At 37.3% G+C, this 72,089-nt stretch overlaps 1 protein-coding gene, 1 long non-coding RNA gene and 1 pseudogene across 2 annotated transcripts; 1 reads left to right on the top strand and 2 right to left on the bottom strand.

Moving 5' to 3' along the window:
• Positions 1–16,663: 16,663 nt before the first annotated feature.
• Positions 16,664–20,828, top strand: LOC149168607 (uncharacterized). The gene is made up of 3 exons (XR_016259335.1): positions 16,664–16,854; positions 20,086–20,185; positions 20,289–20,828. It is a non-coding gene; the product is annotated as an uncharacterized LOC149168607 (long non-coding RNA).
• A 16,278-nt stretch (positions 20,829–37,106) lies between these two features.
• Positions 37,107–46,581, bottom strand: LOC149168605 (large ribosomal subunit protein uL22). Its single transcript, XM_089428339.1, has 7 exons — positions 46,424–46,581; positions 46,295–46,331; positions 39,899–39,939; positions 39,558–39,788; positions 39,317–39,419; positions 39,143–39,210; positions 37,107–37,692 (listed from the first exon to the last, which is right to left on the bottom strand). The coding sequence occupies exons 1-7, from the start codon at positions 46,424–46,426 to the stop codon at positions 37,624–37,626; spliced, it is 552 nt and encodes a 183-aa protein (XP_089284465.1). The 5' UTR covers positions 46,427–46,581; the 3' UTR covers positions 37,107–37,623.
• LOC149168606 (uncharacterized) lies at positions 39,899–44,059 on the bottom strand (annotated as a pseudogene).
• Positions 46,582–72,089: the final 25,508 nt, after the last annotated feature.

The raw sequence follows: 72,089 nt of genomic DNA, 5'->3' as shown, positions 1-72,089 counted from the left end.
TGATACCCTTTTATTACAAGACTTGCAAAATTATTGTATACATGCCGACACGTTAGTGACCATGAAAATTAGAACAATTGCAACAAATTAAATTAATATGAAAAACAATGTTGTTACGTATATAAACAAATCAATAAAAATGTAATTTACTAGAGCAAACTCCTAAGTTTGGATAATCATGTATGGTGTAAGCACATATGCCATACAACGTAAAACTCCTCTCTATTGTGATGGGTCTTGGTACATCATACACATGTATCCCTTCTAATAATTTCTCCAATTCATCTACTAATGGTTGCAAGTAGACATCCATATTCTTCACTCGTCTTCTACCAAGGGCTATGAGATCCAACATAAGATATTCATTCTTCACAGACAACCATGATGAGACATTGTTATTGATCACTACTACAAGCTAAACATAATAGTTGGTGTTTTAGAAGGAATGTGGGTTGATGCCATCCATGGCTATTCTGAGTTGTAGATTTCATACTTCATCCTTGAATTTTTCAGGCCATGTGTCCTCTATATGCTTCATGGCTATTGAATCTGTTGGAATTCACATAACTCCTCACTCACTTTTGTGTGAGGCATGTCATCCCTGCAACATAGATAATTCTTTGCAACGAGAGAGTCTTTGAATCCTTGGGATTATAGATATGTGCCTTAATATCTTATGATGAGGACCATGTGATTTACCCATTTTTTTTAATTATGGTACCTATCATGCCCACATGTTATATGTAAGTTTAATTAATATGTATTGGTTAGTATGTGTCATGCAGAGCCACAAAATAAAGAAGGTTGATAAGATTATTTCTAATCTAAGTGCAGAAGAGCGTAAAAGCTTGATAGAAAAATTGCATAGGGATGAATCAGGTGAATGAAAAATACTTCTTCTTTTTTTGTTTTTTGTTTTTTCATTAAAAATTTACCTAGGAATATTAGATAACATGTTTCAAACAATCTATTAATTCATATATATTAAATGTTCTACAGGAAGTAACAATGAAGGAAAATATGTTGAATAACCGCTCTCGGCTCCCGCTGCAGAATCTGGAGACTACACCCTGCGTGCTCTTTCATCTGCGCGCGTGCTCGCACTCAGCCGCACTGCTCCCTGCGGGCGGATCCACCTGAGGCCTCCTCCCTCCCTGCGGGTGGGCTGTTTCATGGAGATCCGCTGCATTTTGACAAGCTCATCTCTAGGGCTTGTGATCATGGAGACACTGGGATCTCCCCAGGGTTCCCCTTCTCCTCCTCTGCCACTCTCGCCTTCGGAGGCCTTCAATCGGCTTCTGGCAGGGCTTCCTAAGAAGAAAATCTCTGAAGCTTCAAAATTTGTTAAAAAGTTGGATGATATCCCGCGATCTCCATCCCTCCTGAAACCCCGATCCAAGTTGCTTTGTCTCTGTCCGAATGGGCCCTCATCTTCTAGTTTATTGGGCTATGGCCATCCCCAAAAACCACGGAGAGCCGGGTCTCCAGAAATTGGGCGCCGTTGATCAGAGAAAACGTTTCCTCTTACTTTTTGGGGAGAGGATACTTCCTCTTCGAGTTTACTGCAAAGGAAGACAAAGAACTGATCTTCCAAAACGGCCCCTACTTCATGGGTCCTCAAGCCCTGTATCTCAACAAATGGACCCCGGATTTCGATCCAGAAGTCGATGTACCCAACGCAGTTCCGGTGTGGGATAGACTCCCGAATCTCCCGGTCCATTGTTGGAATTGGGACTCACTGCGGCACATTGGAAATGCCCTGGGGAAATGTATAGACCGAGCGAACAATAAGGCCCAATACGACTACGCCAGGATTTGCGTAGAAGTAGATCTGGAGGTAGGGCTTCCTGAGGCCATCAAGATAAATGTAGGAAGCTGGACGCACTTGCAGAAGCTGGACTACGAGAAGCTGCGCTTCAAATGTCGGAAATGTCATGTTTATGGTCACTTCGCCAGAGGCTGCCCATCCAACAATGAGGCTGTGCAGGGAAAGGAGGATGGATGGAACCAAGTCAAGCGCCCCAAATCCAAGAAGACGGGAGGACCTAGTGGCAAAGGACCTCACCAGCCTTCTGTTCAACATATTTCTCCAACTCCAGAAAATCAGTTTGATCCTCTCAGCTCGCAACCAGAGAAAACCCAGGAGGCAGAGATCCAAAAGGAGACAGAACCCACTGAGGAGATTGAAAACCAAAATCCAAACTCTTCAAGCAAAGGTACACCTTCAGCCTCCATCAAAGGTACAAACGCTAAAAACCCTAAAGGCAAGAACACTGAAGATAATGAAGAAGAGCAGAACACAGATGAATCAGAGGAGGAATGAGAAATAGGAGAGTCCCAAGCCTCGGTAAGAAGATCTGCGAGAGGCCGTAAAACAGACAGGGAAAAAAGAGAGGAGGAGACATACAAGGAAAAATTACAAGGCAGCCAGCCAACTCTGGAAAACTGCTAGGCTCAAAGCCTAGGATGCCGAAAAGCCAGCCCCAAGGCTCCAAGGGAGCCCATCAGAAACATAAATAATGAAGATCATCTCCTGGAATTGCAGAGGTATGGGGAGTAAAGTCAAGGAAGAAGCCATGCGAACCCTGATAAGAACAGAAACCCTAGACATACTTCTCATCCAGGAGACCAAGCTGGAAGACATAGTCTTCCTTCAAGCAAGTAAGAAACTTTGGTTTAAAAGTGAAGCAAGAGTAGTCTCTGCCAGGGGAGCCTCGGGAGGGATTGGCACTCTATGGAACGCCAACAAATTTGCAGTCATCAGTGAGGCTAGCAACACCCACTGGTTGCTGCTGAAAATGCAGAACCTGGATACTAAAGAAATACACTGCATCTTCAACGTATACTCTCCAGTTAGTGCGGGGGAAAAAAAAGTATGTTGGGACTCGATAAGACATCAAGCAGATCTAATGAATCTGGAAAATATTATTATTGCTGGAGACCTCAACCTCACCCTTAACTCGTCTGAAAAAAGGGGTGGTAGTGCAGTTCGAGATCCGGCAAGGGAATGGGCGGAGGATCTCATGCAAGACTGGGATTTGCTGGATATCAGGCCCTCTTCCGGTAAGTACTCTTGGACTAATAAAAGAATAGGCCCTGGTCATATTGCTGCCAGATTAGACAGATTTTTCATTCGAAGCTCATATTTGTTGCTTGGATTAGAACCAAGAATGCACATCCTCACCAACAGTATCTCGGATCATAAACCCATAAAGCTAGACCTTCTAGCTCACCTTGATCTGGGTCCTATACCCTTCAGATTCAGCCCTCTCTGGGTCAAGGAGCCAGAATTCATGCATCTAGTCAAGGAATGTTGGAGCCAACCTGTTAAAGGATCCCCCTTCTACATATGGGAAGAAAAACTCAGAAGGGTAAAAGGAGCTCTAAAAAAATGCGCTAAAAACCTCTCCAAACCTGATATAGAAATGAAAAATATCAAAGTCTCCCTTGCCACTCATCAATTACATATGGAGAATACTATTGTCACAGAGGAACTGTTGATCATGATGCCCGCCTGCAACAGTGCTACCATAAGGCCTGTCTTGTTGAAGAGGAATACTAGAGATTAAAATCTCGAAACCTCTGGCTCAAATCAGGGGAAAGAAACACTGCATTTTTCCATAAACAAGCACAGAGCAGAAAATGCTTTAATACCATCTCCGAGATCAAGGAGGACAGCGAAACTTACAAGGAGTTTGCAGACATCAAGAAGGAAGCCCACGCCCATTTCCTAAATCTGTATAGTGAAGAAAAGGATCAGCAACAAGCCTCAGAGCTGTTAGACTCTGTCCCAGCTGCAATTTCTCCTTGTACGAAGTCTTGGAGGCTAAAATCACCAAAGATGAAGTCAAAAAATCCCTTTATGATATGGATCCGGACAAGGCCCTTGGGCTGGATGGATTCTCTGCCAGGTTTCTTCAAACCTGTTAGTCTATTATTGAAAAGGATCTGCTCAAAATGATTCGAAAATCTCAGAACACTTAGAAAATATGCGACAGCACAAACTCTGCCTTCTTAGCCCTCATACCCAAGGAAAAAGGCGCCAGCAACTTCAGTAGATTCCGGCTGATTTCCTTATGCAACACTAGGTACAAGCTAATCACAAAAGTTATAGCAAATCGACTGAAGCACATTCTTCCTAAAATAATCCCGGAGAATCAAGGAGGCTTCATCCAAGGGAGGCAGATCGTGGACAACTTCACCCTAGTACAGGAGGCAATCCACTCAAGCCTTCAACAAAAAGAACAAGGTATGGTAATTAAACTTGATTTAGCAAATGCTTTTGACCGTGTAAACCATAGTTTTCTTTTAAAAGTCATGAGCAGGTTTGGATTTGGAACAAACTTCATTAACTGGATCCGGGCATGCATCTCGGAGCCATGGATTGCTCCTCTTGTAAATGGAAGAGCCACGAACTTCTTCAAAGCATCGAGAGGGCTTAGGCAGGGGTGCCCCCTCTCCCCTCTGCTATTCGTCATCCAAGCCTCCGTTCTCAGCTTTCTGCTTGACAAAAAAATGCAAGACCAAGATCTTATGGGACTGTGTATAGCAAGAGGGGTCAAGAACATTAATCATGCTCTATTTGCGGATGACACCCTGCTTTTGGGTGTTGCCTCTCTCTCCTCCACCTCCAAATTCAAAACAGTTCTGGAAGAATTCAGCAAGGGCTCAAGTAGCGTTGTAAACAAGAATAAGTGTCACATCTTCAGCTGGAATACCCCGCCCAGACTTCTCTCTGCTATTTCTAGGTGTCTGGGATTTGCAACCTCCTCTTCATGGACTTCTTTCAAATACTTGGGCCTTCCTGTTGTCCACAAAAGATCTTCAAGCAAATATTGGCTCCCTCAGCTCGAAAAATTTCAGTCTAAAATCCAGGCCTGGGGCTTCACCTGGCTCAACTCTGCTGGTAAATCTGTCCTTATCAAATCAGTGCTTTCTAGCCTCCCTCTATTTCAATTTGTAGGGATGCTCGCTCCAACAATCATATTAAAAAAAATGGAAGAGTTTATACGGAGGTTCTTCTGGAAGGGAGGAAAGCAAAACGAAAGTAAAATTCCCCTCATCGGTTGGGAAGCCATATCCAAGCCTTTGTGGGAGGGAGGTTTAAACTTCAAAGACTTAGGCCAGCAGAATGTAGCAATGGCAACAAAGATCATCTGGAGGATCATCGCGCCCAATCCTGGCTAGGCCCAAATAGCAGTCTGGAAAAAATACTTTCGAGGTCCTCGCTCCCGCTGCTTAGACAGAGTGATCCGATTGCCCAACTCATCATTCCTCAAGCTATATGATAAGGATGCTTTTCTAATCAAATATCACACCCACTGGATCCCTGGAAACGGCAAAAAAATAAGAATATGGACTGACAAAATTATGCTCACGGATCCGATCAATGACAGAGTGCCCATGGGAGAGTTGTGGGATTGGATGGATAGAGAGAGGCTGCGTACACTGTGGGACATCTCCCTCTGGAACGACATCGAATGGGCAAGATGGAAAAGAGTTGAAATGCCAGAACACTTGACCAACGAATGGGTCACGCTGATCGATCTCCTCCACGGTCTTGCGCCCATGAACAAGAGGAAAAAGATGCGATTGGCTGGGGAAAGAAAGTCATAGGTTATACAGTCTCTGCGGGGTATGCCAAATTGAGCGAGAGACCGCATGTTCCCACCAATCCAGCACCCTGGCAGGGGATCTGGCGCTGTCAGGCATGGCCGAAAATCGATTTTTTCGCCTGGCTTCTATGCCATGGCCGAATCCTTACATATGACAGATTGCAGAAATTAGGATTCTATGGTCCCTCTATTTGTTCTCTGTGCAACAATAATGTCGAGACAACAGCCCATTTAACCTTGGAATGCAGCTTCTCCAAGCAGATTTGGCTCACCCTCATACACTCCCTGGATCCCAACTTCCTGCTCCCTTGCTCCATTGTCGAACTCTTCTCTAGCTAGACAAACAAATATCCTGGTCCTCCCCCCAAAAATCTGATAATCAAAACAGCATGGGCTATTCTACCAAAAGTTATTTACTGACAGATAAGGCTAGAACGCAACAGAAGAATTTTTAGAAACTCTAGACAGCACTACAAGGCCGTTGAAGTTAAGAGCAAGTGTCAAATAAAGGAATTCTTGTCTGAAATAAAAGATGATACTAGCCTCAGCCGCCAGGATATCGCTTGGGGTTCATTCCTTGAATTACAATTTCTCCTAGCAATCAGAATTGCCCCTCCTCTTAAAGATTGGCAAATAAGGAAACCAGAAGCAGACTTTCAAGACTGGATCAAATCGCATTCAAGGTATTCTCTCTTCTTTGATGGGGTAGCTAAGGGTAATCCGGGCAGAGCGGGTGCTGGAGGTGTCGTTGTAAATTCAATTGGAGAAAAAAGTCACTCCTATGCTTGGGGGCTTGGACACTCAACCAGCACTCAAGCTGAGGCTTTGGCTCTCTTGCAAGGTCTTAAGACTCTAAAGGAGCTAAACATAAAGGAAGAAACAGTTATAGGAGACTCCCAGATCATTATAAATGCAATGGTCTCCAATTCCCCTATTGTTGATCTTAATCTAGCTAGGCTGATATTCAGAATTAAGGGCCTAGAAAACGCTTTTCAGAAGCTGAATTATTATCATGTGCTGAGAACACACAATAAAGATGCGGACAGTGAAGCAAATAAAGTAGCCCTCCTCTCTGCCGGGGTCAAGCTGAAAGACGGAGAAGAATCATGGGAACCCATCCCATAAGCTGCGCACTGCCATGTTCTACTGCTTGATCTTAAAAAAATTTGTCTGTATTTCCAAGTGGGGAAAAATTTTGGATATAGAATCAATAGAAACCCATGCTAGGAAGAAGACCTCAAGTTACAGTAGCATTCTCACTTCCACCAGTGAGATACACCAGGATTTAGACATCCTCATTGTAAACAGACTTTCGGCATTCAGGCCAAGATGAATATAATCACTCTATAACCATTTCTGTCAAAAAAAAAAACAATGAAGGAAAAGATCAATTTCGTTCTAATAAAAGATCAATTGTAGAACATGTAAATGACGATGAATTGGTTCTTAACTCATCTGGAGTGGTGCTGGAGGTTAATGAAAGGGGGGTTTTTTTTTACAAAACAATGAGGGATGTAGTGGAACAAATGTATAGACGTGCTTTCCACTTACAATACAAAAAACAATCCAATGATTTCAAAAATCAAATTATATATAAACTATAAGAAGTGTTTCTAGAGCAATGGTCATTGAGACTTGTCAAACTTGCAATAGCAAAAACATACAATAACAAAAAAGAATCATTCAAAAGGTAATATTCCTAATTAAAATGATTTTCTAGAATTATATGTATATATTAATACAAACCATTCATTTATTAATATCAATTTTGTTATATTTAGTTTTCATATACCAATATAGAAATAGTTTATTACTTTTTTCAAGAAGATTATGAAAATCCCAAAGGTTTGACGAGATAATATGTGAAACATGCTAGTAGGAAAGTCCAAAAAAGTGTACAAGGAGATGGTCAAAGAAATGAACATAATTGCATCACAGGAGGAGTCATCTCAATAAAAACGTGTTTCAAATGTATGTAATCATGATTGACTTTGTACACTAAAAAAAAATAAAAATAAAAAAAAAAATAATAATAATAATAATAATAATAATAATAAATTTAGCATTAAATATTAATTTTCCAGTATTTTTTCTGTAGAAAATAAAACAAAATGGAATTCATTCAACACATAAAACATGATGACAAGGAGGAGGAGGGTTGATATCAAAGCTTGTGAGTAATTGTTAATATTTCCATATAACAACTCAAGGTTTCATTTTTGTATATTTTAATTTGTTTTACAACGACCATCCTTGAATGTCTTCAAACAGGTGCTAACATACAAAGAAGAGCTATCAGAAGAATTGATTGACATTGAGTTAAATATGGATTGTGAGTATATGTTGGCATATCAAAAATTAATTATGGAATTTGTAAGTATCTATGGTGTTTTACTTCTATGAGTTTATAATTAATAGAACAAAAAAAACTTTTATATTAACTCTATGATTTATAATGGGGTTTAATACATGCAGGAAACTAAATATGGAACTACATCAACAAAAGACTTGTTGCAACAAGGCATGACACTCATTTTTGAGACCATGTGTACAATTTACGAGTCACTTCTTTCTATGATACATTATTATTCGATTTACATTGATGTATATTATTTATTTCAATTTTCATTATTTTCACCGATGTAGATACACTCATTACACTTTATTTTTATGTTTACAAATGGAACAAGATCAAGAAGACGAAAAAAATCGATGCAATCAACAAAACATTTGTCCAAATAACCCAATTCATGGAAGTAGCTCGAGCACTGACAATAGTTCCAGTGAAGAGTGATTATCTATTTGGATATCAATGCAACTTGTTTAATTTTTTGAGATAATTGTCTATGAAAATCAGACATTTTGTTTAATGTAATGAACATACTATCCCAATTGAAAGAAAAGGGCTTGCCAATAATAATCCCATTTTGTATGACAAAGAGCCTCTTATTGATATATAATAAAATACATTTTAATTTATTCTATTGTGTCATCCAATGGCGCTATGAAATGTTACACCACTGATTAAACATCTGAATGATTAAATATTATATTGAAGAGATGCAAAATATGATAATATAACAAATTAATCCAAACATCATATACAAATGCACTAATCAAATTTTAATTTATATGAATATTGTTATAAGATATATGTTGATTTTTCGATGAATAACAAATGTTAAAATTACAATAATTGCACTGTCACAAGTCGATGTTTCCAAAAAAGATAAAATCTCATACAAAAAAAAAGTGTGTCTATAACACAAACACACACCGATGGATTATGTTATATAAAAGCACTGTGACGACATCTTTCTTGCATGACTGATGCCTTTTAAGAAAATGACAACACCAGGGCATTTAGTTCTTCAAGCACCGATATTGTTTACAATTAACACCCCGTGCATTGTAATTCTTAAAGCACTAGTGCTTTCATAGAACTAACGCCCCGTCCTACAAAATATTATTTCCAGCCTCGATGCATTATTGAAATTAACATCACCGACTCTTTTATATCCTTAGTGCCTTAGTGCATTTATATAAACCATACACAGTGGCGTTGTGAACTTAAATAAAAGCACAGAGTTTGCAATATTTTTTTCCCTGCCCGATGATGTTCCTTAAAAGAACTCCCCAGGGCATTTTTTGATATATACACACCAGGAGAGTATACATTTCAGGCGTCGATGTTATTTGCATTCAACGCCTCAGTGCTTTTAGGTATGTATGGAACCCCAGTGCTTTTATATGTGTAGCGCACCAGTGCTACTTGTTCCATGAAGCACAACGCAAAAAAAAAAATCCGCAAAAATCTCCGATCACCGAGATTTTTTTTCTTCAGTTGTGATGAAGTTCAATTATAATCTTTGCTAAAACATTTGCTATCGCAAACAGATGTTTTAGTGGATTTTTTTTTACAATTTTTCCAATTTATAACGCTAAAAACCTCCATTATAACCTTCGTTAGATGGTATTTTCCTTTTAGTGGTCGAAGCGAGTATTGCTTTTATAAATATAGATGATTGTCGATACACTACTTGCCCTCCTATTTTCAATAATCGTTAATGTAAAAAAAATGATGTAAGTTACTGAAGAGGGAAATTGGCATTGTCAAAGATGCAAACAAACTTCCTCAGTCAATGCGATATAGGTACATGTTCCACTTCAAAACATAGGACCATATAGGGATAACCAATTTTACCACATTCCAAGAAGTAGTAGAACAACTTATCATAATCCCTGCCAATCTACTACATTGACACATAGATGAGGAAAATAACATTAAGATTATCGAGCTTTTTGGAAAATTTATTCTTTAGTAAATACATGTTCACACTATTGACACATGAAGACACATTTGGCAATTACAAACAAGTCCAATCCATTGTTATTGCATCAGACAAAATTGATCATCACTTTTTGTAGCTCATATATTCTACTCCAACACATATACTCTTCCATATGCAAAGTTATGTCTTCTTGTTTAAATGTCTTCATGTGGTTAAGCTATGTGAGAAGAAAATAAACAAATGCCAATGAAAACAATAGTATATTTAATGCAATCAAAAGTTATAGTGTGTTCTTATATTATGTTAAGGTATATTGTTATATTTTGTTTAAGATTTATACTAATACTATTATGTATTTTGTTTGTAAACACATTTTTTTATTTCCTTGGTCCATGTATCTATATTCATCTATGTCGTTTCAATGCATTTTTATATTTTATCTAACATGTATATCTCTATTACTATGTACTATGTCTACACACACCTATTATTTTAATTGTTTGGTCCATTTATGCATTCATTTTTTGTTGATCTATTTACAATTTGTAACTTTGTTTAAATCATTGTAATGTTTATTTTGTTAATATATGTTGTAGATATAGATTTTTTTTTCTTCGAAGAAATATCTTTATATTCCATATGAGGAATATACATGGTTTGGCCCTCTAGGGACTCAAAGCAATTACAAGGAGATACTCATTGTGAGCTCAAACATGTCATGTGTGGGAATTGAACCTTGGTGGGGACTATAACAACATTTGTCCCAACCAACTGAGCCACATCCAGTCGACATTCTAAAACGAGGATACAAGGGTGGGCTTTGATCCACTTGTGTGTGCACAAGTCATTTGAATATATGCATTTTCAAGTATCCAAAATTATCTTTCAAACAAATTTAAATACATATTATAAAACAATTGTTATGTTTGTAAAAAAGCATGGTCAAATTGCAACTCCCATTATAGAAAAGCTCAAAGAACTGTCACTTCAGTTGCATAGATATCATGAGCTCCACAACAAGCACCTCGAGAAAGATACACCAATTGGACAAAGAGTCCACAAGATCATCCAATTGCAAACTTTTCTCCCTACAATTTTACCTTACCTAAAAGAAATCCATGTTCAACTAACAAAAACCATTTAGAAACCAAAAATTATTCCATTAACTTCAACAATGCACCCATGTTTACCATTCCTAGTAATAAATACTGAAAACAACATTCCTTTCCTCAATAACTCCCATAACTTTTCCAACCTTGTCTTCAATGTGACCAACCAAAACGTTAAAACTAAATATACACCATATGGCCTAAAGAAAGAGAAACAACATGCATAGTGCAAAAATGAGAAAAATAAGCATAGAGGTGCTATAAAATCCAAGGAAAATAACCTTCTCATAAATTCCGCAATTAATCATACTCAGTAGCAAGCCCTTGCCCATACTGCTACAACATCCCCCACAAGTATGCTTATTGAGAAACAAGTCCACGAAATCACCCACTTGAAAAATACACGCCCTTCTATTTTACCTCATATAAAAAAATCATATTCATCCAACAAAGTCCATTATTTAACCAAGGATTATTGCATCAACTTCAAAAACAAACCCAAGTTACCATTTCTAGTAGTAAACACCAAAAACAACATCCCTTTCTTCAAAAACTCCCATACATTTTCCAACCTCAAATTCAATGTTACCAACCAAATCAATAGTATTCTTTATATGCCAAATGCCCTGAAAAATGAAAAATGTCACTAACAATATGAAAATCACAAAGATGAACTAAATAAGCATAGACAAGCTACAAGATCCAAGGAAATGAACTTTCCCATAAAAATCTTAGTTGTTCCTAGTTAACACCAGGTCCTTGCCCATACTACTAAAACATTCCACACTCAAATCGATGTCCAAAATACATACTTGTAATATTTTTATGGAGTTCCACCCTAGGATTCATACAAACACATCATCTAATGGTTTAATGGTTTTATTTGTTCTTGTTTCCACATGAAACTCAATGGCCACCTTTCCTATAAATGGAATAATTTTGATCATTGAGACCAACCTGTCATGTCAATTTCTACCTAATTAGAAGATTTCCCATTGCTCTAGTAAGCCCACTATTGCAAGTTAGCCATGCTTAAGGTGCCCACTATAAATACAGTGCCCACACCATTAGTTTCCCACAAAACATTAACACAATCACTAGTTACCTCCTACACCACACTGGTGATTTGGATATTTTGGTTGTTAGATGTCATGAAATAGAGGGAAAATATTAAGATCGTTACATTACCAAATACCTGTATTCACAAACAAACTACCAGTTTTAAAAATACCAGACCTTTCTGTCTCTTTTGATGCTTCAAACACCAAATTCCCACCATGGGATTTCTGGGTTTCAGCAAATCCTCTTTGTTGTGACTCAATTCCGATGATTCTCTCCTTCTCCAACAAAGAAATATGTATTTGTTCAAGTTTGTTCATCAACATAGTATTCCATTTTTGTTGCAATAGATTCCACTTGGCTTGTTTTCTTATTCTCCATCCATGTCTTCGCTCTTCATTCTCTTTCTCTTGAAACCATTCATGTAGTATATTCAACTCTACTCTCATCACTACAATACTTATCCTACCCTCTTCATGACTCATCTGACATTTATTTGAACCTTTCCTAAGTTTCTCCATATTCATTTTCACTAATTCTTCAAACTCAAATCAATATTCGAAATTCAATAAAAGAAAATATTTACCTCACTCAAATTCTAAAACTAACTCCTCTTATTTTCCCTTTTCTTCCGTTGCGCCTCTGATTTTCCTTGTCATATGCTTTCTTGGTCTCTTGTAACAACATTCATGAACTGCAACAAAACCTCTACAATAGCAAGTCCTCCCTGCTACATGATACCTCACTAAGCTTTTCTCCTCTGAGCTCAATGTTTTGGCATTTCTCTGGTTCTCCTCTCTGGAATCATATGAACACTCCTTGCTCTAGGCTACTACAAATCTTCTCACCTTCCTCTATTGTTACTTTGCACAAAAATTATAAATACTAATGTTGACAAATCTGCGATATAATCATACTTCACGCAGAATCTTCTTCAGCTCTGATACCACTTTGATGTCCTGAAGTTGCACCAATTACACAAATCCGCAATTTAAACAATTAAAACCCATGTTTACCAAACTATCAGACCACGATCTCTTGCGTGGATCCCAAACAAATTAAAATCCAGTTCAAACCTTATCACGTCCAAATCAAATGCTAACCAGCATGCATCTTCCGGAGTGATATCCGTCGCATCTCGTCCATTTATAATGAACAGCTATGATCAATCCGGAATTCAACTAGATTAAATCACAATCCATAAAATATCACGTCCGTAAGTTGGATTAAATTGTGTGCATCTTCCGACGCGATTACCGTCGGATCACTTCAACAGTCACGATCAATTTATCAATTAATTCGATTTTATAATGTTATCAGTTTCGTTTCTTGTGTTAAAGTGTGTGCACATTCACCAGCGAACACCATCGATCTTCTCCCAAATAGATCATCATTGATCCATCCTATGATCAATGATGATTTGTCAGTTCATTCAATCTCTGTCCGCTTTCAATCGGCGATCAACAAATTAAAGCTTTTGTCCAGACAATCCTCAAACGCCAGACTCCACTAAAGGTTTTAATTTCACACACAATTTCTTGTATTTAATAGAGGATTCAGCCTACAATTTAAAGAATCAATGAAACCAAATCACATAATAAAAGATCACGCAGAAACAAGTTTTGAACACAAAATTCCTTTCATTCATAACAGTATTTACAGATATATTCAGAACATCTCGTGCTCTGATATATTCTCTCCAGTACTTATCTCTCTCTAACACTTGTTTTTCACTCTCTTCGCAGGCTTACATTTATAGATTAATTACATAATTATGGATTACACTAAATCCATGATTTTTCCCATAATTTACTCAACTAATTCATATTCAAGGATCTCGTAATCCCTAAGATCTCTACGAGATCTACACATATCAATTATCCTTGATATTATCACATAGTTGAGAATATTTCACGATTGAAAACCTCACACATAGATTTCTCACTCACTCTATACAAGATTCCTAAAAATAATTAAAAACATCACCCCCTAAATCAACCAAATGAACAATAATATTTTGAGCAGGATGCCCCTGCATCAAGAAAAAAACATAACATTCTTACATTAATCAGAGAATGTTTTACATATTCTAAGCTCTTGATCGTGATTGTATGCTAATCTGTTGTCCAACAGCAGACCTAGAACACTACTTGTCGAAATATAAAGACAATAATCCCTTGTTATCTCAGTGATAATAAAACATAAGATACCATCACAAGGGAAGAACTACAAAATCAGATAACACATATGTAAAGATACGCTGAAAGGAGGACAAAGACCAAAAGACCATAGAATGTAAGAAAAAAATCAAGGAAGCAGTGATTCGATTTCAAAACGCCCTTGACCACAGATCGATCCATCAACTAGCAACTCGAAAAACATGTGTCCAGGAAGGAGAGACAATCTGTGATTGGAGAGAGCATCGGCTTCAGAGTTATGTTCTCTATAGACATGTTGAAAAGAAACCTCAAAGAGTGATGCCTTTAAATCTGAGATCATTTGCATCCAATTGCAAAGAGGGGGCCTCCAAAGCATTCTGCCCTTGGATCTAGTGGATCATGGAAAGTGAATCCCCAACAATCAGAATTTTGTCTATGCCAAGCCACGTAGTGCATTGAAGAACTCCCCATAATGCTAACATCTCAGCCCTACAGTTGTCCCCATAACGACCAATCCAATGAAAATGATATTGTAAAGAGGGGTAAAGTAGGAGAGAAACACCACATCTGCAACGCCCACCGAACAAGGCTCCATCAAAATAGAAGATTGGGAAGATGTCATCCAAGTCAACAATCGAAATAGTCCAGGGAGTGGCATTGGGAACCCAAAAGCCAATTTCCAGGAAATATGCAATGATCCTCAGGGAAGCAGTCTTAGAGTTTGGAGAAATGCCTTCACAAATTGGCTCATTTTGAGAGAGCCAAATGCGCCATAGGACATATAGGGTGACCACCCTAGAGGCTTTTTCTTGGAGGGCCCAAAATCTAATACAAGCATGTATAGAGGATCAATCTCTGTGAACATAGACACCTAAGAGAGTGAAAACCTTTGTCCAAATGGCAGCGGCAAAGGGACATTGTAAAAATAGATGATAGCAATCCTCCAAATCGTTCCTGCAAAGAAAGCATCTGTCAGGGCCCATGAATCCCTTCTTTAGCAAATTGTCCCATGTTAATATGTGGTTATGAATAACTAACCAAGTGAAGCTTTTGATCATTAATGGGACTTCCCAACCCCGTATATTTGCAAGTCAACCTACATGGGATAAAGATTGGATTTTGGATGTAATATATTCATACACTTAATTGGCGGCAATCCTGCCATTCACAATATGACCACCTCAAACCAGTCGATCATGTCATTGTGAAAATGGCATTCCAGCCTAACAGAGAAGACTGTGATAGGCTTCCCATTCACCCTCCAAAAATTTTGGGATACTAATCTGCCAAGCGTGAGGCCAAACATGGACAGAAAAAGGCGTTTGATAGCCCCCCAAGGCTTGCAATATTGTGAATTCCTCGTTGATTAAGGATGTAGATGATTGGCGCTGAAAGGAGATGACAATCGAGCATTCCTTTAATGGCATCCTTCTCGACTTGAATATTCTGACCATCTCCAACTGACCATCGGAGGTCACTGCAAAGCCACGAGATCACATGCCTAAGGCTACGCCAAATTATTGTTGCATAGGAATTAGATGGTGCCCCTGCAACTACACACTCCCCTAGCACCTGATATTGTATATATTTGGGAAACATGATACTCTGCCATAGTCCTTTTTCAGTGAAAACCCTCCAAATATTTGTAGCCAATAGAACGAGATTAAAACTCCTGGAGTTTAGAATGCCCCAACCTCCCATCTTGACAGGCCTAGAGATCGAACACAATCCAATGAGGTGAATCTTTCTACAAGTGAGCACCATACCAAAGGAATTTGGCAATTATGGAGTCAATTTTATGTGTGATACACTGGGGGGTATGGAATAGGTTCCAAAACAGATTCAGATGTGAATGGACAAATTCACATTATCCCGTCCCTTTTCCTTTCGGAAATCCATCTGGCATATGGGGACCGAATCAAGGACGACTCAATCTTATCAATCTTACAAAGTAGATACTTTTACTCAAAATCCTACGAGAAAAGAGAAATATACAGACGAATATTTCATTTTACGAAGAAATATACAAACAAACGTCCTTACGCCATTGTCGGTAAGAAAAGACATGATATATTTAGAGTACGAAATGAGTAATCTGAGGATGAGTATAGTGCTAATGTTGGAATCTTTCTAGAAGATAATTTGTGAAGTACTGCACATGCACTTCTTTTTCGGATTCCCAAATCTCATTTTCGTGATTTCCGGGTGGTTGTAAAAAGTTAATAGATATGAAAGGATTTTGTTCTGGATCTGATTGTAGGTGGAATTCATTGTATTCCATTTGAGTCCCATCTCTATTGGGTGTCAGCTTTCGTGCAATGAATTCATGAGTGACGAACCAATGAGTATGTCCACACCTTCTTAGTGCATTGATAAAATTAGCATCTTCAATTCTGACAATGTCTTTGACATGCTTGTACAAGATTCTTGTCAAGTGTGCATGTGGTTCTGAGAACCCATCAATATTTAGTCGACATAAGGTATATGGCTTTATCAAGAGAGCGTTGAGTCCATAGATTTTCCACCATCTGATAAACCAGGCCGGAAAAGGATCTTCATGATTCATTCGGGAAGTTGGCCAATCTTCATACCTGAAATCAAACTGTAGATGATAAAAGAGGTTAGAGGAAATATTTTCTAAATTCATGCATTGGAAAAAAGCAGTCTCCTGCCTTTCTAGATCAAAACCAATCCTCTGCGGAGGATTATTGAACTGCCTGATAGTAATCCTGCAATTTCCAATTTTGTTATCTTCTTCATAAAAGAGTTCATAGGAAATGTTGCCTATATGGACCAGATAATCTAGCTCACTGATTGCCAGATCATTTTCAATTTCTTGGTCATGCCAGGTCCACAGATTGGGAACTCCTCTCCAACAAATTTCAGACACTGGATACCATGATTCATCATGGTCTAAAATGCTTTCTCTCATATCATATTTGACCCATCCCTGTCTGCCTTCTATTTCCTCACAACTATCAAGGAGATTTAAACAATTTACTTGACCAGATTTATTTCTGTAAAATACTTTCTTCTTACCTCTCTCTGGTTTCTTTTTTTCTTACCCCAACTCTGGACAGTTTGGAGAAATATGTCCTTTTTTGTTGCAGTGGTAACATTGAACTTCCTTTTTTTCTTGTAAATAGATGTGTTTGTTGTAATCTTTCGGCGTATTTTGGTGGATGATCTTTTTTCCTGAAAATTTGTTTTTTGTGTGCTTCTTTTTCCTGTAAGCATGCACATCTCTCCCCTCTGAATTTTTTGGAGCAGAAAGGTGTCATTGCTTGCACATTCGCTGGTAACCACGCGGCTTCTTTGGATTCGTGGCTGCTCTAGCTATCTTCATTTGGGAGCAAAGTTCAACAACTATGGCTTTGATTGTCTGCCTAATTACTCCAAATTTGTAGTCACCAATGCTTCCTAGCAATTCGTTGACTATCGTTGTTGACACCTATAATGGTAATGATGGAACAAATATTTCCTTCCATTTGAGTTCAAGAATGAGTTCTGGTGACAAAACATGCAATCTATGCAAGAACTCATTAAAGTATTCATCAAAATGCTTCATATTATGAAGTTTCATAGAAACAAGAGTAATAGCAGTCAGATCATTATTTCTCTGTGGGAAGCCAATAAATTTAACAGTAATGCCATAAAGTAAACAACCAGTCATATTGTTTTATGGAAGTGAGGTAAACGGATCCATGTAAGTGCTTCCGTCAACGTTCTTTACCTGTGAATTTTCCTAATTAGTCAGCAATAGAGGATCTTTGATCGTTTCTGCTTTTAGCCAAGAATCTAAAGATCCTTCAAACCGGCCAATGATTCTTCTTGTAGAATTTATGGGTCCAATATGATCAACCAGGTAGGTCCTGTAGCATACGAACATGGAGTGCATGACTGATAATACTTCTGCTTCTATGCAGTTGTCAATATTCCAAGAATATGTCGAGGAGGCTGACCAATCTTTGTGATACTCGGATTTCATCATATCCCTTCTGTCTAGAGCAGGGGACCAAGTGGAATTCCATGTGGACCTGGAAGTAGTTGCATGAACTGCTTCTTCATTTGGAATATTAAAATGAACTTTATCTTGAGGAGAAAAATTTTGTACAAATTCCTCAAGACTTTCTAGTGAAGGCTCATCATTGTTTATTTCAAGTTTGTTCAATCCTATCTCTTTGTCTTCTTCTAATTTTTCATACCATTTATTTTCTTCTTTGTCTTCTTCATCTTCTGAAGCATTTTTCTTTATCCATTCTGTGAAAGAAGAGCTCACTGATGGATTTGTTTTTGAAGAAACACTGGGATTTGGCTTTAGATGGCCAAAGAAACTAGGTGCAGCAAAAGGTGCATAAGAATATGAAATCCCTGGTTTTGGAAACTCAATCTCTGCTCGCTGTCTTATTAGACTAGAGACAGAGGATGAAATAGTATAAAGCATCTGAGAATGAGGTTCACTAAAAAGAGTGGTAGATTTGTATGAATCTGTGGGGTGTCTCTTTTTGAGTGAATCAACAGAATTAGAGACATTCGAGACTTGCCTCTTGAGTATGTCAAGGCTACAATTAACCTTAACAATTTCTCTTCCTTGGATAATTGTTATATCTTGAATTCTATTTTATGTGGATAACTTGAGGTTATCCAAGCTTTCAGCTATATGTTTATCAATTTCTGCAAGAGTGTTGACATTCTCATTTAAACATACAGTAGTATAGCCTTGTTTCTGAAGCATTCTAATCATCATTTATTTTAGAATATTCATGTCCTCAATAAAATTATGTTGTTTACTTAGAAATTTTTCCAAACTGGAAAGAGCAAGGTTCGTCCAGTTTGTAGCTAAGACAGATTCTGTGGTTGAATCTTCTGTTTGAACTGGAGACAGTTTATAAATTTTTCCATCTTGTTGTCTGATAACAAAGTTTTTCCATGGTGGAAAATCATTTTATGTTTGATAGATCTGCCCATCAAAAAGTTCCCATTTGTGTTTTGGAAGGGAACCAGATCTAATCATGTTTATTTGCAGACTACTGCAAATTTCTTTCACCATTTTTTCTCCCTTTATCTGTATGACCTACAGATTTTTGGGCAGGTTTGGTTTAGACAGCATTTTCTGTATTTTTGGAGAAAAATCAGGGCTTACTAAAGGAGATGGAATTATGACAGCATTAGATTCCATCTTTTTTTCAATAAAATTATCAACATCAAGAATCCTTTTCTGTTTTGCCTGATTCTTGAACTATTTTCTCAAGGATTCTTCAATCTGATTTGAGGAAGGGTAATACCATTCATAAAAAGAAATCCACTGATTATTGGATTTCATCCAATTTTTCCATTCCTCATTCTTTTGGTTGTTGAAGCTTTTCTTCTCAGATTTGGGAATAAGCTTTAGCTCTTCAACATACATGTTTTCTAACTTGTGTGTGAAAATGTCCCAATTAAACATTTTCTTCTTCCACATATCATCTGGATCGTACGGACTAATTCCTTTAAATATCTTGAACGCAATGATCTCATTTTCTTAAGGAATTTCCACACTGTTTGGAATTTTCAGAGCCATCATTAAATCCTAGGCCTTTATCAGTATTCTGTTGTACACACTGTACGATTATCTCTTCGTGAATATTGAAGAGACGGGTTTTGGTATAGTCCTCTTTAGATTTACTTTTATCTTGTATAAAATAATCATGTTTATCCTATTTATGTCTTCTTGATTACCTCCATACGGGGTAGGTGGCTGTGAAGAAAACTGACAATATGTTTTGGAACAATGAGGATGGTCACAAATAGCGGCTAAAGGGTTGCTAGATGAGGCGACATGATTTATAACCAGATTTTTGATTGATTCTAGAAATGCGGGGTCTACTGAGGAAATGGGAGGCGGAGTATGTACAGAGTTGGAAATGGATATAGATGGTCCACCATGCTCAACTCGTGACTCTGGAAAGATGGTATGAACATTTCCATCTTTAGAAGTAAAAATTGTGGAGGAATTTACAGGTGATGGTCTTGTAGGTTTTCTAATAGATTCCCATTTTGTAACCCATTCTGCAGGGGGTTTTAAGGCGGCTCTGGGAATCATCTGCGATGCTATGAGATTCATTACATAATCATGAGTGATTAATGTCATGAATTCTGACTGTATGAAACAGATTTAACTACTTTAGAGTAGTTTTTTTGTAGAATTTTACCACAAAGGACCACCAGATGGCAATATTTTTGCTATCATCATCAACGTCATCATATCCATGTGTCTGCAATCTAAGCATAAGAGAATTCATTGCATTGGGATTTGACAGGGATATGGAAAATTCAGGGACACATGACCATGATGCAGGGCCATAGGCAAGGGTACCTTGGCAACCATTGATGAGAGCTTTTGGAAAAGCTCTCCATCATCGATCAAATATACAGGAAAAGAAGGCCACATCTTGTCCTTTCCTGTGTAGAGGTTGAATTCCCACTTGGACATGTCCAAAGTGGGCAAAATTATAACCTGCTTCCCGGGCAACGTCAAATTCAACTTGGTTGATAATGTTTAAAGAATGAAGGATATTATTGTAAGAGGTAGTTTGCAGGACTTCCTCTTTCACCTTGTATCTCCAAAACTGGATAGTGTCCAGTAATCCTAAATTCTTATAAACATTTTTCGGATCTATCTTTGGAAGAGACCAAGATTCAGAAGGAACAGGGTCAGAAAATAAATTAATAGACTTTTCTTGTATAACAGATGCATGTGCAACAGAATTTTGTCTTTCAATGAATGCCATGTAATACTGACTTTGTCATAATGACCCTGCCCCCAACATTAACCATTTGTGATCCCAACGAGTTAACATCTTTTCAAATTTGATGACGAGCCACTCCCAGTCTAGTTTATTATATTTGTTGTTGGTTTTAAAAAGCATCCCAAGTACTTGAAGCCCTCAGACATAGGGAGGATTTTCACCTCGAATAATGTAGCAATCTCGATTATCTCCAATGATTCCCCATCATCCGAGATTAACTTAGTCTTTGCTTTGTTAATGTTCAGCCTGTAAGCTTTGCCAAATTTCTCAAATATCTTCTAAAAGAGTCCCACTCAAAGATTTTGGTTGCCCTAGCGCATAGAACATCATCCACGAATATTAGGTGAGCCAGATTATTATTTCTGGACATCCCACAACCTGAAATGGCGCCAGCTTCCTTCGTGGCATTGATCCCTCTGCTAAAAGCATCCATGACTAGGATAAAAAGCAATGGGGACAACACACATCCTTGTCTAAGGCCCCTGTGAACTTTGAAAATTTGAGTGGGCTCACCATTTATGAGAACTGCCATTGAAGTCGTTGTGATGCAAGCCAGGATTTACTGAATATGTTTGTGCATGAATACAATTTTGTACAAAATCATGGTGAGAAACTCCCAATCCACACAATCATATGCCCGATTGAGATCGATTTTCATTGGGCAAGATTTTAATTTCCTTGTTTTAACTCTGTGAATATATTCTTGTGCTATGGAAACAGCACCCTGAATCCTCCTGTTAGACAAGAAATCCAAACTACTCCAATGAAATATGAGGGGAAATAATCTTTTTAACTCAAATAGCAACGAGTTTGGATGTCATTTTATAAATCGAATTACACAAGGAGATTAGCCTATAGTCAGAGAAAAACAGATTTTGCTTTCTTGGGAATTAATATAAGGTAAATAAAGTTACTTATACCTAGAATGTGTCCAAAAAACCTAACCGCCTCCGCCATGTTGACAAACTAAGGTCTCATCAGCTCAAAAAAATGTAGGAAGAATTCCACTGGCCAACCATCAAGCTCAGGGCTCTTGTCTTTGGCCATCTCCTTTAGTGTGTGAAGCAACTCCTCTTTCGTGATTTGAGCATCCATTAGAGTAGTATCCTTATCATTGACCATCATAGGAAACAGCTTGACCATTTCCATTTTATCTATCATAAAATCTCCCTCCCTTTCCATGAATTGTTTTTCGAAAAATCGAAATGTCTCTTGTTTTATATCCTTGGCCGAGGTATGGATGTGCCCAGATTCATCTTTTATGGCCCATATTGAATTCATTGTTTCCTTTTGGATTTTCCATGTGAAACAAAACAACAACAACCACCAAAAAAAAAATTGTGTTCTAATCTCTGCCCTTGATCCAAGCTAAACGACTTTTCTGCCTCCATTCCTCTTCCTGTAGTTTGAGGATTTTATCCTTCCTAATCACCAGTTTCAGTATAGCCCAATGTTGTAGCTCAGAAAAATAACCAGTGGCAATTGGGTCCAATAAAAGTGTAATTTCACTTTCAATAGATAGCAGTGCCTGCCTGAGCACTTTTCTGCGATTATGCACCCAAATTCTGACTTCAGATTTCAGTGGCTTGGGTTTATCCTTGATCAACAATATAGGATCATCAATTGTTGAAGAGACCAGGGAGGTCCAAGAATGGTGAACGAGCTCCTAGAAATTTGGTTCAATTACCCCTATATGATTGAATTTAAAGTGTAACTTACTTTGCTCCAACTCCTCCTACAATTCTAGGATAATGGCATCATGATCTGAGATACCAGAGAAAAATGTCTAGGAAAGGATTAGATTCATCCGATGACATAAAAGTGAGTCCACAAAGAATCTATCGATTCTTATCACCATCCCTGCCCTCCTCCCCAGATCTACCATTACGCTAGGTTGGGCACAAAGGGATAGAAGCAATGTCTCTGAGTGCCTTGCAATTAAAAAGATGAGTAAAGAAGGTAGACAAAGGGCCCAATTTACGATTAAAAGATGAGTGAAGAAGGCAGGCAAACAAAGGGTCCAATTTAGCCCTATGGCCCCAGCACCGCCCCGCTTCTAATTTAAAGTCCAAATCCCCATCAATAATCAATTGGTGGATATCCAAGATACTAGAAGAGTCAACCAATTCCCAAAAGGATTTACGATTACTATATGGGGCATATATATTCAAGATACGAAATTTGTGTCTCAAACCCCTATAGTAACTGATCAATACAATACCTGCACAAGTCTTGTATGCCTGGAACGAGAAATATGTTGGGTCCCAAATTGCAGCAAGCCCACCTAAATTTCCATGTGAATTTTTATCACAATTGTGCCATGAAGGACATGTCTCGAGGGGTCCTTCTCCTTCGCCATCATGGTTTCTTGAAGCAAAACGATAAACAGGCCTTTTGTATTTATACAATATATTAGGTATCGCTTTATTTGGGTAGAGCCTAGGCCACTTAAATTTAAATGCATTACCCTTATTAGGGAACGATTGAAATGGGATATGATGCTCCAAGATCTCGGTAAGGTGTATCCTTCATTGATTCAATTTATCCATTGGAAAGCCTTGGAGCAAATTGTGAGTATAGCGTCTCTTCCATTGCTTCAGAGAACTGAGAGTTTAGTTCAGTGTCAATATCCCCCACATAGAGTGAGCTTCTATACTTGGTCCCTTTTTTCTTCCTCTGATCAAGATCAAATTTCTTCATCCCCCAGTAGCTTTAGGATCCCACATTTTGTAAGGTATTTTTCTTTATTGACACAGGTTCAAGGCCTAATCCAAGATTTCCTGTCAACGCCTGTAAATCCAGATCAACCGAGATTGGAGACACAATTGCTTCGAGATCTTTGATGTTACAAATTGGAGACAATTATGAGTCTGCTCAACTTGGACAAATTTTCCATTTCTTTGCCCTTCCTATTCGTGGGAGTCTGGAGCGATGGATATGTGGATTTAACCTAGACTCCTTTATCTTTGTTGCAGGGCTCAGTGCCCATATTAGATTTAAGGGCCTTCACAGAGTTCAAATATGAGAGGTTCATATTAAAATGTTTGCTTTTCGATGAGACCTTTGTTGTTCCTTGAGGGGACTTCTCCTGTGAATTTCCATAATCCAGCCTAACCAGTTGCTTATTTTCCAAGGTGCTCTCCTTTGTCCTCCATCTCCTCCCCCAATGTGATTAGGGCAATCGACCAACAGATGCCTGGTTTGTGACATTCAAGACACATAAAGGGGATCCCCCACTAGCCAACTTGTTTTCGAATGGAGAAGGTAGCCCAGTAGATGTTGATTGCAGTCGGTAATCCACCCAAAATATCCACTTCTACCAAAAGCCTAGTTGCCTTCTTGTCAAGCAGACTCATACAACCTTCACCCACATAGTACAATTTTCCAATTTCACTGACAATTTGCCAGATCACTCCCTTCATCCATAGCGCAATGGGGAGACCAAGAATTTAGCCCAAATTATTTTTCTCTTGGGCGCCTCCATCACAAGATCAAACCCAACTTTCTAATTCTGAAAAACCAAGAATCCACATCCTTTAACCCAAGGTAATGTTGCAATTTTGGTTGCATCTACCTCCTTAAGTTGCATCATTTACACAGTTTTATTCTTCCCCAATTTTGTTATGTCACAAATCATTAGGCGGAGAATCAATATGGCACCAATCACCAATATCATTAGGAAAAAACATTCCAATATATCATACCTATCCATTCTCTGCAACTCAATCCACATACCTCATACCAAGAACTCTAAAAGCAATGATAATTTTGTTCCTATCCATTCACAGAAGTTCAAAGGTCGAACTCAAAATCAATGTATCAGCTCCATTGAACCAGATCATTCTCTACTCCACTCACTAATGTGCTTAGCCCCTTTGCTACTAGTTGAAACAAGAAAGGAGATAGTTGTCATCACCTATCCAAAAGACTAAAAGAAACCAAAAATAGAATACTGCAAAATTAGCTTATTCAAAGCAACCCATAATTCAATTAACTAATTGGAGATACAAACATACTTGCGTAAGTACGAACCTTATGAATAGAGAGGTAACTTTATAATCTCCATGAGATAAATCTTCATCAACACCGTAGCCTTGTTCCTTGTTTTACTTTAATGAAAACCCTTCTAAGAATTCCTCATAGCATCATGTATATGTCTATTGAACAGCAAACCAAATTGTCCCTCTAAATGGCAATTGGGCAAAAGATAATATCAACCTAATCACAAATATCTGAGATGATCTTGTAAACCAAATTGCAATGAGCTATTGGGCTAGAGTCTTCAAATGTGACAAGATCGTTCTTCTTTATGATCCATACAAGGGAGGTAGCATTTGTTGCCCCCAGGGTCTTCCAAAAAAACCTCAATTCCCCAAAAGTCGCAATTCCTCAACCACTCTAAGAAGATCATCTTCTAGAAAATCATAAAACCAAGATAGAGTTCTATTATCCAATTGTCAAGGCTGAGACTTTTTGACATTTTAAAAGACAACAAAACTAATTCTAGTCAGGAGCCTTGGTAATTTCAACTTCCGTGCTAGCATTCTTATCTTCGTCAAAGAATTTGGGAAATAGCTTGACCACAATAGCCTCATTGAAAAGGGATTGAAAGTGAATTTTTACGAACAACTAATTCTTTGAAAGAAGCCTTTCCACCATCAAACCCCTCAAGTCCAAATACTATTGAAATTTTGTCTTGCACATCTATGAAAAGATTTAATGTTGTCACCCTCTTGTCAACCATATTGTTTGGCCTTTGATCCTCTATTTTGATTCTCGCCTTTCAAGTTGTTTCTTCTTACCATTAAGCTCCTTCAATTTCATGAATCTCTTACAACAAAAACCCCACTAGAGTTATGCTCAAAAAGGTTCCATATTGCATCCACCACTTCATCAATTATTTCTGTGCTTTCCCTTGATTTCTCCCTAACCCACTCACTTGACTACCAATATTTTTAGTGAAATAAAATTGTTTAAGAACAATTTCATAACAAGAACCCCACAAGATTCATATTTTTCCAATGCCCTAAAACAATGTTTCTAAAACCTTGCTTTTTCAATTCATAATTGATTAAATTTGAAAGGAAGAGGATGATTTTTGGTCCTTGTAATTAAGTGTATAGGCAAATGATCCAAAAGCTCTCCAAATCCAACTCATGACAAGGTCAAACTATCATAAGTTTGGCAACTAAGTTTCTCACAATTTCTCAAGTTTCAAGAACCAATCAAGTCATTTCAAAATTTGTAGCCTTCCCATCCATGAATTTCTTCACAATGGCAACACCACCTTCACATCAACCAAATTCAAATCTTCAAATAAATGAGAGAAAGATCTACTTATGAACCAAGCCTATCTATTTCACCCCAAACTTCACTAGAGCTTAAGGTTAAATTTAGATCTCTCACAATAACATTTTCTCCAATTGGAGCCCATGGGATCTTTCAAACTATCCAAAAACTAAATTATATCATCATATCAAGCATACATATTCCTAACACTAAAATTTGTATCTAAATTTACACTATTCCCTCTAAAAATATACATGTAACAAGGCACACATAATTAAAAGCTTCAAATATATCATTTTGTCTTCACTCCAATAATCCCTATGCCTCAATAACACGAATTCCAATACAATGCAAAAATTTCTACAACTTTGGAACCTAGACACATCCTCTCTACATGTAACAAGGCACACATAATTAAAAGCTTCAAATATATCATTTTGTCTTCACTCCAATAATCCCTATGTCTCAATAACACGAATTCCAATACAATGCAAAAATTTCTACAACTTTGGAACCTAGACACATCCTCTCTAGAAACAAAATTACATCTAGCTTGTAAACTACAAACATCGTTATCCTTTCAAGGAAACTCCCTAATCATTTGACATTAAAAGAAAGTATGATACATTATTTAACATATTTTTAAAAGTTCTCCTCTAAGAACCCCTTCGAGAGTTTTTTGTTTGCATTCCTTAACATAAAATGCTTAACAACTCTATGTTAATTATTATTTATCCACAAATGTTGATCAGCGAAAATGAGAATTCGAGATTCTTCCGTAGATATCCTAATGATGGGATGGGTTACTTACCCCTAAACATTGATGGAAATAATTTACCACACTACTCCAAACACTCTCCAATACTGATCATTTCAAAAAGAATACATGTAATAAAGAAACATTTTTCAAATAGTTGCCCATAAGAACAAAAATTACATGTTGCACCTATCTATATTGATAGATAATGGAAGAATACCCACCACATATAGTCATAGGATGAACTTAAAAAGAGTGGCAAGTGGATGTGGTTAAGGCAAGTTCTTTGGCCTTGATCGATAAGGGAATTCTAGTTTCCCTCACAAAATTATCAACCACATACAACTTAGCACTACGGAAAAGTATTCAAACTGTTGATAGAAAATGGAAAAATATCCAACCACATATAGTCATAGGATGAACTTAAAAAGAGGTGGCAAGTGGATGTGGTTAAGTCAGGTTCTTTGGCCTTGATATAGGGGAATTCTTGTTTGCCTAGCAAAATTATCAATACCACAAACAACTAAGCCAATTAGCACTACAGAAAACTATTCAAACAATTGAGGACAAAGCAGAAAAGTGTTCAAACTATTTAAGACGAAGGTACTATACCATTATTAGTAGAGTATGACTATTATTCATCATGTGGTTTTCAACTCCCTTCCTGAGGACAACGCAGAAAAGTGTTCAAACTGATGCAGGAGCATCATCTCCGAAAAACACATTGTATTTTACCTAAGCTAGGGGGTTTCATGTTTTGAAGAAATATTAAAATTTCATGTAAATATTAATATTATTTTGAGTGATTCATTAATTATTGGTGAGAAATTGTAAATGTGAGACAAATTAGTTTCTAGATTATTTAGAATTAATGAGGGAGCCTAAGTTGGAATTAGTTTCTAAGTTTTAGGGATGAGAATCTATCTTTTAGGGATGTTGAGAGATTTAGGGGTTTGTTGAGGAATTGAAGGGATTGAGCATTTAATTAAATGATTTTTAAAAGTTGTATAAATAGGAAGGGGATTTGTGAGAAAAACAACATTGAGACTGTGAGAGAGTGTGATGTTGAACAGCAAGGCTGTAAGCCTTCAAAAACTGCAAAGGGCCATAGAATTGAAACATCTGGCCAGCAAAAGTTGTAAGTTATTGTTTTGATTTCAGATTATACACATATACATTTGGTGATTGGTTGTGAAAGTTATAGTTATTTCTGGTCAAATGTATATATATGTTTAAGGAATTGATTGTTGAAAATATCGACCAAAGGAAACCTACAATGAATGAAATTGTGAAACCCTGAGTGATTGATAGCAGAAGTGGCTATTCGTTGGAACGTTGAGGGCGTTGTTGCACTAAATGGTAAAGGAGTATATATATTGAAACGTGAATAGTTCAAAAGATAATTGAATATGTTGACTCTATTATGGTAGATGTCATAGTTCGATTGCAGAACAGTCTTTGACAAATGCGTGAAACCATAAAATAAAATCTTATGCATAACTGAAGTGAATGTTTGGGTTTGTGAGTTTAACTACAGATATAATGAGTGATGGAATGTATCTATTGCGTAAATGTATCAATGATTGCTAAATGCTGAAAGAACAAGCCATGCGTTGAATTCTGGGTTGCAGAACATTGAATGCCGAGTTAATAGATTTGAAAGTGCGCAGATCTGATTTGAAATGGTGATAGCATTGCAACATTGATGAAATTTGGGTTTTCAATTCATTATATCAAATGCGTAGGAGAAATCGATGGTAGAAGTCGATTTCGAGGCGTGAAGACAGAATAAATGGTACGTATCACATCTGCAATTCATACAAACGCTGGTGCAGAGGACAAGTTTTCAGAACAGTAAGCAATAGCGTTGAATTCCGAATTGATGATGTGTGTTGCAAGGAGAGGTAAGTTTATTTTTAATTCAGAGTCTGGTTGAAACTTCAGAATTTTGAATCGATTAACTAATAAATCGATGGGTATAGAAGAAACAATAGGAAATCGATTTACAGAAAGGTATTGAAGTCGAGAAGAGGCGGAATTGATAGTGTGGACAGAAGGTGGAAGACACAGTTTGCCGGAATACTTGTAAAGAAGTTTCAAGTGGAATGTTGGAAAACGGATGCCGAGTTGCATGAGCCAGATTGACCACCGTGGAGGTAAGTGAAATCACATGAGCAGATTGTTGTTTATAAGCGCTGGCAGAGTAACAGACTCTGTGAAAGATCGATTGCCTAAATCGATTTTGATTGGTGAATCTCCATACAAGGAAAGAGGCTAATCTGCGCTGAGGAATAGAGTTCATTTCTGGCCAAGAACGTAGATATAAAGGTATGAAAACTGGAATCATTATGTGGTCCTGAGCCTGGAGTAAGACGCTTATACAGATGGCAATTTTAAGTCCAAAGAATGTTAAATTGCAATGAAATTTGTAAACATGTAAAAATTGTAATGCATTGGGTTAATGGAGTTCCATTATGATAATAATGAATACTCTAGTAAATTGAAGGGCACAATTTGGTTGGTTGACTTCCAAATTAGTTGGTTGGCTTCCAAATTGGGGTTTAAATAACTTTGTTAAGTTGTAATGATAACTCAAGGGCGCATTTAACTGAATCCAACACATGCCGGAAGAATTTGTGATGGTGTATAAACACATGAGGAATGTTGGTGATGAAATGAATTAGGGAATTAAGGCATAGTTCTGGTGTTATGAAGCATTTAAAACCTTATTGATAAACAATTTGATGTTTGAGAAATGATTATTGTGGATTTTGGTTTTATAACCATAAATATGAAAGAAAGCTTCCGCATAAAGAGTGAATTAAAAAGAGATTGTCTAATTTTGAATTGGGCAAAATAGAGCATGTATGTTTATAAGCATAGAAGTTGTGAAGATCCTGGTAATGCAGGTTCAGCCTACATCATTTGGTATCAGAGCCGGAATGCTCTGTTGAAATGTTTATTTTCTGAATGAGGACAAGAAGATTTGTTGAACTGAAATGTATTTTGAATGTGTGATGAATGATGAAGATCAGATTTTAAATTTGATATGCAGCATACATAATTACAAGTGAACAGGATTACAGTGAAGGAAATTACAGAGGCGAATGAAGGACAAGATCAAGCAGGTGAGATGATTTTCTGATTTGAAATTTATGATTGAGGTTTATGGTTGCAGAGAAGACGATGGCATTGAACCTGACATTCAGCTAAAGGCTGAATAAGGAGGGCAATTGTAGTGTCCTGAAGAAGAAGGTGAGTTGAAGAGATAGCCTGAAGAGAGCAGAGAGAGTGCTCGAAAGGTTCCAGAGGCAGTGAACCCAGTACTTACCAAAAGACTGAGTGAGGAGAGCTTGGTGAGGTAAGTGGCAGCAGAAGAGATTGCTGTCGTAGAGGCTAGTACAATTCATGGTGAGTGAGGAACTCATGGAGAAGATGATCATGGAGGATCAAAGAAGAGGTTCAGAGGAATGCCACAGAGATGAGATGACTGCAGAAGTCAGAGAAAGAGAGATTGCAGTAATGAAAGTGCAATTGCAAGTACTAGAGGAATGGCTGCAAGAGCAGGAAGATCAGAATAGAAAATGGCTCTTTCCACTGAAGGGAAAGAGAGTGGTTTGGCAACAATTGCAGAGGAGGTTGAGGCAAATTGTAATTGCCTTGTTGAAACAAGAACTTAGAGTTCTTGAGCAAGAGATGGAATTGGAGGAAGCAGTCAAGACTAAAAAGTCTTGTGATTTAAAAACTAATGAGTTGTGTATGTTTGCAGGTACAGTACAGGAAGATGAACAAGCGTTAGAGTTTGTTCAAGAAAAGTTGAATCTGAAGGCTATTCAGATCGATGCTGAGATAGCAAAATCTCAGAAAGGAATGAAGACAAAGGAAGCAGAAAATGATAAGTACTCTGAAAAAGAAAGCAGTGATGCTTTTGCTGTTACAGTACAAGAGAAAACTCTTGTGGATGCTGAAGAAGAGAAGCAGTCTGAAGCGCAGATAAGGGAAGTAACAGCTGATACTGTTGAACATTTTATGCAAACTGAAAGTTTATGTATGAATGCAGGTGATGATGATATGCTTCAGCAATGCTACAAAGAAATTGCATTGTTGGAATACTTGTTGATAAATTCAGAGTATGATAGAAAGGTTACAGCAGACGAAAGAGTTCAGTACAGTGAACGAGAGCAGAAAGACATCTTAGAGACAGATGGTGTGAGAGAAAGACTGGTTGACAGTCTTGAGAATTCTTCAGAGGATTCTTTGGGCAAAGAGAAACAACATACTGAAGTGCTGGCAAAGGAGGACAAGGCACTGATGCCTTCTAATTTTTATTCTAACAAGTGTTTTGTGAATGCAGGTATTGTTGCAGAACATTTGACTCAGTTGGGCAGTCAAATGAAGGAAGAAGAAGTTTTTTGTTCCAGAAGACAAGAGGGTATGGATGATCGGGCGGCAGTCAGAACAAAAACAAGCATAGAAGCAAGAAGTCAGCGAGTGACAGTACAAACTGAGCAAGTCGTCTTAGCTCAGCAGACAGCAAGAAATCAACAACCGGGAGATTTATTGGACCGAGAGATTGAAAATATCAGAAGATTGATGAAGAAACCAGCAGCAGCAAGAAAGAAAATGAGGGACAACAAGAGAAAGACAGCAAAGGATTGCAAGAGCAGAGCAAGTGGAGCACTACAACACAAAATATGGAAACCTGGAGAACAACAGCAGATAACAACAGCAGTAAAGCAATTGACAAGCAAAGAAAGATTACAAAATAAAATTTGGGATCCAGGAGGAAATATCCAGACTTATGACCAGGTGGTCATGAATTTTCTTACATGGGGAGTCTGATGCAGGAGCATCATCTCCAAAAAACACATTGTATTTTACATAAGCTAGGGGGTTTCATGTTTTGAAGAAATATTAAAATTTCATGTAAATATTAATATTATTTTGAGTGATTCATTAATTATTTGTGAGAAATTGTAAATGTGAGAGAAATTAGTTTCTAGATTATTTAGAATTAATGAGGAAGCCTAAGTTGGAATTAGTTTCTAAGTTTTAGGGATGAGAATCTATCTTTTAGGGATGTTGAGAGATTTAGGGGTTTGTTGAGGAATTGAAGGGATTGAGCATTTAATTAAATGATTTTTGAAAGTTGTATAAATAGGAAGGGGATTTGTGAAAAAAACAACATTGACTGTGAGAGAGTGTGAGGTTGAACAGCAAGGCTGTAAGCCTTCAGAAACTGCAAAAGGCCACACAATTGAAACATCTGGCCAGCAAAAGTTGTAAGTTATTGTTTTGATTTCAGATTATATACATATACATTTGGTGATTGGTTGTGAAAGTTATAGTTATTTCTGGTCAAATGTATATATATGTTTAAGGAATTGATTGTTGAAAATATCGACCAAAGGAAACCTACAGTGAATGAAATTGTGAAACCCTGAGTGATCGATAGCAGAAGTGGCTATTCGTTGGAACGTTGAGGGCACTGTTGCACTAAATGGTAAAGGAGTATATATATTGAAACGTGAATAGTTCAAAAGATAATTGAATATGTTGACTCTATTATGGTAGATGTCATAGTTCGATTGCAGAACAGTCTTTGACAAATGCGTGAAACCATAAAATAAAATCTTATGCATAACTGAAGTGAATGTTTGGGTTTGTGAGTTTAACTACAGATATAATGAGTGATGGAATGTATCTATTGCGTAAATGTATCAATGATTGCTAAATGCTGAAAGAACAAGCCATGCGTTGAATTCTGGGTTGCAGAACATTGAATGTCGAGTTAATAGATTTGAAAGTGCGCAGATCTGATTTGAAATGGTGATAGCATTGCAACATTGATGAAATTTAGGTTTTCAATTCATTATATCAAATGCGTAGGAGAAATCGATGGTAGAAGTCGATTTCGAGGCGTGAAGACAGAACAAACGTGTCACATCTGCAATTCATACAAACGCTGGTGCAAAGGACAAGTTTTCAGAACAGTAAGCAATAGCGTTGAATTCCGAATTGATGATGTGTGTTGCAAGGAGAGGTAAGTTTATTTTTAATTCAGAGTCTGGTTGAAACTTCAGAATTTTGAAACGATTAACTAATAAATCGATGGGTATAGAAGAAACAATAGGAAATCGATTTACAGAAAGGAATTAAAGTCGAGAAGAGGCGGAATTGATAGTGTGGACAGAAGGTGGAAGACACAGTTTGCCGGAATACTTGTAAAGAAGTTTCAAGTGGAATGTTGGAAAACAGATGCCGAGTTGCATGAGCCAAGTTGACCACCGTGGAGGTAAGTGAAATCACATGAGCAGATTGTTGTTTATAAGCGCTGGCAGAGTAACGAACTCTGTGAAAGATCGATTGCCTAAATCGATTTTGATTGGTGAATCTCCATACAAGGAAAGAGGCTAATCTACGCTGAGGAATAGAGTTCATTTCTGGCCAAGAACGTAGATATAAAAGTATGAAAACTGGAATCATTATGTGGTCCTGAGCCTGGAGAAAGACGCTTATACAAATGGCAATTTTAAGTCCAAAGAATGTTAAATTGCAATGAAATTTGTAAACATGTAAAAATTGTAATGCATTGGGTTAATGGAGTTCCATTATGATAATAATGAAGACTGTGGTAAATTGAAGGGCACAATTTAGTTGGTTGACTTCCAAATTGGGGTTTAAATAACTTGGTTAAGTTGTAATGATAACTCAAGGGCGCATTTAACTGAATCCAACACATACAGGAAGAATTTGTGATGGTGTATAAACACATGAGGAATGTTGGTGATGAAATGAATGAGGGACTTAAGGCATAGTTCTGGTGTTATGAAGCATTTAAAACCTGATTGATAAACAATTTGATGTTTGAGAAATGATTATTGTGGATTTTGGTTTTATAACCATAAATATGAAAGAAAGCTTCCGCATAAAGAGTGAATTAAAAAGAGATTGTCTAATTTTGAATTGGGCAAAATAGAGCATGTATGTTTATAGGCATAGAAGTTGTGAAGATCCTGGTAATGCAGGTTCAGCCTGCATCACAAACTATTTAAGACAAAGGTACTATACCATTATTAGTAGAGAGTACGACTATTATTCATCATGTGGTTTTCAACTCCCTTCCTAAAAATCCATATTTCAATAGACATAATTGTAGTTAGACTATCACTATTATTCATCATGTGGTTTTCAACCCCGTCTTAAACATCCCTATCTCAATAGGTTGATCTTTCGTTTTAAAAGATTTTAAGATCCCCTATTATTATTTTGTACCCACTCTGTATTTATGAACTCTATGAAGATGGAAGATAAGTGCCATTCTTCAAGTTGCGTGAATCTATAAGCATTATACATGAAAATTATCATGTTTAGCACATGTTAATCTTTACTAGACATGACTAATCATATTGCTGCTTTACTGTCTGTAGCTTTATTTTCTGTTCATTTTCCTGACGTTGATAAAATTTTAACTGTTTCCCTCTCGTTTCTAGGTAAATGCTTTAGGATGAACCCAAGTTCTGATTATTATTATACATGTGAAGGAGCCCACTCTTTCTCCCTTTTCTAGTTGGTTCTTCTAGCAACCTCATAGCCAGGTTTTACACCTAATGGGCGCAATACTTTGATTGAGAGTTTAAATGGAGTTAATAAGTAGACGAATGCAACATTTTAACACTTTAGCTTCCATATTTTATTAAAAATTAAAACAATTTTCCCTGAAAAATAATTAACTAGAGCATTCGTCATTCACATAGGTCATTGCCAATTTAATTGAAACCATAGTAAAATAATGCAAATAGTTTCTTTTCCCCAATTCCATGAAAAATTGACCTCCTTCAAACCAAAACTAGTAATCTTAACTGCATTCTCTATCTATATATATATATATATATATATATATATATATATATATTATATATATAATGTTATCAAACAGATTGTCATCAATTCAAACTGTGAACAGAACTAGTGTATTCAAATATGTACATGCCTCGTGCTCATGGTATTACAATTTTGTTGAACAGTGCAATACCTATTACTATCTTATCTTTCAGCAACAAGATGCCAGATTAATAGACAAAAATCAAAATCATTTGTGCTATCTAAGAATGACCTCAAAATATACCAAATGTACTTCACAAAATCTGATACAACTAGTGCTGCATTCAACAGGCTGTAAAGAAACACATTCTCTGAGAATCTAAAAGCAAAATCTCAGATATGGAAATAGACAAATCAATGGTATAATTACTAAAACTACAGATAAAGTATCAAAGCGGCATTAAAATGAACATTGTAATACTCCTATCATTTTGTATAGGTTCACTTATATGAGTAATACACACTGTATTTATGAACTCTATGAAGCTGGAAGATAAGTGCCATTCTTCAAGTTGCGTGAATCTATAAGCATTATACATGAAAATTATCATGTTTAGCACATGTTAATCTTTACTAGGCATGACTAATCATATTGCTGCGTTACTGTCTGTAGCTTTATTTTCTGTTCATTTTCCTGACGTTGATAAAATTTTAACTGTTTCCCTCTCGTTTCTAGGTAAATGATTTGGGATGAACCCAAGTTCTGATTGTTATTATACATGTGAAGGAGCCCACTCTTTCTCCCTTTTCTAGTTGGTTCTTCTAGCAAGCAACCTCATAGCCAGGTTTTACACCTAATGGACGCAATACTTTGAGAGTTTCTCTTCACTTAAGGAGATTTAAATGGAGTGGAGTTAATAAGTAGACGAATGCAACATTTTAACACTTTAGCTTCCATATTTTATTAAAAATTAAAACAATTTTCCCTGCAAAATAATTAACTAGAGCATTCGTCATTCACATAGGTCATTGACAATTTAATTGAAACCATAGTAAAATAATGCAAATAGTTTCTTTTCCCCAACTCCATGAAAAATTGACCTCCTTCAAACCAAAACTAGTAATCTTAACTGCATTCTCTATCTATATATATATATAATGTTATGCAACACAGATTGTCATCAATTCAAACTGTGAACAGAACTAGTGTATTCAAATATGTACATGCCTCGTGCTCATGGTATTACAATTTTGTTGAACAGTGCAATACCTATTACTATCTTATCTTTCAGAAACAAGATGCCAGATTAATAGACAAAAATCAAAATCATTTGTGCTATCTAAGAATGACCTCAAAATATACCAAATGTACTTCACAAAATCTGATGCAACTAGTGATGCATTCAACAGGCTGTAAAGAAACACATTCTCTGAGAAAAAGCTAAATCTCAGATATGGAAAAGACAAATCAATGGTATAATTACTAAAACTACAGATAAAGTATCAAAGCGGCATTAAAATGAACATTGTAATACTCCTATCATTTTGTATAGGTTCACTTATATGAGTAATACACACAAAGGAACCTCCTATTTCTTAATTGTTAATAACACTACTGCTGGACTCAGTTTTCAGACTGGATAAATAGTCAAGCATGAGCAGGCATTTTCCGGAGTCCAGGATTTCAATGCACGGCAGCTGACAAATATATACCTACCACAACGATAGACGAAATACTCTTACAAAATACTTTCAAAACATTGGAAAAGAACGATACCAAATACTTTGCATATTAGCCAGCACTTTACTTGATTGTAGATATCTGTACATTTGTGCACCTCAATCTTAAGACTGCACCACTCAACGACCATGCAAATTTAGTGAGAACACAATCTCAATCTCAGGGTGGTCCCGTTCCATCCAAACTTTGCTAACAAGTAACTTTCTCGGGGAAAGGAACCGCTTGTAGAGGTCTACTGCTTCAAACATATAATAAATAACAAAAACAAATATGCTGCTAAAGATATTGTTTAATGCTTGCTACATTCAACTTTTTTAACGCTCTAATATTTTCAATTTAACAAGGGCAAATCAAAAATACGATTTTAGTCAACCATATTCTGAAGTTATTAATGGCCCATACAGAAGAACCATAAGCAAATTATAGCAGTTCTGTCAATCGGTACTAAAACGCATTAATCATGGACTCAACACTGGTAGCAAAAACTTAAAAAATTAAATAAAAAAAAATTAAAAAGAGCATAAACCAAAATCTCAAGAAATACATCATAATGAACTATCTAACAAAAGTCAAACGTCGACACCTCCCACCTGGTGGCCTGTCAACTGAACCCGAACCTTCATTCCCCAGACAGCCTTGCAGAAAAGTCCTCATGGTATGCATGAAAATAAGTCTTTTAATTTTCGTCGCCTTGAGGATCACATAAACCATCCAGAGTCTTATGCCATGTAAAACAATAGAAGCAAAGCTTTCCTTCACTTTTGTATGCTTACCAGGCCGAGTTGCACATTAACAGCAGCCAGTAAATCACACAAAGCAACAATAACATGAATAAAAGTTTTCAATAGGAAAATGTTTGTCTACAATTCATACTATGCCAGTTAACAAAAACGGGTGTAGTTTCCTCCAGTCACTCGAAAAAATAAACGAGATAAGGTTTCTGTTAAATATATGTCATTGGTGTGCTCAAATTCAAACTGCCTCAGCATCTCAAGATGAGGCACCACTTCGAAGTGTTTGTGCTTTCCTTGGTTTCCTTGGAGCAATTTGAGTTTCAACCTGGGCAATTACAAGAGAAAGTAAGATGTCAGATACAATAAATAATACAATGTCAGAAAATATGTAGCTATCATCACCAAGAAGATTACTATACTAAATTTCAAATATGTAAAGCCACGGCATAGTTAAACATTAAACTCTGAAGGGCAACTAACACTACTGTGTAGACGGCTAGAAAGACCCTATCCACAACAGAACTATATAGGTTCCACTCAACCTTCCAGAAGATTTTTCTCTGGGACAGCATATCCATTCCATACTTGTACTGGGAACCTTCAATTCAACATTCCAAAAGCTATCCGTTTCTACTTATAGTGGGAAACCTGTAGGAAGCTGCCCATAAGCTTTCTACAAATAATCTCCCAACTCATCCTCAGCAAAATATAACCAAACATTTTAGGTTCCATCACTATTTCAATTCCAATGCACAGTCGATCATTTTCTAAGCCTTCAATGGGACATTAAATGTAACTTCAGCAAACTGATCAACAGTCAACTTCTAGAGGCGTTAAGATAAGATCGAACGTGAATGCAACTCCCATAAAGGCATCTCTAATCTCTGAGATCACATACTGGAATCTGAAGTCCATCACATAAACAACAAATATATACAAAGTTGGCATCTATGATCTAATAATTACAGAGCAAACTCTCAATAAATGTAGGCCTCTCATTAGCAAATTCTTCAACAGTCAGTTTCTCTAGCATTGAACCTATGAGCTAAGAACTGCATAACAGTAAAGACAACTTTCCTGCCAATAACTATACATATTCAAAAACTTTGACTAAAGAAAATAGTGTTTTAAAGTGTATGAAATTACAACAAAATTTGGAGAAACATAAAAGAGAGAGAGAGAGAGAGAGGCAGATCGAAGATTATGCAGATAAAACATGAAATGTCTCAAAAAAAGCTAATCACAGAGAATTTTCCTCGTCCAAAAAAGTGTCTCTGATCTAGGATCAGTACCACATCTCAAAACTCAGATGAACTAGTTTTATACAAATTGTCACAGTTAAGCATTGGTGGTGTGGTGGCTGCACCTGGAATCTCTAACTCATAACATATTGCAATTTGCTCTATATGCTAGTAACAAAGCAATTCAGTATACAATATCAATCACAAGTATATTTAATCTCAGCATAAAGATTTCCACAACTAGCGATATATTTGCATGTTAATAGTAGTTAGGCTAACTGGTGTGAATCCTTGCTTAACTAGTTTCTTCTTTATGACACTATTCAATAACATTTAGTAAAATTTTGATTCAAATTCTCAACACCTCTCTTGGCACTCCTATATTGCCTAGATGGAAAAACTAAAGCACACTGTAGAAAACGCGTAACTCTGTGTGTGGATGAGAGAGAGATTTGTATGTATGTATGTAAATCCTGGCTATTATCTTGAGGCTATTGAGATAAGGAACAAAAACAGATTTCATGATATGGGTACCTCTTTTTTGACGGGTGCTTCCTTTTCAGACAATATCAGCTCAATGTGACATGGTGATGACATATAAGCTGCAAACCATCAGATCAATAAGCACAAGCAAAATTTCAGGATCCCAATATCAAAATTATATATACGTATGTATTATTAACAAGACTTTGAAGGAAATGTACATACGATTGATTCTTCCATGGGCACGGTATGTTCGTCTTCGCTGCTTCTGAGCCTGGTTCACTTGAATGTGAGAAATATAAAGTGTATCAACATCAAGCCCCTTTACCTGAGATCATATTTAAATACATCACTTCATATCATAAATATATGCCTTGTTAGTGAAATTTTCAGTCCTTTGAATTTGGAAAATAATATACCTTGGCTAAGAACCAACAATAACAAGTTCACAAAGAATGTGCAGTACCTCGGCATTGCTCTCTGCATTTTTAAGTAAACCTAACAAAAATTCAGCTGACTTGACAGGCCAGCGACCCTGTCCATTAGAATTTCGAGACTTCGCTTGGGCAGTTCTGCCCACACCTCCACAAAAGCGGCGAAAGGGTATTGCTTGTTTGTGGGCAATTACATCCTCCAGATACCTCTTAGCCTTACCTAGAGGTAGCTTCTTAACTGCCTGTGCAGTTTCTCTCGTATTCTAAAGAAATATAAAAAGAACAAAATAAGAAAGCCTTTACAACAGAACCTTTTGATAAAAAAAAGAGTTCAAAACATATAAATTGCCAGCAATTAATTTGTGATATGCACCTTAAAATGAACACGTAAATCAGACCCTCTCGCCTTCGCAGCTGTAAATAGAAACAAAATTGCGTTACATAATATTACAGAATAAAAAAACTTTGCATCCCAGTAAGAACCTGTGCTTTTTGAGATTATCCATAATATCCTCCTACATCAAGTGCAAATATCCTCCCAAGTCGAGTGCAATGGCTACAGTCAGAAAAAAATAACTGGGGCAAACCTGATAAGCTATTGTGTTTAAAACAAAAAGCACTAACCAGGATAATGCTCGGGCTTGAACTCCATACAAAAAAATGGAACATCAAAAGAAATGAAATCAACAAAAATTAAATTTATATATCTCTTATAATAATAATAATAATAATCTAATTTTAAGATCACGGTCAAGCCAGAAACCAAATTTGTGTATGAGACCCCCTTTTTATGAGATAAGGGAACCACCTCCACACAGTAATGACTCCTAATGTCTATGGAAGTGTACATACTCTACCTCTCTCTGGATTTGACACTGTGACAACTTAACCATTGGACCCACTCAAGCTACACAAGGAAATCACCAATTATAAGAAACTGGGAGGAGCCCAGGATTAAAGGTGTGGAATTGACAAAATGTTTAATTCTAGTATAGGCGCACACTCCCCACATTTCCCATGCACTTATGACAGGGGGATGCCTAGGGAAACATTTCCCCACGTCCCCCTTTGGGGAAACTCGAGGTGATGCAGGGGGGAATGTTTGCCCAATATGGGGAATGCATTTCCCCTAAAGGGGTGCTTGTGGGCACCCCCTCAAAAAGGCCAGGGCATCCAGCAGACTTAACAGTTTTAACTTTTCAGGGTTGGGGAGATTGCAATGTTTCCATGGAATACTATCATGTATGAGCATATGGAACTAGCATTTAATCAAGAGCATCAAGCCCTCAATGGACCTTGATGTTGGTGGCATTGATTATTGAACTCCTCTGTCATGACCCTGGGAAAATTGTACCATTCACTCAAACAAAATTTCAGATTTGACATGTTGATCTTTCTTTATCTTATTTTAAAGCTTAGAGGGTAGGGTAATATTGATGACGAGGATTCCCATATACACAATGATTTTGATGATATGTAAGTATTCGTTGTAGCATGAATTTTTTTGAACAATAGAGGCAATCTAGAGCCTCTTTGTTCATGTATTTTTGGATCAACTATGGTTTTCACTCTGTGCTAATTTTGCTACATGCACCCTTGCTATATATATGAGAAACTTTGCATGTTTGTGCATAATGTTTGGATTCATATGGATGCACATGTATTTATGTACTTTTTGGTTGACTGGCATTTGGTCCATTTTTTTCCAGTTCCCAGTTTTAGGGTCGACTGATTTGATCACCAATCCGCTTCCGGTGGCATTGATTATTGAACTCCTCTATCATGACCCTAGGAAAATTGCACCCATCACTCAAACAAAATTTCAGATTTGACATGTTGATCTTTCTTTATCTTATTTTAAAGTTTAGAGGGTAATATTGATGACAAGGATTCCCATATACACAATGATTTTGATATGTAAGTATTTGTTGTAGCATGAATTTTTTTGAACAATAGAGGCAATCTAGAGCCTCTTTGTTCATGTATTTTTGGTTCAACTATGGTTTTCACTCGGTGCTAATTTTGCTACATGCACCCTTGCTATATATATGAGAAACTTTGTATGTTTGTGCATAATGTTTGGATTCATATGGGTGGACATGTATTTATGAACTTTTTGGTTGACTGGCATTTGGTCCATTTTTTTTCAGTTCCCAGTTTTAGGGTCGACTGATTTGATCACCAATCCGGTTCCGATAACATTGGTTCATTGTCCATTGTTCATCATTTTTAATTTTAATTTTTATTTTTAAGTCTCGACTATAGATACTGATGACCTTAGAGCAAGTCTTTCGCTCATCAGTTTCTACTATTTTTTTATCGGTAATTTCAATTTACTATTCCAGTCTTCAGACTTTAATATCTACTATATTGCTTATTAGTACTAATCAAATTCTCGAACAATGAATGGTAAATTTAAACCAATGTAAACAATATTTTATTATTTCTATTTCATTGAATCATTTATGATGTATGAATTTATGCATTTCGTTATTGAAATTCAATTTGAATAATATTTATCGCATATATCTATATAGACAAACATCCCCTGAATTTCCCTAAAATTTGAGGGTGCTCCCACACATGCCCATGTGCATCTCCTCATTCCTGTTCCCTCATCCCCATTCTCATTCTCTCATCCCCATATCGGAAACTTGGTGGAACATTGTTTAAATCTATGTATCTATTATATGATTACAAGGAAATCACACGTATTTATAAGAAACTAGGAGGACCCAGCATTAGTTGGGTAGTTCACCTACCAAAAAGTGACAAGTCAATTATGCACATTGATTAGATCACTGACCTAAGTGAACTTAATTACATGGCGTATGTACACCAACAACCCCTATAAGTGCAACTTAGGGAAGTATGAGCCAGACATTAAATCTCACAAATCGGTCCCAACTACAAGGCCATGATAGGCACCCATGTACAAAATGTTGAAAGGGTTAACAGAGGCACAGGACCAGAGCTCCTCCAAAGAAGCAAAACCAATGCTGAGATGCCATGGGGCTAACACTAAAGAATATCCCACAAAGAAACTTTGAAAGGCAAGAGAACGAGGAAAGCTCCAATGAGGAAGCATAACCACAATTCTTAAGAGGAGGGCCAAGTAACCTCAAAGAACGTGGTTGAATTCTAAAGCAGAGGAGAAATAGTTAGAGGCACAAAGATGGCAAATGCTGACAATTACCACATGAATGTTCCTAAAAGTTGGCTTTGGTTAAGACCCAAAACAAAGGCTTCAAATAGAAGGAAACACCATCAACTGTCAAAAGGGCAATGAGGTTTATGGAGGCTGAAAGTTCCAAACGGGTAGTATGACCAAAACGCTAACCTAGCAACAAGATCAATGATCCATATAAGAACTCCACGCAGCAAGCCAGAAAAGAATAAACTAAACTTGAGTTTTGGATACTCAGTCAATATTAACTTATAACCTCCTAACATTTTTAAGGCAGTTGCAGCAAATCTTGCATCAGCTAAATCAACAACACATAAAACAAGAGAATCCCCACCAGGACGTCTAGGCCCCTTTTGCACCAGTCAAGCTTCTTTGTAACCAATGAATGGATTGAAAATATTAGCAGCTTCCCTGCAAGCAGAATCAGCAGGAACTTGGAAGACCCTCAACAAAACAGGCATCATGCATTAGGTGGAGAGCACTCATCGGACCTTCCCAGAGGGTCTCCCAGCCCCTGCGCATCTGATCTTAGATGGCCCAGACTTACACGCACCCAAACTTTTCCCCAAATGGACCAAATCCAGGATCTACATTTCCAATACCTAGCCTGTAATCCATCAAAGCAATGTCACCAAGGGAGGAACCTGACAATCTTCCATAACCTCCAATGCCTCCCAGAGTAGTCCCAAGGTAGCGTCCCTAACCACCAATGTCGGCAAGATGTTAATCCCCTAGCCAAATATAGTAGAGCCCATTTCAAACATGGGAATCTGGAGCTCCACGAGGCTTGGATTCCCGTGGAAATGATCCACCTGCCATGTTGGGGCAAATAACCAGGAGTATCACAACCACCCAAAGACAAGGCTGGCAGAAGATCACTACGAACGCACTTGGCCAGGGCCCATAGTAGGAATCCCTAATGGGCAGCCATCTATCCCATGAGCATCCACAATTGACTTTATGTCAATCACATAGCAAATTGCTATCACAGCTGAAACATAGTGGAATGTTTAATGACCCAAATAGGGGATGAACAACAGTCAGGTACGAGTTCAAAGAAGGGATCCGGCTAAAAATGGGCAGATATGGCAGCAAGCAACACCGAAAACCCCACAAATAGCAAAAGATGTGAAAAACAGAGGCTCATGACTACAATACAAGTCAAAGCCATCACTAACTATGTTGCACAGGGACCTGTCCCCACCAAAAAACCCCGCATACCTGACCTTCCAGCGTACCAGGGACTTTTACAGGGCTTGGGAAAATCTCCAATTTTTGGGGGACTTGGGGACTACTCGTCATTCCCAACCCGTCCCGTGCAGATTTTGGGGACTTTTTGGGTACCATTTAACCATCCCAAAAGAAAAAAAAGATAATTATGTCTGACCCCATTTTAACTGGGTTTACTTTGCTGTTTGGATGGATTTTTTTACTGTTTTGGATGAGCTTTTAGCATGAAAAAAGTTGCTATTTATGCTAACTTCCAAAAATAACTGCTGAAAATACTTGTGTTCAGTGTTGGCATTTATTTTCTTCTCTGTCACATGACTGTGTAAAGCAATAACCCTCAGCACTGGACTTCAGCCTACAATTTCTGTTTCTTAAAAACGACATCACTTTAATAATGATTAAAAAGTCTGATAACCTTTACTTCCAGTGGCATGAATAAGGGACACAGTTATTGTTGATGAAAATCTTCTTGTTCTGCCCTGAAGGTGAAGTAGACTGTCTTTAAGACTGTTCCCATGTGGAACATTTAGCAAGTTCTAAACCCATTCTTACCCTAAAGTAAAGTCCTTGAACTGAATTTGAGATTTGAGATTATGTATTTTATTTTATAATTATTAATATGAATTTTGGATTTCTTAGCTAGTTCAATGTTTATAATTTTATTGCAATGATGTATTTATTATTTATGACTTATCTTTATACAAATAAAAAATTTAAAATAATAATAATTAAATTTATTATTTTATAATATAAATATATATATATATATATATATATAATTAATATTATTTTCTTCCCAATAACAAATTTAAAATAATAATAATTAAATTTATTATTTTATAATATAAATAGATATATATATATATATATAATATTATTTTCTTCCCCAAGTTGTAGTCCCTTGGAAAAATTGAGGATGTGCTCTAACAGTACTGGAAACTCATCCCCACCGTCCCCAAAGGCAATGCTACAAAGATCACCAATGAAAAAAATCAAGTAAAGAAAACACTATGTCCCACACTCTAATACCATGTTTAAAAAAAATAACAGTAACAGGATCATTCTTGAGCTTAAACTTCATACACAAAACAAGACATCTAAAGAAATCGAATTGACAGAAATATATATATATATATAATTACAACGAGATCGCCCGTATTTTCTAATAAACTGGGCGGAGCCCAGCAGTAAATAGGGATGGTTGAATATTTCACCTACCAAGAAGTGATGAGTCAGCTGTGCGCGGTGATTAGATCACAGATCTCAATAAACTTAACCACGTGGTGTATGTACACCAACACAGTGCACCTACTCAATGATCAACCTGAGGTTATAGATTGCAGCATGGTGTATATACACCAACATACTGCACCTATTCAACCATCAATGTGAGGATATAGATTGCAGGTACACCTTGAAGGTAATCCTGTGTTGTAAACAAAAAGCACAAAGGACACCAGATTTTGCTTGGATGGAAAAACCTGGACCAGGAATAAAAAATAACAAAGTTGCGGAATAATATTTTAGCAGGGATCAACAATCAAACTCAAATTTGACAGGCATCTCTTAAGAGAATTCCATCTCGTTATGCCATTTAATTTTGATTTTGAATAGGTTTGACGCCAGTTCCACAACCACACTCAAATGTGGTTTTATTCTGGTTTGTAAGACACTCATGTGCACTCCCCCGCTGCCTCTCCCTCGTCCACGGAAACCAGCGACCCCGGAAATCTTCCAAGCCACAGCACAATTTTGGGGAACCGGATCGCCTAACAAATTACGGCATTGACTACTGATGGGTTCTCACTAGCCAATGCCAGTGATTGTCGTGACAACATCCATAGTACTATAGGAACGGAAAAAGAATGTGCACCTTCTGGAAATGACAACGATGTTTACTTGACAAATTAAAGGCTTGTTTTATTTTGTGCAGAATACTCGAGATTTAGACACAACTGACAAAATGTAATCTTTAGAACAAAGCTTTTATGGATCCCAATCCTAGTTGGTGTAAGGATAGTTGACTTCACCTTGGAAGTTCGAAAGCGAATTACAAATTCTACTTGCCGCATTTCAAAATACAGAGAACTTTTACTCAGATCAGGATGTTGCATTATTTTCAATAATCACCCACAGTCAAGCTGAAACTTTAGGGCAAAAGAATACAGAAATCTAGCGCTGGTGACTTAGATCTATTAAGCGAGCACTTCAGAATCGATGGAATGGGTCATTGAAACACTGAAATAGGGCATAGCGTTGCTAGAGAATTCAATCAACGTATACAAACAGCAGCTAAAAACACTAGAAAAACAACATACCGAAACCCTTAGCGGAGGGGGATTAGCTACTTACATTTGGTGGGATTGCCGGGCTCCCTCGAGTATTTCACCTGCAACAAAGTACCATCCAGTATAAATCATCGAAAACCTAAGAGTCTTGAAAGCACAATAACCTGCACCAATAAGAATGGATACAACGCACCATGGCTGCGGCCTCACCAACCTCTGCTTCTCTCTCCTCTCCTCTCCTCGCCTCGCCTCGGGCCGTCCTAAAATGAAACAATAGTGGTGAAAGGGGTAAACTACTACGAACAGCCGGACAATAAAAGAAACCCTAATTCCCAAAACCCTAATCTCGTCGTTTTGGATAACCTGTATGAGGTGATATTAGGTGTCACATGAAATAGAGAATCTTTTGAAAATTATGCCCATTTTCTATGAATGATATGTTTTATCCCACAGTTTCTCGTGCTTAGGGGGGAGGATTGAGTTAGGCATAATCAAATAAATACGTCTATTAAATGGATGAATACGATTAGAGAATTAACTAGTTTAGGCTTATTTTAATTTTAAATTAATCAAGTGTGGTTGAGTTATTAATAGGCTTGTATATTTAGAGATTTATTTTTTTGAAGTAGTTTAATTATTAATTATATTTATTTATTTATTTTACTAATTCAAAACGTTTAATAAGACATTGCAATGTTTAATCATATTGCAACATTTTTATTAGGTTTTTATTTTGTTTTGTTTAGTTTGATTGAGTCAAAATGTTTAACATTTTTATTAGATTTTTATTTTGTTTTGTTTAGTTTGGTTGAGTCAAAATGTTTAAAATGACATTACAATGTTCATTTTTATTAGGTTTTTTTTTGTTTTGTTTAATTTGATTGAGTCAAAATGTTTAACATGACATTACAATGCTTAATAGGAAATGACAACATCTCTATCATAGTGCAGGAAATGCCAATATCTCTATCACACTACCTCTCCAAGTAATGAAATTTGTGATATGCATGATATTATTTTAAATGGAGAAAAAAAATAATGCAAAGTTAGATATAGTTGTATATGTTTTTTTAGAAAGTAGATAAATTATTATTATTATTTGTAAATATTTATAATATTTTAGTATGGTAATAGAATATGTACATGCGTTTTGAAGGTTTTGAACCAATTAGAAAGACTATAAAAACATATTGTAAATACATTAAAGTAGTTTCATAGACTAAACATGTGGGCATGGGACAACATTTTGAAGAAGTTTTAATAATTTGAGAAGAGTTACAAAAGTTTACATTGACGAAGCATCTAAGTGTGCTTCTTCTCTCTTTCTTAGTATAACGAATGCACTATCTTGCATTTTGTGCATAACATTTGAAATAGAAGAAGGGTGAGATGCACAAATTCGCTAATGATTTGTTGTGCAATATCGTTGTTAAGGTTAATCCTTTTCATTCAACCTTTCTAATGTCGATGGTTGCCATGGATAGTGTCAAGCTTCGTATTTATGTATAGTTAAGGCCCATGCCATTTTGAGCAAGATTTGTTTTGGGGATTATTACTTTTTATTTTTTGGTTGATATTATCCCACGATGAACCGATATATTTATTAAATTCCACAACAACATATACTAACAAGTTTGGAGGGACAAACCCCTATGTGTAGGAAATCTGAGTTACCATCGTTAGTACTCCATTAACCAACCTTTGAATCTGTACATTGCATATTAACATAACATATTGGCCAATACATAACAAGATTTTTTTGTTCTAATTGGTGTTCATCATCTTCCTTACAAACATCAAAATTAAGACATTCGGTGGTGCTACATGTTATTGGTTTGTTCAATGACTTTAACATTTGTCTATTATGTTGAGAGACCCAAATATTTGTTGCAAACAAATGTACAACTACATTACAGGCTTTGCATTCTATTATAAAGATTGATGTATTTCTCCAACACTAAAGGAGCTCCCAATCCTTTTGTAATGGATTCATGTTCATGATGTTTGTCAAGAGGAGATGGAAATGGATTTGTTCCACATCTTGACCTTGTTGATGGAAGATTATTTGGAAGGTTACTACAATGGTGAAGGAATTCCACGAAGACCTGTCTGGTGTTGCCCCCATATATAAAGGTTTGTCCAAAACAAGGTGATAATCATCCTATATCACCAACAATGATTATAGAGCAATGGCCAACTAGGAGATTGTTTTTTTTTTAAATGCTTCTTATGAATGGCTTTCAATTTGCATAAATAATTTAGGCCTCATGAAGCTCATCTCATCAGTGAGAACATAGTGGTTATGTTTCATCACTTCCTAAAAGAATGTCAATGTTTGTGCTTATAAAGGATGGACATTTTTTATTAGAATTTTAGATGTTGCATGTATAGTGATTGCTTGTATGTTGAAAATCATAACTCCAGTGGGGGCAAGATGTAGTATTAAACTATGGCCATATGGAAAATGATCATTCAAAGAAGCTTTGTTCAGCTAGTGAGGTAATATTTGTCAACCTCGGTTATTCCTTGGATGGTCATCATCAAGGGTTCTGAGATTTCTTTTTGGTATGAATGTTGTAATGTAATGTCAAATGCTTATGGGTGGCAAGTCTAGGGAGGTGGGTTCTCTTTGGCCCCAAAGGACAAATAGATTGGAATACTCATGGAGTCTAGGCATAGCCTCCATCAACCAAGTGGAAATATATGCTCTCTTCCAAGGCATCATCATGGCTCACTCTTTACCAATTAGATCTCTTATTATAATAGGTGACTTTGATAACTCCACCTGTCGTGTTGCTTCAAGAACCTTTCCTTTGGACTCCATGCTTTTCCATCCTTATACAAGAATTTTGAGATCACTCAATTGGGTTCCTCGCATTCAAGTCGAACATGTTGTAAGAGACTTGAACAATGCAAAAGACAAGTTAGTAAATCAATCCTTATCACTCCCTCCTAGAACTTTGAGGGTCAATGAAATCATGCAGGAACCAATCCAACCTTTAAAATATGATGATGAATTTCAAATATAAGGTATATATGTATGTGTGTGTGTGTGTGTGTGTGTGTGTGTGTGTGTATGTATATGTATATATATTTGTATATGTATATGTATATATATTTGTATATGTATATGTGTGTGTGTGTGTGTGTGTGTGTGTATATATATGCAGCAACTCAGGGAGATGCAACACAGAGACAATCAACGCAATGAGCACAAGATGTCTTCTATAAACTCGCCCCTCCCTACCCCAAATGAAATACCTAATCTTAATCAAGTAGTTGTTGATGAAAATTTGGTCGTTCTTGATGACTATGAGTTAGTCCTGGTTGTATTTTGATGCCAACTAAATGTTATTGTGTCAATGACATTTTCTATAGATTGTATCTGTCTGGATTTTATTGGAACTTGCTATTAGGATCAAGGCATAGCCAGTTTGTCCATGCTAGTTTAGTCTTAAAACCCTTTGCAACAAGGAAACACTTAATGCAATGAGCATAAGATGTCTTCTATAAGCTCGGCTCAACCTAGCCCAAATGAACTACCTATTCTTAATTGGGTAGTTGTTGATGAAAATTTGATCGTTATTGGTGAATTGGAGTCAATCCTTGTTGTATTTTTATGCCAACTAAGTGTTAATGTGTTAATGACATTTTTTATAGACTATATTTGTCTAGCTTTTATTGGAACTTAGTATTAGGATCAAGGCATAGCTAGCCTGGCCATATTAGTGTAGTCTTAAAACCCTTTGCAATATTTTCTCTCAGGAACTTATGGATGCATCTCATATGTGCTTCAGCAAAATTTTTTCTTACATAATCTTCCATGTTGTTATATATATATATATATATAGAGAGAGAGAGAGAGATGCCATACGTTGTTTATGTGACAATGTATTGACACATGGATTGACATATTGGTTTGTAACACATGCATGCAAGGTGTGTGTGTGAGAGAGAGAGAGAGATGTCGGACGTTGTTTATGTGACAATGTATTGACGTGTGGATTGATATGTTGGTTTGTTTGTGACACATGCATGCAAGGTTGGTTGATTGTGATGAAATGTAGTGTAGAAGTAAGAACACCTTTCAAAATATTTTAGGGATGTCAAGCTCATTGGAGTCTATATTTGCAGCATGGATCATTCTTGTTAACAATTGTCACTCATTTATGTCCATATCAAGATGCATTTATGCATCATTATCACAGCTCCACCCATTGTTGTTTCTTCAATGGCTACAGGGGCCTAGTCCACATGCCACATATGGTAGGTTCCTTTTAAGTTCTCTTATTTTTGTATGATTATATATTTTGAGAGCCCTATGTCAATTGCAATGTTATAAAATAGTTTGTATAATAATAAATCAGTTTAACATAAGTCTTCAAATGTATTGGAATATGTTGTTGGAATGGCTATAATAGTATAAAGTGTGCCCAGATTAGAACAATCACTGGGGAGCTTCTTTTACACCACTAATAATTTTTTCAATGGTGAATATATGACTAATGTGTTGCATTTTCAATGAGAGGGAGGGGATGTAGGCAAGACAGTGATTGACATATGCATCAATGAAGCTAGATCCATATAAGCAATCACATGCATCCTTTGAGACCCAATGGAATATATGACAGCCAACATTTGGCATGATGAGCAAACAACTACATGTGACAAGGGGTGGATTTTACATCATATGGCAGGTTTCTTGGGCACCTATATTTTAGTCAACAATAACATTTATGTGCAAGCACCTATATCCAAACAAAGCGATGTGTTTTGGATTTAATGTGTTTGTTATTATAGTCAACATATTAGGATAACTCTTTGACCTCCCCTTTGCTTTATAGGCATATTTGGAAAAGTATTTCAAAATTGTGTGACGAGAGAGGATAAGTTGGCAATAAATATTTGCTCACCATATCATAATTATGGCATGTTATGGTTGTTTAGATGGGCATCAATGCAGACAAGTTCATATTTTTTTGGTTGGTATCATCAATGAAGAGTGATGGTTCAGTATGTAAGTTCATGGGTACTTATACCTGCATTCAAGCATGTGGTCATTCTCGCGGAGACATGTATCCTTTACACATTTTGTATGGCATTGAACTTGATTAAATAACTTTGTATAGTCGTGATGCAATTTGAAGCAAGGAGTTTTTATGTATTTCTTAATCAAATGTCATTTGAAATGGAGTGGTGCATGTGCACATTTTTAGCATGGTCATTTGATGGATTTCGAGTTGTTACATATGTATCAAAGAAAGCCTTCGTATTACTTATTTCCATGAGATTTTCCCAATCCAAATTTTCCATGTTTAGAGCTCCTTGCAACCATAAAAACCCATGAACATGCATTCAGTCCATGTGTTTCCATTCACATATGTAGGAAAGTCACTAATAGAATCTCAAAGAAGTGCTTTAACTTTGTGATTTTCATAGAGTGCATGAGAGTAAAAGTATTGTGACATACTTATACCAAAAGTCCTTTACGTGTAAGTACTTTTGTAGAATCTCTTCATGGAAGATTTCAAACCTTTTATGCATGTATAAAGTGACAATGTGGGTTCATTGAATGCCATTATGAGTCTTCCATAGTTATAGCATCAAAAAGTTAGAAGGTGGTGTGTTTACCATTAGAATATGAAAGTATCGCATTTTGTTTATGTTGCATTGAATGTGAAGAACATTATGGGGCAACCTAATTATGTGATCATTTCTATAAGTTCTCTTCTATGAGAAGTTTAGTGTGCTCAAGCCCTTCATATATCTGTCCCAATTCTCATAACGTGCTCTGGCAGCTTGCCAATGGGAAAAGTTTGAAGGTGGTATCAAAGGGCTTCATTAGTGGTTGGCATGTCCTTTTCTTGACTCTTCTTTACAAATATTGTAGCACTTGCATAGTTGCAATGACACACAATGAGGTTGTATTGGAAGTAACAAAACCTTAGATGGCTACCAAATATGTTCTCATGATAATGCATCAATTGGATGCATATTGGTCAATGAAAATGGTTCTTTGTTGTGGTCAGTCATGTACTGCATGGCCATCTAGAACAAGTGATGGGAATTCCATATTTAATAAGCCCTCAATATTATATTCAACTAACTGGTGCACTCCTATTTGTGGCCATTCAATAATATTTATGGACAAAGTTATCATTTCTCGATGAACATTAGGCTGAAAGAAGGGGAAAAAGTCAGGTTTTCAATAAAGCTTGGATCATCTTGGCATTGTAACAAAAATATCAAAAAAATGTTACATAGTCAAGTAGAGATGTTTGTAGGTATAACAAGAATCGTGGCAATTGAGGTGTGTTAAAGTTGGACATCCTTGTAACGTCTATCATGATGTATCTTGTAAATAAAAGAATTGATGACATGAGAGGTACTAAATAAGGAATTTGTTGCTATAGAAACAACTAATGACCATTGTTATGATCAAGAAGTCTTTTGTGAACCTGAAGGAAATTAGGATGATTGTTTTTCATATCATGAAGTTGAGTTTGTAGCACAATTAGAGAAGGAAACAATAGCTAAAGAGGCAGAAGCCAAAGAAGTTGAGACTACAGAAACTGTAACAAAAGGAGGAAATGACACCGTAGAGAACATCAACTGTGTTGATGTGATTAACAAAGAGGAATTGCTCCTAGAGCATGGTGGAGAAAATTGCTTTACAGATATATAGAATTTGGTTGACAGTTCGAGTGATGATGATGGTGAACTTTCAAATTTAGTTCTTACTAATCTCAGCACGACAGAGTTACCTGGCAAAGCTATAGGTGCAGACAGTGAACCAGTTCGAGACTCATTAAAAATTTGGAAACCAGGAAAATGGGTATTCAAGTTTCCACATGCAGTTCACGAGTCTATATTTCTAGAACAGAGGATGATGAGGTATGGAAAGTCGAGAATCATGTTTAATAATTCTCTGAAGATATTATTCTGCGAATTTAATGCCAGACTACATGATGAAGTTATTCCTTTGAAGGACCATCAACAAAACAAAGTTTGGAATCTTGGAGGTAGCAAATCATTCGGATTTGTAGCTGTCACATTACTACAGAAAAGTGATAGACCTCATAGATAGGATTCTATGATTTTTTATTTTTATTTTTATTTTTTATTTTTTTTTCTACATTGGGAGTCTAATGTAGGAGCATCCTGCTTAGAATATTATTGTTCATTTGATTGATTTAGGGGGTGATGTTTTTAATTATTTTTAGGAATCTTGTATAGATTGAGTGAGAAATCTATGTGTGAGGGTTGCAGTTGTGAAATATTCTCAACTATGTGAGAATATCAAGGATAATTGATATGTGTAGATCTCGTAGAGATCTTAGGGATTACGAAATCCTCAAATAGGAATTAGTTGAGTAAGTTATGGGAAAAATCATGGATTTAGTATAATCCATAATTATGTAATTAATCTATAAATGTAAGCCTGTGAGGAGAGTGAAAAACAAGTGTTAGAGAGAGCTAAGTAGTGGAGAGAATAGATCAGAGCACGAGATGTTCTGAATATATATGTAAATACTGTTATGAATGAAAGGAGTTTTGTGTTCAAAACTTGTTTCTGCGTGATCTTTTATTAAGTGATTTGTTTTCGTTGATTGTTTAAATCATAGGCTGAATCCTCTGTTAAATACATGAAATTGTGTGAAATTAAAACCTTTAGTGGAGTTTGGCGTTTGAGGATCGTCTAGACAAAGGCTTTAATTTGTTGATCGCCGATTGAAAGCGGACAAAGATTGAATGAATTGACAAATCATCATTGATCACAGGATGGATCAATGATGATCTATTTGGGAGAAGATCAACAGTGTTCGTTGGTGAATGTGCATGCACTTTAACACAAGAAATGAAACCGATAACATTATAAAATCGAGTTAATTGATAAATCGATCGTGACCGTTGAAGTGATCCGACGGTAAATCGCGTCAGAAGATGCACAAAGTTTAATCCAGATTTTGGACGCGATATTTTATGGATTGCGATTTAATCTAGTTGAATTCCGGATCGATCATAGTCGTTCATTATGAATGGACGAGATCCAAGGGATATCGCTTCAGAAGATGTGTGCTGGTTAGAATTTGATTTGGACGCGATAATGTTTGAACTGTATTTTAATTTGTTTGGGATCCACGCAAGAGATTGGGGTCTGATAGTTTGGTAAACATGGGTTTTAATTGTTTAAATTCCGGATTTGTGTAATTAGTGCAGCTTCACGACATCATTTCTCCTGAAAAAAAGGGGGCTAAGTAGACTAACAACAACACTTAAAAGGGATCATTTTACAAGGAGTGTAAATGTTGTAGGTTTTATTGATGTAACACCTATTGTTTGTAGATGACATTTTACTTTTTGGAGAGGAAACTGGGAGGATTGAAATATTTCAAAGTTATTTTATACATGTTTTGTAAAGTTACATGAAAGGAAATTAGTGTGGATATATCTTTCATTATGGTAAATGATGTGAGCCTTGATTTGGAAAGGAGGATTGCATTGACTCTTCCTCTCATGAAGATTGAGCCCCTTGATAATTGTGTTAAATACTAGGGTTTCCATCTAAAACAAAAAAACACAAGTAAATGGACTGCATTCAGTCTTAGAATCAAATTTTATTGGTTGTGTTGAACCTATATCCCCAAAATGTTTGGGCATCCTCTTATAGAATTTGAAAATTTAACTTTAGAATGTGCCCCCAAAGGCTAAAGTACATTTCTCAATAGAAATAATGCTTTGTTAGAATCAAAGATTTATAAACCTCTTTGTTTCAAGCAAAAACTATTTGAGAGACTTCTAGTGCTTGGAAACATGTATGATGATCTTAAATGTATGTAGTTGGAATCTAGAATCATGCATGTGGTATCAATCATTTCCTTTATTATGCCACTTTGCATTCCATTCTCACCATGTCGTGTTCATGTTCTAATGTCAATACCATGAATCTTATGATGCAATTGTGGGTTGCGTGGTTATGATAATACTACATTAGATGTAAACTGACATCACTTATATATGATTCAATACTTTGTTTTCCACAACGTCATCTTTTTTACATGTGGATGTGACAAGGGTGTAATCACACCTATTTATTAGTTAAATGCCTAGCCTCTCACACCATTTGTGTACTTTGTTGATAGGCTATGATTATAACTTGTCTTTGATGACCACCCGTTAGAAATAAGGCGTGGAAACCTGCACCAAAGAGATGGAATCAAGTTAAATCTTGAAATCACATAAGCCATCCAATCAATCAAAAAAATATGAGCCAACGGGAATATTAAGCAAAACCAAATGCAAGCACATAATTAGAATCCAAATCCATGCACGTGGTATCAATCATTTGCTTGATTATGCCACTTTGCATGCCATTCTTGCCATAAGATGAGTTCTAGTGAAAATACCATGATTGTTGTGGCAAAACTATTGGCTGCATCATTATGATATTCCTTCGACAAAACGTAAGATTATTTCCATATGATTCAATACCTCATTTGTCATAGCCTATTTCTTTTTGCGTGTGGATGTGATATGGATGCAATCCTATTTGTTACTTAGATACATATCCTCTCACAACATCTATGCCATTCATTGATACACTATGGTTCTAACTTGTCTTTCATGACCATGTATGTGAAATAAGGCATGGAAAACCTACACAAGACATGAAAGGAAGTTAAACCCTGAAATCACATAAGCCAACGATCAATGAAATGCATGAACTAGAAAATACTATGAATCTTATGATGCAATTGTGGGTTGCATGGTTATGATAATACTACATTAGATGTAAATTGACATCACTTATATATGATTCAATACTTTGTTTTCCACAACGCCATATTTTTTACATGTGAATGTGACAAGGGTGTAATCATGTTTGTTAGTCAAATACCTAGCCTCTCACACCATTTGTGTACTTTGTTGATATGCTATGATTATAACTTGTCTTTGATGACCACCCGTTTGAAATAAGGCGTGGAAACCTACACCAAAGACATGGAATCAAGTTAAACCTTGAAATCACATAAGCCATCAATCAATCAAAAAAATACGAGCCAACGAGAACATTAAGCAAAACCAAATACAAGCACATAGTTGGAATCCAAATCCATGCATGTGGTATCAAGCATTTGTTTGATTATGCCACTTTGCATGCCATTCTTTCCATATGATGATTGTGTTCTAGTGACAATACCATAAATCTTGTGGCAAAACTATTGGTTGCATCATTATGGTAATCCTTTAACAAAATGTAAGATTACTTCCATATGATTCAATGCCTCGTTTGTCATAGCCTATTTCTTTTTGCGTGTGAATGCGATATGGATGCAATCCTATTTGTTACTTAGATACATATCCTCTCACAACATCTATGCTATTCATTGATAGACTATGGCTCTAACTTGTCTTTCATGACCACGTATGTGAAATAGGGCATTGAAAACCTACACAAGACATGAAAGAAAGTTAAACCCTGAAATCACATAAGCCAATGATCAATCAAATGCATTAATGAACTAGAAAATACCTTATGTAAAGCAAAATCATGAAAGCAAGATGTGATAAAAAATCCAATCATGTGTAAAGCCAAGTTAGTAAGAAATCATCAATGTGAAAGCAAGACTCCAAGTTGAATTGATCAAGATCAAGACATAATATAGAGTGCAATATACATTTAGCCGCAAGGTAAATAAATCAATTAGTAACCTAGATATTCATGAAATTCAAAGAATGATTCAAGAAATGCATACTTGAAGAGGAATCTCAACATAGGAAGTTGAGAAAAATTAAGTGCCCCCCCTTGTACTAATTTGGGCTATTTGAGGCCTAATCATAGCCCTAGGGAGAGGACATATTCCATACAAAGACATGAATATTGATTCCTATTAATGTGGATACAATCCATGAAGTATGTGGAATTCCATATGGAATAAAAGATGAACGAAATTTTCGGAGAAAGAAAAAAATAGGGCATGGATTAAAAACAATTAATATTTACAAATTTTTTCCTTAAGGAAGGGAAATTATAAAAGACATATATAGTGTCTACAATGTCAAACATCTCAATGGGGGTGTGCGTGGGGAATTGGTTGAAATACTCTTTAATATTTTAGAGGAAATATCTAATAGATTGATGTAGAAGATGTGTTTATTTACTCTGGAGTGCTTAGATCCAATGTCCACACCAACTAAGAACATATTATTAAACAATTTCCCCTCCAGTTATGAAGACAAAGCATAACTTTCACAATATTTTTTTCTTGTATATTTATTTAATTTGGTTGCTCGTAGTCTTCATACCCTTAACACATAGATAAATAATTAAGAAATTAGTTCCTTCACATGTCATTCTTCTACCTAAAAATGCTGACAAGTGAACTTTGACATAATTATTGAGTGGGAGGGGAAGAAGTCATGGGGTGGCATATGAAGATGCATTAATAGAAAGAACATAGGGTAGAAATGTTCAAGACCCATAGTTAGTTGGAAATGGACTAGTTCATATTGGTTCAAGATGGGGGAGTATTGATGCATTTAGACTTGGGGATTTATCCAACACCCTAGGGCCTACAACCCTCTCAGGGTTTATCAAGAGTGAAGCAACAATTAGAGAAGTTTGCACATAGGTGTACATAAACAATAGTACTTCGTCGACATTAAGAAGGCCACCCCTTATAAACTCCCAAATATATGGGCTAGGGAGTATGTATATAGAGATAAGGTGTAATAGTAGGCAATAAGGCCTACACATTGTATCCTCATTTCCTCATTCCAAAAATGGTGTAGTATCACCCTTTTAATACTTTAATCAAAACTTACTTGCCAAAAGGTTTTGCTTTGTCTCAACATGAAATAAAAGAAGAGGAATTTTGATGAAGTGTCACGACATAGATGGATAAATCATCATAATCTTGGATGAACCATAGCTAGGGTTATCTATTGAAATGGATACTGATCCAAACAAAGACAAGTAGTATATTTCTAAGCAAGGCGACTCTAAAAATGGAGACACCATTCTTAACCCAAGATATTATAAGAAATTTTGTACAATGGACAACACAAAATGGAAGCAGGCATTTAGGGAATTTTGAGGTTTAAAACAGGCCTCCTAAGGAAAATATAATAATAAAAATACTAAAATAAGAGTTATGATTTTTTAAAGGAAAACAAAGAACACTATTTTCTATTTATTGAGTGTTTGACTTATCTGCATGTAGGTTTACCAAAATTTAAAGTGTCGGCAATAGTTGTATGTGAAATTAGATTCCACATCCAACGGGTACCCATTTTACATACTTTCAAGTAGACCACACCGAAAAAATTTGGAAATACATTAAAAAAATGTGTTTCTTCCAAGAAACATGTTTTTTCAAATTTTCTCATTGTGGGTTTACTCAAAAGTATGTAGATCAGGTACCCATTGGATGCAAAATCTAATTAGTTAGGTGAGCTGAACGGGATTTCGTTCGATGGCATTCGATGGACAGGTTGAACGAAATATCATTCAGGAGTTCGGGCGATGGGCTGAATGAAGTATCATTTGGGAGTTCGGGTGACAGGCTGAACGGAATAGCGTTCAGGCGGATGATCTGAACGAAGGAGCATTCGGGTGACGAGATGAACGAAATATCATTCGGGCAGACGAGCTGAACGAAATATCATTCGGGCAGATGAGCTGAACGACAGAGCGTTCGGGTGTTCAGGTGGCGAGCTGAATGGGATATCGTTCGAGCGAGCGAGCTAAATGAAGGCGCATTCGGGCGATCGGTTGAATGGTGAGTTGTTCGGTGGACGGTTGAACAGTGGGGCGTTCGGTGGTTGGTTGAATGTGTGATGGGCGGTCGACACGGTGAACGAGCACGTTGGTGTGACCCGACTGAAGGGCGAGTTGGGCTAAACGGAGTGTCGGGCAGGAGTAAACGAAGCGAGTCAAATGACCAGGCGTGTGACACGGTTGGCGGGTGCGACGAGCTGAACGGTGGGTCGTTTGGGTGAGTTGGCACGAAAAAACAGTGGGTGCGTGCGGAGGTAAATGACGAGTTGGGTGACCGGTGAAACTGTGAAGAAGAGGTACAGGTGGTTTGAACGACGAAGTGCCCGAATGTGGTCTGAGTAGATAAAGGTCATTTAGCTTAAAATTTTAGTTAAGAAATATGAAATATAAGTGCACACTTAATTGCAACATGAGAAGGAAAATATAAAGAATGGAGGAAAATTTGACAAGGGTGGAAAGAATGATGGGCCCTAGCCTTTGGGATTAATAAAGGACAAAGATTGACATTTAATAGAAACTATTAGTATGGCTAAGAAGAAGCTAACTAGGCTTCAGAAAAGATAAATAACAAGCATGAAAATAAGGAACCATTCAATATCAACATATTAAGACACAGGTGGATAAATATGGAAATTGTAACCACAATAATGCCATGCATTGCAAAGGGAAGAATAAAAATGCAATAAGAGAAAGTAGTGACGATGTAAAAACAAGGTTAGACTTGTTGGTTGAGAAAAATAAGGATTGAAATCAAAAGAAACAAGGACAACCTCTTCAACCATATTGATAAAAAGATTCATGAATTTAAGACTCAACAAAAGATTTAGGTATGCACATGGAGAAGCACATCCACTAGCACAATAAGGGTATTTAGAAATCTCCAACTTGGAGATGTTGAAAAAGATATTATTGATACTTGAGATTGGAAATACTAATCTCCAATTTTTATACGCAAAAAAGAGAATGCTTTTTTCATTTATACAAAAGGCATAGAAGATAGACACTATTATCAAGGTGATGAATTCTAAAGGAAGGAAATATGGTAAATAATATTAGGAATAAACCATGCTTCTATACCACCATAAAAACATGTGTGTTGGGAATGATAGTGGAATCTTGGAAGATTCTATTATGATAGAGCTATGTCCTTCTCTAGTTTCTCTTATATCTTTAGAGCTTGATTGATAGCAATAAAATCATACGCCAATTCCTACATGCTGATTTTGGGGAATTTTGATGGGGCCTAAGGATATTCTTTGGGCCACTGTTTCAATTGATTAACAACATTCAATACTCCTTGTAGTAGATTGCCTCTTTCTTTGGTTAGCTGCCAAAGTGGTAATATCCAGGTTGAAATTTTTGCATGATCTGTAGGCATGGGTACACTTGTAAGACTAGATACTTGTAGGACTTGTGTACTTTTGAGAAACATGCCTTGTAGTCCTCCATATTGATGCTCATTTGTTTCATTGTCTTGGTCTCTGCTTTTAGCAATTGGACTTGCTACTCTAGCTCAACTATGCATGTCTTTCTTCTTCATTTGATCAAGGAGATATCATACACTTCTCATAGTGACTTGAGAGAATGTCATGATTGTTGAGGCCATGGGAAGGGGACACTTTCTTGTGTTAGGAACTATAGGCCTCTCAATAGTAATTTTCATTGGTAGCATATGCGGTATGACATGTCTTCATTGTTTTCTCCACAATCCTGTTCATGTTGTGACCAAACTTGAACTTGTTCAAATTGATCACCTTCTTCCTCTTGGCTAGCGTGATCCCCATTTCTATCATTGATAGGTGGTCTTGTGTGATATCTAGAACCATTGGCAACACTAAGTTAATCTCCATAGTAGCTAAATCCTACTAATATTTTGGTTGTATTTATTCATGTTAAGCCTAGAGGGATTCTTCCTTGGCTTTAGCCTCTACTTCATCCTGTAATATTTTCTGCTTTACTTCTTGTCTTCTCCTTTCTTAACTCTTCTTCTCTATTCCTCTCTCTTCTCACTTCTTCCTCCTCCTATTTGAGTTCGTTCTCCCAAGTTTCTCAGGAAACTTCCTATGTTATATATGATGTCTCTTGTTCTTGTTTCAACTTGCTCATTTCAAGCTGCTTCTTGCTACTGGGCCAACACTTTTATCTATTATTGAGTCCTTTTTGTTTTTGTTTTGACATGATTGCAACTTATTATTGAAATAACTTCTATGAAATTTAAAGTATTATTCTGCTTCTCTTCTTTTTCCTAAGTCTCTAGCTGATACTCCCACTTGTACTTGCATGATCTGCAATGATATTTCTTTGGGGATCTTGGATCATACTCATGGAATGCTAGGGTCAAATAATGGAAAAGCGTTGGTTCCTTAGAATATTATTTAGTTCTCTTGATGTATTTTAACTCAAATGATCCTAGGTATAAAGACATGTATGGCCAAGGATTCTTCTTAGTCCATGAGAGAGCTCCCCTACGATCCTTCTGTAAACCTGATAAGTTATTTCTTGAAGCACTACTTTGTCAGTTACAAATTTAGGAAGTAGGCGGGGAGGTTTAGTTGCTCCAAAGACTCTGATGTAAGTGCTATCCTAGTCCACAAACCAATCACCAAATGTGGGCACTACCGATCTATCCCTTTCAAAGACACATGGAAATTTCATTGAATACAACCTCTTAAAAGGGAACTAAAAATATTGGCAAATATGTGCATATGCTAGTATATAGTTATCCTCCCGGAGGATTTTGTAGTAAATATGGATCGACTCCTTGTGAATTATCCATCTCTAGTTCATGATTGCGAATTCCATCTTAGCACAGACTATGTACAAGAGATAAGAGTCCATGGAAAATTAAGGTTGCTTTCCCTCCTTGGGTTTCTGACCCTGTTTAATATAGTCCCTTAGAGAGTCTCTTAAGATTTCTGCCCATTAAAAAATCTCCTTTCAATAGCTAAAATGTTCATGAGAAGAACCCAACCTTTAGGGAAGGTGTCGACATTGGATGAACCATACAACTGGCATAACATGACAACCACTAATTGAAATGGGGTTTTCAACAGATTCATAATATATTCTTTGTTTTTCCATGTTTTTAAAATCCCTTTGTTGGTCCACCATGTCTTGAGTAGTTCTCTAGGAATTTTTTTGAAGTTTGTCAGCCAATCTTCATCTAAGCAAACTTCTTCGTTGGTATATGTTAGCAACCTTGTATCTCTTTGAATTTGTGTCATATGTGGGAAAATTATATATTTATGGAATAACCTATATATATATATATATATCTCTAACCATGTGTACATGTTTAGTTTATTGATGAAACATGGGGTGTCCCAAAACTCGGGCCTAGAGGAATTATCAGGTTCCTCTTCATCGGATTTCTCAACACATGAGCTTTGCAGGTTCATTTCTTGGATACATACATGGTTCTCTTGCAAACCAAATAAAAGCAAAAGGCACACAATATATAGATTAGCTTGCAATGCAATATTCAAAGAACTACAAGGTTCAGGTTTCAAGGATGAAAGTGTTCATTTAAGGTAGCGGGTTTTTCATTGTTGAAGAAAAAGCAAGATTACCATATTCACAATCTTGACTAGGATGGTTGGGTGTTTTCCCATGGAGAAGCTCACTATGGTACTAGGAGAGAGACTAGGGTTTTTGGGAAAGAAAAACTTGCTCAATAACCTAGCTTTAAAAGTAGAAGATTGGTTGACATACTAACCTAAAAAGTTGAGTTGAGAATATGTGGATTACTTTAGACTTGTAACCCTAGGTACTCTAGCAAGAAAAACCCTAGGTAGCTAAGGAAACTGATAGTTTGGAGTTGTTGGGCCATGAAAAAATATTTGCTAGTCTTTTCTGCCATGGAAAAATGTTGTAGAAGAAAAACGGCTACTGGCTAGATTGGGAACAACTTTGGGGTTGAGATGAGTAAGGAGAGACAATGATGTAGCTAGTTGGGGGGTGAAATGGATTGAATTCATTCTTAGATTATTGTTGGGGTTGAGATGAGGGTTTTCTCCTCTTTCCACTAACTCTATGATATTGTACAAGTGTGCATTGAGTCACTGGAGTGAGAGGGTTAAAAAGGAAAAGGTTGGCACAGTGCAAAGATCAATAAAATTCACTAAAATCCCACTTGATTAAACTTGAAGTAAATAAGCTATTTCAAGTAAGTAAAAATCTTGTTGGGTGAGTAGCTCCAATAAAAACAACTATAAAAGCCAAAATTCAACCAATATATACATGAATAGTCACTTGGGATGAGTTGGATGAATCTAGTGCTGATTGGGAAAGTTCGGGTGTAATACTTATTCAATAAAGTGATTTAACCTCCAAAGCATGAGAGCTAATTTGTAATATTCCTAGTGGACATATTAAGTGATAATCAAAGAAAAATCATGAACATGCAACCATAAGTAAGCACACATGCATAAAACATTAGTTACACCTAAATAATCACCAAACACTGAGCCATTTTATTATTAATGAAGAACAGAGTAAAACAAGTAGGATTAGAGGAACCTGGGCTTGCTACAAAAAGCAAGGAAAAACCCAAGTGGAAATATTGAAGCCCAAGTGCTGAGTGAACTCCTCTCCAAATAATGCGTTGGCCCATAAATTCGTTACTACTATTGTTGTAGGTGTATTTCTCTTTCTGCTGTTTATTCAGCTCCAAAAATTCTGAAAATTAGGCTATGAGCTCCCCATGTTAACTCCATCAAAACCCATAAAGCTTACTTCCCAATTCCAACTAGCCCAATAAGCCCTAAAAAGTGAAAATTCCCTGGTTTAATAGCTCTACGTCACATAGAGCGACTGCTGGAAATGAGCTAAGAACCTACCACCAACAATTGAGAAATTACAAGTGAGTAGCCCCTGCTAATAGAAAAATTTCCGAACAAAAATGCAATCTTAACTAACTCCCCAAGCTCCCACAAATTTACTATGACTCTAGATTTGTGCAGGCCCTAAAAATGCACAATCACACCCTCATAATTCTCTCCATATTTGGCCTGCAAATTCCCATGAACCTTTGGAAAAATACCACAAGAGAAATCCCTCAAATTTCCAGGACAATACCTACTTTGTAACCACTACTTCGAAGGAGTGCGAAATTTTCTCCTGCACCTAGTTTGCTAAGAAAATGGGACAAATTCCCAAGAAATCACCTTTGGAACACCACTATAATTGTGTAGGTGGACTCCCCTAGAGTGACACTCAAATTCCACTAAAGATGGAGGTGATATTTCCACCTGGAAACCTCTTGTGCTCAACAACACGTGTAGACTTGGCTTAGCAACTCAAATGTACAAGGGTTCAATTCTTAAATTGGAAGAAACCCAAAATGAGGCCCTTCACCTCTATTTATGTTTGCTGCCCTTCCTTCCTCCACGTGGGCTCCACAAATCGAATTCCCTCCTCTCATTCTTCCCCACAAGCTAGAATTCTCCTAAGGGGTGCAAATTCCCCTTGGAGTGGCCCCCACATCCCACTTACACTTTAATTTATCTTCTTTCCTAATGCTTGAAGCACTCTGTTCTCAAAAACTCAAGTGGGGTCCTCCTAACCCATTTGTCCTAAGCCAAACATGTCAAAAATATCAAAATTATGCAATAATGTATTTCATTAGCAAAGCTTGCTAAGTGGGGACATCAAATTCCTCCCCGCCCAGATGTTGCTTACCCTCAAGCAACTACAATGATGGATGTTGAAGTACATGTTCTCCTTCCCACACGGAATTCCCCTCAGGTAGTTCCTTCCAGTTTACCAAAAACTTCCAGATAGTCCTGTTCCTAAGCTTCTTCTCCCTCACTTCCAAAATGACTTTTGACACCAAAACAAATGCCCCTCATCAACTAAGAGGGGTAAATCCACGACAACTATCACCTGTTGTCCCAAGGCCTTTTCATGCATCAGCCATGAAGCACATTATGCACCTTACTTCGTGGTGGGAGTTCCAAGCCATACACTACTTCTCCAACCTACCTGGTCACCCTGTACAATCTATAAAAGCATGGCTTGAGGTTCTCAATTCCCTTTTGCTTCAAGGTGGACTATCTACATGGTTGGAGCCTTAGGAAAACCGAGTCCCCAACCTCAAAGTGCCTCTCAACACTATGCCTGTTAGCGTATATCTTCTGTTTATTTTGGGTAGTCTGTAAGTTATCCTTGAGAGCTCTAAGGATCTCTTGGCTCTCCTGGATCCAAGATTTGGCCATTGGGGACCTGCTGTCTCCAAAAATCATGTCAGCAAAAGTCAAAGCATCATAACCATACAAAGCACGGAAAGGAGACATACCAATAGACATATGATAAGTGGTGATGTAGCAATATTCCCTAAGGTGTGTCCACTTCACCTATTCTCGCTGCTACGCCGTCACACAGTTACAAAAGTACCCCTCCAACCTCTTGTTCATGATCTCGGTTTTCCCGTCGGTCTGGGGGTGATAGCTCGTGTTGGGTGTGAGTTCGGTACCCACCAACCAAAAAATATCTTGCCAAAATGCCCCCATAAATCGACTGTCTCGATCACTGACTATGGTATTTAGGAGACCATGCAATCTAAAGATCTCTCTAAAGAAGAGCTCTGCTACTTGTGATGCTGAATATTTGTCCAGAATGGTGAAAAAGTGAGACATGTCCACCACTACATAAATGTAATCACGCCCGTGTACCACTGGTATCCTTGTGATGAAGTCCATGGATATGCTCTCCCATTTCCCCTCAAGAATAGGGAGAGGCTAGAGTAGACTTGATAGATGTGTCAACTCCCCCTTATTCCTATGGTAGACATCACACTCCTTCACATGCATTAAAACATCTCCCTTGAGGCCCCTCCAAGTAAAGCGCTCCCTCATGGCCCTGTAGGTATCAACAAACCCATGATAACTTGCTAGTGGGTAATCATGCACAACCTCCATGATCTTATCCTGCAATTGGGAGTCCGACACCAAATAAATATCGTCCTTGTAGTAGATCACATCATTGATCAGTCTATATCTATCATCCCTCGTTGTGCCATCCAAGACCTCACACGTGTGTTGGTTCTTGGAATAATCAACCAGTAACTGTGCCCTCCAATCTTGGGCATTGTTCATGAATGAAATTGTAGCATGTCTCCTAGATAATGCATCGACAACCACCATTTTCTTGCCTTTGACATACTCAATGTCAAAATCGTAAGCCTGGATCTCACTTACCCACTAGTGCTGCCACTCATTGAGCTCTCTCTCCTCCAAGAAAAATCTGAGACTTTTGTAATAAGTCTTCAAATTGACCCTATTACCCACCAAGTATTGTCGAAACTTGGTTATCATATGCATTATCATATGCATTATGGAATACAACCTCTCATGTGCCCCTAGCTTCTAGTTCTCGAAAGCGATCGGGTGTCCCCCCTACATCAAAAATACTCCAGACCCTCTCTAGACGCATCACACTCGAGAACAAAGGGTTGCATAAATTTAGGTAAAGTCAACACAGGGAAATTACTCATCACCTCCTTGAGGCACTCAAATGCCTCCCCCGCTGTATCTGTCCATGAAAACACCCCCTTCCCAGTCAAGTTTGTAAGGGGAACTACTAACTGGGAAAATCCTCTCATGAATCTCCTATAATATGTGCTTATGCCCAAGAATTGCCTTAACTCCGTCATGTTAATGGGAGTAGGCCAGTCTAAGATGGCCCAACCTCTCAAGTGCCTCCAACTTCTGACTCTCGAAAGCGATCAGGTGTTCCCCCTGCATCAAAACTTCTCCAACGCCCTCTTTAGACACATCACACTCCATAACAAAGGGTTGCATAAAGTTAGGCAAAGCCAACACATGGAAACTGCTCATAACCTCCTTGAGGTGCTCAAAGGCCTCCCATGCTATATTTTTCCATGCAAACACCCCCTTCTTAGTCAAGTTTGTGAGGGGAAATGTTAACTGGGAAAATCCTCTCACGAATCTCCTATAATATGTGCTTATGTCCACGAATCCCCTTAACTCCATCATGTTCCTGGGTGTAGGACAATCTAGGATGGCCCTGATCTTCTCCTGGTGGACCCACACTCCATCTTTCCAATGATTTGGCCAAGATACAACATCTCTGTTAGTCCAAACTCACATTTGGACATCTTGTCTTACAATTGATGCTCCTGTAAAATGCACCTCCTGTACATGCTACAAATGATCCTCCCAAGTCATGATGTAGATCAAGACTTCGTCAAATTAAACTAGCACATATCTGTGCAACTGCTTGCAAAACACATGGTTCATGCAAGACTAAAAGGTAGTTGAGGCGTTGGTTAGCCCAAAGGGAATCACCCAAAAACTCAAAATTTCCATACTAACACTTGAATTCCATCTTCAAGATATCCTACTCTCTCACCCGAATTTGATGTTACCCCGAAAATAGATCTATCTTGGTGAAATAATTTTCCAGTACTCTTGTTCAGAGCTCTGTAATTAATACACATGCAGAGGGTCCCATCATTTTTCTTCACCAACACCATGGATGAAGCAAAAGGACTAGAGTTGGGACTGACATGTCCCAATGCCAACAACTCCCATATGGCCTACTCTATCTCATCCCTATAAGCCTTGGAAACCTAGTATGGTGTAGTGATAACCACATTCACACCCTCCTCTAACTCAATTATGTGCTCAAATCCCCTATTTGGTGGGTGACTTGGTAGAATGGCTTTGAAAACTATTGGATACTTGTCCAATATTACCTGAATATCAGGATAGCGTGGTCGTGGATGAGTCCCTACTTATGAGATCTTGAGCTCCACACCCACTCTACATCTCCATGTTGTAAATATGCCTCCATCCTGTTGCTAACACTGTCCGGGGTGGGTACGAGTGCATTCCCTTTAGTATCACTAGCTTCCCAGTTAGCCCTTTGAACTCCATCTCTAATCTCCTCTATTATGTGTTAAAAGGACCTAAAGAGTAGAGCCAATGGACACCCATCACCACAATGGTGTCTGGCACATCAATGAAAAAGAAGTGGTCTATCATTGATTAGTTCCCCACAATCACATCATGCTAGGGACATACTGGGTGCACTGCATCGTCCGATCTCCAACCACTAAGACTGAAAACCCCTCAAAAGTCTCAGCATGTATCCTTCTCCTCTCCGCCATCTGAGCATTAACAAAATTGTGGGTAGCCCCACTATCCACCAACACTGACATGCGCTGCCCCTGAACCATGACCCTGATACTCAATGTCAAGTACTTTAACACTCCATAAAGCGAAGCAATGACTTCTACTGTGGGAAGGAAAGGAGCTCCTCAAGGTGGGGAGGGCAGACCTCCTCCTCTAGCATCCTGGTGTCCATTGTCACCTCCATCATCCTTCAACTCAACATCATCCTCCATCTCACTGTTTGAGAAAACCTCTGTATAGTGGGCCTTGCCCTTGATGAACCTATGCCCTGGTGCCCACGAATCCCGATAGGTGAAGCATAATTTCTTCCTCTGGAGGTATCTCCTGGTCTCCTCATCCAATTGTCCACACCCCTGAGTCTCCCTATGTGGTGGGGGTATGGTGTCTCTGCCCCTCTTTGGAAAAGTGGGCTGAGTGGGTACTGGTGCTCTAGCCTTAGGGATTGCATCCTGCAAATCCCAGGTGCGACTAACTGTGTCTTGGAGGGTGGCAGGTCTTCTTGACCTCACTAACCCCCATAAAGGATCAACTAAGCCCTCCAAAAACTGAAAAATCCTCCTAGCCTCTGAAAAATTTGGCACCATCACCGACACCCTAAAAAAATGCTATGTAATGATATGGTTTTCCTGTCTACTTGAGCTAGGTTAGCTCTTTGAAATGTGCCTCAGGATCCCTCCTATCAAAACGATCCACAATACTTAGTGCAAATTACTCATAAGAGGTCACACTGTCATGCCCTAGGGTAGATAATCCATGGAACCACCAATCATGGGCCTCCCCCTCTAAGTGCAATATAGCGATTTTAATGTCTTCCACCTCTGTCACCTGATGAAGTTGAAAGTATGTGTCTAGTTTCTCCACCCATGCTCTAGCAGTGCGCTTAGTGGAGCCATCAAAGGCGGGGAGGTACATCCTTCCAACAATGCGATGTAGGTTTGAACTCTGCATGTATGAGCTTCCTATTCCCTTTCCATTATTGTCTTGCTTGAGTAGGCAATAATCCTTGAAGCTTAGAGCAACTCGAAAATCCTCTCTTTGGGACTGCCACTCACAAAAATACTCCCCCATGGACATCTTGTCTTGGCCTTGCTGCTCCTTAGCACCTAGAGCCAAGAGCGTGGGTATAGTAGCCCTATTTGGTGCACTGTAAATGCGAGGGTGGCTCTGAGGGGAATGGTAGTTGAACTGATGGGATCCACCTGGGATCTCTCTTCCTCCAATGAAATCCATATGGATGTCCCTGTTATAATTCTACTACTCAGTCTTCTCTAATGTCTCCTTATACCCCATTGCCACATCATTCAAATCCTTCAAGAGGCTTTGAAAGGATGCATCATCTTTGTCCCCCATGCTTATTTCCTCTATTTCCTACTCAAGAATCTTCGAATCCGAGGTAATCTTTAACTCCCTTTCCTTGCTCATGTACCTCTGCCTTCTGTAAATGATGTTTTGCTTGTCTTTTGGTGTCATCGAAGGGTTTTTTCCACAGTTGGGCCAAGACCAAGGCTCCGATAACACTGTAATATTCCTAGTGGAAATATTAAGTGATAATTAAAGCAAAATCATGAACATGCAACCATAAATAGGCACACATGCATAAAAAATCAGTTATGCCCAAATAATCACCAAAAGCCGAGCCATTTTATTATTGATTCAGAATGGAGTACAAAAATTTAGGATTAGAGGAACTTGGGCTTGCAAAAGCAAGAAAGGAAAAACCTAGGTGGAAATAGTGAAGCCTAAGTGTTGTGTGAGGTCGTCTCCAAAGGCTACATTGTCCCAAAATTTCCTTACGACTGTTGTTGTAGGTGAACTGCTCTTTCTTCCCTATATTCAACTCCATTTTTTTTGAAGTTTTAGCCATGATCTCCTCATGCCAACTCCATCAAAACCCAGAAATATTATTGCCCAATTCCAACTAGCCTAACAAGCCACAAAAAGTGCGAATTCCCTAGTTCATTGGCTTTGCGTGTTGAGAAATATAGGGCATAGAAATTAAGTTATTTCTCTTCTATTAGTAACTACTTGTGAGTGATTTTTACTTTTTTAGATTAGGATATTCTTTTATTTAAGTTATTAGTGATCTTCTTCATCAAACAACTACCAATGCATAAACCATAAAGAGATAAGAGACACAAAATATAGGCTATTAGCCAGGGCAAAATCTCTCACTCTTGAGAGGAAAACCTAAACAAATTCTTCTTCTTATAAAGATTCTAATTAACGAATACCAAGACCAATACGCTTGACCTATTCGCTACTCCAAAACCAAATCACAAAGGCTTCCTTGTTTAACTTATGCTTCCTTGATTCAATGATAGTGAAACTCTTTTCTCCTCCCACCTTCCTCGGATAATCTTCAAATTTCAACCCTTAGATCAGATCTGATCCTTTTGGCCCTCCTTTAGAAACCCTAGTTGCAATACTTGACCTCCTTTTATATCTTGATATCTTTCGCTTGAATATAAGAACATTCAACTACAAATCAACCTGATGATTGTCTTCCTTTCTTCCTTAATCCAGTATTGAAACACAAATCAGCTTCCTTTTACTACAGACTGTACTCCTCTACTTTTCACATGTAGGGGGAATAATCCAAAACATGTCCAAGATATTGCAGCTACTCTTCCTCCACTTCTTCACTGGAATATAGGTTTCTTCCTTCACACTTCTTATATATTTCAAATTCTAATTCTACTGTCCTTCAAGTGAGGTCGATAACCTCTATATATAGTGGTTAGTACATGTATAATATGAATCCATTACTTCAAGACTAGGCCAACATTACTTTCTAGAGTCATATTCATTTCCTTATGCAGGCTGACTTGGAGGAGGAATTGTGATCTCGAAGCCTACGTCAAAAGTGTTGTGGCTGTTCCCATAGACAATGATAAGGAGAAGAAGTACAAGGCCTAGCAAGGGAAGGTGAAGAGGTTCATACTCGATCACCCATGAGCTGACAACCTCACACCAATAACTGAGAAATTTAAAGTGAGTAATCCCTATTGATAGAAAAATTCCCTAACACAAAATGAAAGCTCAACCAACTCCCAATCTCCCACGAATTTACTGTGTCTCCAGCTCTGCACAGGCCCAAAAAATGCATAGTTATGCCATAAAAATTCTCTCTAGTTTTGGCCTCCAAATTCCTATGAACCTCTGACAAAATACCACAAGAGAAATCCCTCAAATTTCTGGGACAATACCTGGTCTGTAACCCCTTCTCCCAAGGAGGGAAAAGTTTTCTCCTGCGCCTAGTTTAATCAGAAAATGGGATGAATGTCCGAACAATCACCTTTGGAACAACACTAGAATTATGTAGGTGGGCGCCCCTAGAGTGACACTCGAAGTCCATTGAAGATGGAGGTGAAATTCCCGCCCAAAAACCTCTTGTGCTCAACAACACATGTAGAATTGGCTCAATAGATCAAGTGTGCAACGGTTCAATTCTCAAATTGGAAAAAAGGTCCCAAAATGAGGCCGTCTACGTCTATTTACATTTGCTTCCCTTCCTTCCTCCATGTGGTCTCCACAAATCGAATTCCCTCCTCTTTCTTCCCCACAAGTTAGAATTATCCTAAGGGGCGTGAATTCCCTTTGGAGTGGCCCTCACATCCCACTTACTCTTTAATTTATCTTCTTTCCTATTTTTTGGAGCCCTCTTTTTTCAAAAAGTCAAGTGGGGTCCTCCTAACCCACTTGTCCTAAGTCAAACATGCCAAAAATATCAAATTTGTGCAAAAAAAGCATTTCCTCAATAAAGCTTGCTAAGTGGGGAGATCACATAATTGATGTGATGGATAGGGAGTGCTATGAGTCCTTTTAAAGAGTTTTCATGAGTTTTTTTCATTAATTACTCAAGTAACTTCTTTTTTTAACTTCACTATTACCTTTAGTTAACCCAATGTTACTTAAGAAAACTC

Source organism: Pinus tabuliformis, chromosome 4_2, assembly GCF_031772625.1.
Source record: "Pinus tabuliformis cultivar Carrire ecotype Pingquan chromosome 4_2, CPIR1, whole genome shotgun sequence".
NCBI lineage: Eukaryota > Viridiplantae > Streptophyta > Pinopsida > Pinales > Pinaceae > Pinus > Pinus tabuliformis.
Note: the sequence above shows the minus strand (reverse complement) of the source record. Positions and strands in the feature narration are given on the sequence as shown.

Excerpts from the sequence above, each read along its gene's own strand:
- LOC149168605 (XM_089428339.1), bottom strand. Across the intron at positions 39,211-39,316 it reads TGCCCATGGAAGAATCAATC|CTTATATGTCATCACCATGT; the intron begins GTATGTACATTT and ends GATGGTTTGCAG. Across the intron at positions 37,693-39,142 it reads AAGCACCCGTCAAAAAAGAG|GTTGAAACTCAAATTGCTCC; the intron begins GTACCCATATCA and ends GTAATTGCCCAG.